Source organism: Triticum urartu, chromosome 3A (assembly GCF_056163025.1).
Source record: "Triticum urartu cultivar PI428250 chromosome 3A, HENAU_Tu73, whole genome shotgun sequence".
Taxonomy (NCBI): domain Eukaryota; kingdom Viridiplantae; phylum Streptophyta; class Magnoliopsida; order Poales; family Poaceae; genus Triticum; species Triticum urartu.
Window position 1 is genome coordinate 745,671,969 of NC_141875.1, and position 72,089 is coordinate 745,744,057.

General features: G+C 44.7%; 1 protein-coding gene and 1 long non-coding RNA gene across 2 annotated transcripts; one reads left to right on the forward strand and one right to left on the reverse strand.

Annotated features, from left to right (window-relative positions):
• Positions 1 to 17,103: 17,103 nt before the first annotated feature.
• Positions 17,104 to 18,123, forward strand: LOC125549598 (uncharacterized). Its single transcript, XR_007301403.2, has 2 exons — positions 17,104 to 17,512; positions 17,749 to 18,123. It is a non-coding gene; the product is annotated as an uncharacterized LOC125549598 (long non-coding RNA).
• Positions 18,124 to 22,712: 4,589 nt separating this feature from the next.
• On the reverse strand, positions 22,713 to 23,970 carry LOC147982623 (secreted RxLR effector protein 161-like). Its single transcript, XM_087516368.1, has 4 exons — positions 23,777 to 23,970; positions 23,329 to 23,734; positions 22,890 to 22,924; positions 22,713 to 22,791 (listed from the first exon to the last, which is right to left on the reverse strand). Exons 1-4 carry the CDS (start codon positions 23,968 to 23,970, stop codon positions 22,713 to 22,715), a joined length of 714 nt encoding a protein of 237 aa, XP_087372494.1.
• Positions 23,971 to 72,089: the final 48,119 nt, after the last annotated feature.

Genomic DNA, 72,089 nt, shown 5'->3' on the forward strand with positions numbered 1-72,089 from the left:
CCCAAGATTGTTCAGATCCACTGTTGTCATTCCGTACTGTGGGTCTACCTGTGCCCCGTCTCCTGACAGATTGACCATTTGCACTTAAACAAAGGGACCTTAAAATCATGTCCGTAGTCAAGTTCCCATATGTCCACTATGTAACCATAATATGTGTCATTTCCCCGCTTGGTTGCTGCATCAAAGCGGACACCGCTGTTTTGGTTGGTGCTCTTTTGATCTTGGGCGATCGTGTAAAATGTATTCCCATTTATCTTGTATCCTTTGCAAGTCAATACAGTCGAAGATGGTCCCCTGGAGAACGAGTACAGCACATCAGAAACAGTGTTGTCACCTCTGAGACGTGTTTCCAACCAACTGCCGAAAGCCCTGATATGTTCACATGTAATCCAGTCATCACACTGCTCCGGGTGTTTGGAGCGCAAATTGTTCTTGTGTTCATCGACATACGGGGTCACCAAGGTAGTGTTCTATAGAACTGTGTAGTGTGCTTGAGACCAAGAATGCCCGTCCCTGCATATTATTGAGTCCCCTCCTAGCGTGCCTTTTGCAGTCAATCTCCTCTCATACCGTGATTTAGGGAGACCAATCTTCTTATGGCCAGGAATGAAGTCAACACAAAACACAATGATATCCTCTGTTTGATGGCCCATGGAGATGCTTCCTTCTGGCCTAGCGCAGTTACGGACATATTTGTTTAGGACTCTCATGAACCTCTCAAAGGGGAACATATTGTGTAGAAATATGGAGCCCAGAACGACAATCTCGTCGACTAGATGAACTAGGATGTGTGTCATGATATTGAAGAAGGACGGTGGGAATACCAGCTCAAAACTGACAAGACATTGCACCACATCACTCCTTAGCATTGTATGGTTTCTGGATTGATCACCTTCTAATCGAACATTTTCCAGTAGAAGCTCCTCAATGCAACCGGAAGCAGTTGCGTCATAATCACGTGGCTTTCATGAGACTTTAGGTTCTGAAACTTTTTCTTGACCATATTTATTATTCCCTTTATATTCGACGAGAAGCTAGACGGGACCTTCATACTGAGCAGGAAATCAAAGAAGATTTCCTTTTCTTCTTTGGTAAGAGCGTAGCTGGCAGGACCTTCATACTGCTTTGGAGGCATGCCGTCTATTTCGTGCAAACATTGTAGGTCCTCCCGTGCCTCCGGTGTATCTTTTGTCTTCTCATACACGCTCTAGAAGCCTGGTAGGTTCACGCAAAGGTTCTTCGTCACGTGCATCACGTCGATTGAAGAGCGGACCTCTAGCTCTTTCCAGTAGGGTAGGTCCCAAAATATAGATTTCTTTTTCCACATGGGTGCACGTCCTTCAGCGTCATTCGGAACAGATAGTCCGCTAGGACCCTTTCCAAAGATTATGTGTAAATCGTTGACCATAGCAAGTACGTGATCACCGGTACCCATGGTGGGCTTCTTCCGGTGATCTGCCTCGCCTTTGAAATGTTTGCCTTTCTTTCGACATTGATGGTTGGTCGGAAGAAATCGACGATGGCCCAGGTACATATTCTTCCTGCATTTGTCCAGGTATATACTTTCAGTGTCAGCTAAACAGTGCGTGCATGCATGGTATCCCTTGTTTGTCTATCCTGAAAGGTTACTGAGAGCGGGCCAATCGTTGATGGTTACAAACAGCAACACATGCAGATTAAATTCCTCCTATTTGTGCTCATCCCACACACGTACACCGTTTCCATTCCACGGGTGTAAAAGTTCTTCAACTAATGGCCTTAGGTACACATTAATGTCGTTGTCGGGTTGCTTAGGGCCTTGGATGAGAACTGGCATCGTAATGAACTTCCGCTTCATGAACATCCAAGGAGGAATGTTATACATACATAGAGTCACAGACCAGGTGTTGTGGTTGCTGCTCTGCTCCCCGAAAGGATTAATGCCATCCGCGCTTAAACCAAACCGTATGTTTCTTGGGTCACCTACAAACTCAGCCCAGTACTTTCTCTTGATTTTTCTTCACAGCGACCCTTCAGTGGATGCTCTCAACTTCCCGTCTTTCTTACTGTCCTCTCTGTGCCATCGCATCAACTTGGCATGCTCTTCATTTCTGAACAGACATTTCAATCGTGGTATTATAGAAGCATACCACATCACCTTCGGAGGAACCCTCTTCCTAGGGGGCTCGCCGTCAACATCACCAGGGTCATCTCGTCTGATCTTATACCGCAATGCACCACATACCGGGCACGCGTTCAAATCCTCGTACGCACCGCGGTAGAGGATCTAGTCATTAGCGCATGCATGTATCTTCAGCACATCCAATCCTAGAGGGCATACGACATTCTTTACTGCATACGTACTGTCAGGCAATTTGTTATCCTTTGCAAGCTTCTTCTTCAATATTTTCAGTAGCATCTCAAATCCTTTGTCAGGCACAACATTCTCTGCCTTCCACTGCAGCAATTCCAGTATGGTACCGAGCTTTGTGTTGCCATCTTCGCAATTGGGGTACAACCCTTTTTTTGATCCTCTAACATGCGATCGAACTTGAGCTTCTCCTTTTGAATTTCGCACTGTGTCCATGCATCAGCAATGACCCAGCTGAGATCATCATCGTCGGGCACATCGTCTGGTTCCTCTTGATCTTCAGCAGCTTCCCCCGTTGCAGCATCACCGTATTCAGGGGGCACATAGTTGTCATCGTCCTCTTCTTCTTCGTTGTCTTCCATCATAACCCCTAATTCTCCGTGCTTGGTCCAAACATTATAGTGTGGCATGAAACCCTTATAAAGCATGTGGGTGTGAAGGGTTTTCCGGTCAGAGTAAGACTTTGTATTCCCACGTATAGGGCATGGACAACATATAAAACCATTCTGCTTGTTTTCCTCAACCACTTCGAGAAAATTATGCAGGCCCTTAATGTACTCGGAGATGTGTCTATCACCGTACATCCATTACCGGTTCATCTGCGTGCATTATATATAATTATGTGTGTCAAAAACCATTACAAATTCACATGGATAGATAAGTGATCAAATTAATAGAAGTTCATCATCACATTAAAACCAAAGTACATACATAGTTCTCATTGAACAACATATAGCTCTGCAGAGCATTTAATTAAACCATACATTGAAACTATGTAAAACTATTCAATGCAACAACAAATGTGATCATAATTCCACTAATATTGTCTCATCATGCGAGTCAAGTCATCACAAACCAAAGCAGGAAATTAGAAAACACTCATAACATATGTAAGAATAGCATGGGCCATTGATTCTCTGTGTTCCCACTAGACATATATTGCTCAGTCTAGTAGACAAGCCTCTTTCCCAACCTTACTCGGGTGGCCTCAAATTTCACCTTATGCATTCTACTATCAGGAACAGGCAAACTCAAATACTTGGGGTCAAAAGCTTGATGTGTAATCTCAAGAACATTCTTCACATTGATGACCCACAAGTATAGAGGATCTATCGTAGTCCTTTCGATAAGTAAGAGTGTCGAACCAAACGAGGAGCAGAAGGAAATGATAAGCGGTTTCCAGCAAGGTATTCTCTGCAAGTACTGAAATAAGTGGTAACAGATAGTTTTGTGATAAGATAATTTGTAATGAGCAACAAGTGACAAAAGTAAATAAGGTGCAGCAAGGTGGCCCAATCCTTTTTGTAGCAAAGGACAAGCCTGGAAAAACTCTTATATGATGTAAAGCGCTCCCGAGGACACATGGGAATATCATCAAGCTAGTTTTCATCACGCTCATATGATTCGCGTTCGGTACTTTGATAATTTGGTATGTGGGTGGACCGATGCTTGGGTGCTGCCCTTACCTGGACAAGCATCCCACTTATGATTAACCTCTATTGAAAGCGTCCGCAAATACAACAAAAGTATTAAGGTAAACCTAACCATAGCATGAAACATATGGATCCAAATCAGCCCCTTACGAAGCAATGCATAAACTAGGGTTTAAGCTTCTGTCACTCTAGCAACCCATCATCTACTTATTACTTCCCAATGCCTTCCTCTAGGCCCAATTAATGGTGAAGTGTGATGTACTCGACGTTCACATAAAACCACTAGAGGAGAGAGAACATACATCTCATCAAAATATCGAACGAATACCAAATTCACATGACTACTAATAGCAAAACTTCTCCCATGTCCTCAGGAACAAAAGTAACTACTCACAAAGCATAAACATGTTCATAATCAAAGGGGTATTAATGTGCATATAGGATCTGAACATATGATCTTCCACCAATTAAACCAACTAGCATCAACTACAAGGAGTAATTAACACTACTAGCAACCTACTAGCACCAATCCTGGACCTGGAGACAAGAGATGAACAAGGGTTTTGAGATGAGATGGTGCTAATGAAGATGTTGATGGAGATTGCCCTCTCCGGATGAGAGGAGCGTTGGTGATGACGTTGGCGATGATTCCCCCTCCGGGAGGGAAGTTTCCCCAGCAGAACAGCCCCGCTAGAACCCTAGATTGGCTCCGCCAAGGTTCCGCCTCGTGGCGGCGGAGTTTTGTCCGAGAAGATGGCTTATGATTATTTTCCCATCGAAAGAGTCCATATAGCAGAAGATGGTCACCGGAGGGCCACCGGGGGCCCACGAGGTAGGGGGCGCGCCTAGGGGGGTAGGGCACGCCCCCGCCCTCGTGGGCATGGTGTGGCCCCCTGGTGAAGTTCTTGTGCTCAATGTTTTTTATATATTTGGAAAACATCATCCGTGAAGTTTCAGGACTTTTGGAGCTGTGTAGAATAGGTCTCTAATATTTGCTCCTTTTCCAGCCAGAATCCCAGCTGCCGGCATTCTCCCTCTTTATGTAAACCTTGTAAAATAAGATAGAATAAGCATAAGTATTGTGACATAATGTGTAATAACAGCCCATAATGCAATAAATATTGATATAAAAGCATGATGCAAAATGGACATATCACACATCCACTGCCAAAGCTTGGAAGGATTTATAGGTTGTCATGTCGATGAAGCATAGATGTTCAACAAATCTCTAACCAACTCTGTCTACTGCACATACGCTTTAAAACACAAAAATGAGTCTGTTGCATATAAAAGATGTGAGATCATGCCATAACCCAAAAATTCTGGCCTGAGAAAAACCCCACGTCACTAATGCATTCTGAAAAAAGTCCAGTCCACACAATCATTTGCCTTAGATAAATCCCGCTTATAAGCATAAATAGCATCCTTACCCGGCACGACCTGACTGTGATGGATACACTCGAAGGAAATGATAAAATTATTCAAAAAGATCTGGTCTATGTTAGGGAAAACGTGATAAAATGAGACACGAGAGACAAAGATTTTTACGTGGAAACCCTTGTGGGATAAAAACCATGGATGTACGAAGGCGCAATCACTATGAGGAGGAGTATTACGAGCACGAGATGACATACCGTCTTTAGGTGTGACTACATGGGGTATATATGAGGGCAATACATGAGAGTCCCTGGAGGACAAGTAAACGAGTTGTACTCGTACACGTTGATTGTTGGGAAACGTAGCATGCAATTTCAAAAAAAATCCTATGCTCACGCAAGATCTATCTAGGAGATGCATAGCAATGAGGGAGAGAGTGTGTCCACGTACCCTCGTAGACCGAAAGTGGAAGCGTTTGACAACGTGGTTGATGTAGTCGAACTTCTTCTAGCTCCGACCGATCAAGCACCGGACATACGTCACCTTAGAGTTCTGCACAGATTCAGCTCGGTGACGTCCCTCTCCTTCTTGATCCAGCAAGGTGTTGAGGTAGTAGATGAGTTCCGTCAGCACGATGGTGTGGTGACAGTGATGGTGAAGTGATTCGCGTAGGGCTTCGCCTAAGCACCGCAAAACTATGACCAGGGGTGTAAACTATGGAGGGGGGCGCCGCACACGGCTAACAATTGGCGTTGTGTGTTCTAGGCGCCCCCCTCATATATATAAGTGGCAGGGAGAGGCGAGAGGCCAAGGGCTGCCCCAATTGGGGCTGAATCCCACTTGGGCACCTGCCCTGGTTCGCCCCCCTTCCTTGTATAGGTGCCAGGGGAAGGAAGGGGGAGGTGGCGTCCCCCCCCCCCTTTCCTTTCTCCCTTGAGGAAGGGAAGGAAGGAAGGACTTGTCCTTCCCCCTTTACTTTCCCTAGATCTGGCCGGCCTGGTGGAGGGGCGCTCCAGCCCCTTGTGGGCTGGTCTATCCCTCCCTTGGCCCATTAAGCCCATATCTTTCCTGGGGGTGCTCGGAACCCCTTCCGGTGACCCTATATGTACCTGGTACCCTCCAGAACACTTTTGGTGCCCGAATACCATCATACTATATATCAATCTTTACCTCTCGACCATTTCTGGACTCCTCGTCATGTCTGTGATCTCATCCGAGACTCCGAATAACATACTGTCGCTAGATCACATAACTCATATAATACAATATCGTCATCGAACGTGAAGCGTGCGAACCCTACGAGTTCGAGAACTATGTAGACATGACCGAGAGACCGCTCTATTTAATAACAAACAACGGAACCTGGATGCTCATATTGGCTCCTACATATTCTATGAAGACTTTTATCGGTCGAACCGTTAGGACAACATACGTTATTCCCTTTGTCCATCGGTATGTTACATGCCCGAGATTCGATCGTCGGTATCTTCATACCTATTTCAATCTCGTTACTGGCAAGTCTCTTTACTCGTTCCGTAATACATCACCTCGTGACCAACTCCTTAGTCGTTTTCTTGCAAGCTTATGATGTGTATTATCAAGAGGGCCCAGAGATACCTCTCCGATACTCGGAGTGACAAATCCTAATCTCGATCTATGCCAACCAAACAAACACCTTCGGAGATACCCGTACAACATCTATATAATCACCCAGTTACGTTGTGACGTTTGATAGCACACAAGGTATTCCTCCGGTATCCGGGAGTTGCATAATCTCATAGTCGAAGGAATATGTATTTGACATGAAGAAAGAAATAACAATAAAACTAAACGATCATAACGTTAAGCTAACGGATGGCTCTTGTCCATCACATCATTCTCCTAATGATGTGATCTCGTTATCAAATGACAACACATGTCTATGCTCAGGAAACATTAACCATCTTTGATCAACGAGCTAGTCAAGTAGAGGCTCACTAGGGACATAGTGTTTGTCTATGTATTCACACATGTAGTGAGGATTTCGATCAATACAATTCTAGCATCAATAATAAACATTTATCATGAATAAGGAAATATGAAATAACAGCTTTATTATCGCCTCTAGGGCATATTTCCTTCATTGACGTCAACGCAGCGCCCACACCGGTCGTACTACGTCTAGTCCAACATGGTACTAGAATTTGGATCACAATTCCGCAATCTCCACCTCGAGCCAAATTCCCTCCAGTAGTCGAAGAAAGTAGATAACTCCATCCAAATCAACATAAACACCTTCTGCGCCAAAGTTCATGGGACTACTATGAAATACCAACTAAGCCTAAGCAAAGCTCAAACTTATTGGTAGGAACTGGCTTTGTCTTCATATCTGCTAGATTATCATGAGTACTTATCTTGCATACCTTCAAATCACCTTCAGCTACAACATCTCGAATATAGTGATATCTGACATCAATGTGCTTTGTTCTCTCATGATACATTGGATTATTTGTAAGATATATAGCACTTTGACTGTCGCTAAATACGGTAAGGCAAGATGAATCTCCACAAAGCTCAGTGTATAAACCTCTCAACCAGGTAGCTTCTTTGCATGCCTCAGAAATAGCCATATACTCAGCATCAGTAGTGGAACTAGCCACGATAGACTGCAAAGTTGCTCTTCAACTCACAGGACAAACACCAATGGTGAAAACATAACCTGTGAGTGATCTTCTCTTATCCAAATCACCAGCAAAATCAGAATCAACAAAACCAACAAGTCCATCTCTAGTTTTCCCAAACTGTAAATAAGCATTGGAAGTACCTCACACGTATCTGAAAATCCAATAAACTGCCTTCCAATGCTCTTTTCCAGGATTAGCCATGTATCTACTGACAACACTCAATGCATAAGATAAATCTGGACGAGAACAAACCATGGCATACATAAGTGAACTAATTGCACTCGAATACGGAACTCTAGACATGTACTCAATATCGGCATCTGACTTAGGACATAAGGATGATGATAATTTGAAGTGTGCAGCTAACGGAGTAATCACTGGCTTGGCATTATGCATATTAAAACGATGAAGAACTTTATCAATATATCCCTTCTAACTTAGATATACTTTTCCAGACGGTCTATCTCTGGATATTTCCATGTCAAGTATTTTCTTTGCTGCACCCATATCCTTCATCTCAAATTCATTACTCAACTGCTTCTGTAGTTCATTCATATCTGACATACTCTTTGCAGCAATTAGCATATCATCAACTTAAAGGAGCAAATAAATATTCGAACCATTTACATTTTTCAAATAAACACAACTATCATAATTAGACCTTTCGAAACCTTGAGAGGGCATAAAAGTGTCAAATCTATTGTACCACTATCTAGGGGATTGCTTCAATCCATAAAGAGATTTCTTTAACATACAGACAAGCTTTTCTTTTTCAGGAATAACACAACCTTCAGGTTGTTCCATATAAATATACTCTTCTAATTCTCCATGTAAAAGTGCAGTTTTAACATCTAATTGTTCAAGCTCAAAATCATGAATGGCAACAATACTGAGTAATGTGCAAATAGAGTTATGCTTCACAACAGGAGAAAAGACTTCGTTATAGTCAATACCTTGAATCTGTTTATAACCTTTAGCAACTAACCTTGCTTTATATCTTGTCTCATCATTAGGAGAAACACCTTCTTTCCTTTTCAAAACCCACTAGCAATGAATAGGTTTCTTCTCTCTAGATAATCTTACTAAATCCCTAGTGACATTCTTTTCAAGTGATTCCATCTCATCATGCATATATAGCGGTCATCCACTTATTACTATCACCAGAAATAATGGCCTCGGAATATGAAGAAGGCTCAGCATTACCTTCAATTTCTTCTACAACAGATAAAGGAAAAGAAACAATATTGCACCCTTCAATTAACCTGTCAAGTTTATTAATACCCCATCTAACTCTATCACGTGCGAGATTCCAACTGGATGGAACAATAGGATGTTGAATAGTAGCATGTTTTCACTCTCATCAGGAACATAGGTAGATGGAACATCACGTAACATAGCAGATTAATTAAAGATAACATTTCTTCTAATAACAACCTTCTGGGTTTCAGGATTCCACAATTTAAAACCTTTAACAGCAGACTTATAACCAAGAAAGATGCACTTAACAGCCCTAGGCTCTAATTTTCCATTATCAACACGGGCATATGCAGTGCAACCAAAAACTCTCAACTATGAATAATCAACAGGTGAACCAGACCATGCCTCAATTGGAGTTTTCTTATTAAGAGCAATAGATGATGAACGGTTAATGAGATAATAACCAGTGGAAGCGGCCTCGTCCCAAAAACGCCTATGCAAACCTGCATTGGAAAGCATGCAATGGGCTCTAGAAATAATGGTCCTATTCATACGCTCAGCAACACCCTTTTGTTTAGGGGTATAAGGAACGGTGTACTGTCTAACAATGCCTTCAGACTTGCAATAATTCTTAAATTGCTTAGAACAGAATTCCATACCATTATCAGTGTGAAGTATCTTTATCTTTTTTTAGTTCGTCTCTCAATCATAATCTTCCACTCCATGAATGCTGAGAATGATTGATATGTACGCTTAAAGAAATAAGCCAAACATTTCTCGAATAATCATCAATAATAGTCAGCATGTAACTAGCACCACCTAGTGACTTCTTGCGCGATGGCCCCATAAATCTGAATGCACATAACCAAGAATTCCTTCGGTTGTATGATTCGAAGTGTTGAACTTCACCCTCTTGTCCTTGTCGAAGATACAATGCTCACAAAATTTTAATTTACCAGGTTCATATCCATCAAGAAGACCTCTCTTATTTAACTTTGCTAAACCAAGCTCACTCATATGTCGAAGACGCCTATGCCAAAGGTTAGCAGCATCACAATCAGAATTCCATGAAAGAACTGGAGTAGCATTACCTGAAACGGTAGAACCTCGAAGGTAATAAAGACCATTGGTCGTACTTAAGTCACCTTTCATCACAATAAGGGAACCTTTGGTGACTTTCAAAACACTATCTCCACCTGAATATTTGTATTGCATCAAGGCACTCATAGAAATAAGATTTCTCTTCATCTTCGGAATATACCGAACATCTGTCAAAGTTCTGATTGTGCCATCAAACATCTTGATTCAAACGGAACCTGTGCCTTCAATCTTGCATGGTGAATTATCAAAACCCAAAACAGAACCACCAGCAGTAGTAGAATCAAAAGTAGCAAACCAATCTCTATGTGGGCACCTATGAAAAGTACATGTAGTGTCATGTACCCACTCATCATTGGCCTAAGCACATCCAGCAATAAAGACAAGAGCATTATGGGAACTATCATAACGAGCAACGTTAGCAGAATTTTCACCCTGTTTGTTACCTTTCCTCTTTTCTTTGTTCTACAACTTGAAACACTTAGAGATGTCATGCACATCTCTCTTGCAATACCTGCAACACTTATTGTCTCTGGATTGCGACCAGCCCCTATAGTCGTTCTTACTTTTGCAATTGTTTCCATTATGTCAGTTCTTCTCCTTTGTCCTGCCACGAACAACTAATCGCTCGGCTTGGGATGAACTCGAACCATCATGAGGCACCATCAGTTTCATCTTATCCTTGGAGTTCAAAGCTTCATAAACTTCATTAAGTGTGAGAGTGTCATGACTGTATAATATGGTGTCTCTAAAATTGGTATAAGAACTTGGTAGTGAACAAAGGAACATTAAAGTTGTATCTTCCTCTTCATAATTAACATCCATTGCAGCTAGATCAGATATGATCTCTTTAATTTCTGAAATATGATTCATAATATTACCTCCCTCGGGTAACCTGTGTAGGAATAATTTTTGCTTCAGATGCATCTTGCTGGTAAGATCTTTAGTCATGCAAATCCCTTATAGCTTTAACCAGAGAGCGGTGGTAGTTTTCTCGCTCAAAACTTCCTGCAAAATATTATTATGCAAATAGAGTTGAATTTGTAACAAAGCCTTACGGTCTGTTCTTTTCTCCTCATCAGTCCATCCCTGAATCCTTTGCTTCCCAAAACTATCCAATACTTCATCATAGTCGGCATGTGCCAACAACGCCCGCATCTTGACTTGCCATATGGTAAACCTTATGTCATGGTTAAGCAGCGGAAGGTCGTACTTCATGGAAGCCATGAGTAGATTAGATCTGTGTACGCAAAGTAGTACGAGTAGAAGTAGAAAAATTCCTGACAGAATTTAATATGGGGATCAAACGAAACTAGGAACAGTAGCACATGGTAGCTTTGAATGCACGTGTAGCAATTAGAGATGGAAAAGTCCAAAAATTGAACTAGCAATCAGCCTTGGCCTCCACGTGATGTGAATAGTACTAGTTGAAGTAGTATCCATCGATATGGATTTGACGTGAAGCAGTACGTAGCAGCGACAACTTGATTAGCGGCTGCACAGACTACTCCTCGAGACTTCAGCTTGTACACGTTCGATCAAAAAATGCGCAAGTAGTAGTAGCAGCAGCTGCCACGCCTGATCCCCTCGGGACTTGGATATTTTGCACTGATCAATGTCGGACAACGGATATCTTCGGTGCGCGCAGCGGAGATCGATCTGCCTTCGGATCGGCCGACCGCGTGTAGGGGGCGGCGGATAGACCGCAACCCGCAACCCTAATCTCTCGTCTTCAATATCGTGTATGTGAATTTGGCTCTAATACCACTTATTAGATAAAATAAGACACGAGAGACATGAATTTTTACGTGAAAATTCATAAGAAAAAAATACCACGGACGTACGAAGGCGTAATTACTATGAGAAGGAGGATAGACTGTTTTTAGGTGCGATTACATGGGGTATATATGAGGGCAATACATGAGAGTCCCTAGAGGACAAGTAAACGAGTTGTACTCATACGCGTTGACGTCAACGCAATGCCCACACCGATCGTACTATGTCTAGTCCAACAAGATACTAGAATTTGGATCACAATTTAACAGCTTGGAATAGAAGCACTATGGTCTTCCGAAATAAGCCCCATTAGCCGTGACCAAAGATGGTTAACTAAGAACTTTGAGAATATCCTTCAGTTCATTGATAAAAACGTGTTGGGAATCCATCACCATTAGTACCATAGGCCTTTAATGGCCCAATCTGAAATAAGGCGTCTGAAATCTCTTTCTCAATATATGGGGAGTCAAGGGCATTTTAGTCTTTCCGGTTTGTTCAGTTCGGTATTTTTGAGCCAACTTGACGACCTTCTAATTATGTCAGTTTGTCAATGCTACAAGTAACGTAACCAAACTTTTTCTTACTCCCAAATTTAGATCATTCACAGCCTCCTTAGAGCATCTTCAACAGGCGCCGAACACGCCGTGCGCAAAAAACTGTTTTGCCGCGCGCCCATCGCCTGGTTTGGTGCAGCGCGCAGCGCTGGCTCCAGCAGCCGCGCGCCCATCGCCTGGTTTGGTGCAGCGCGCAGCGCTGGCTCCAGCAGCCGCGCTAAAAAGTAGCGCGCGCATGCCGCTCCAGCAGCGTGCGCGACTCGCCTGGGCATTGCATATATGGCATTTTGAACACAAAATCAAGTTGAAACATTCAAAATGCAATGAACATGACATATAAAATTTCACACAAACAAGTTGATGAAGAAAAGTTCATGCCCACAAGTTCAAAATCATGCCCACAAGTTCATCCAACCAAGTTCAATACACAAATGAAAGACACATCATTCCTCGTCCTCGTCCTCATCTTCGGAAGACGATTCTTCCTCCCCCGAAGATGAATCTTCCTCCCTCTCCTCATCGCGCACCGCATGACGTGAAGCTCCGACGGTGTTGGCAAGATCTTCAACGGCATCTTCATGGGAATGTGTGCGAGGAGGCACATCAAAAGACATTCCGACCATGGCGGCCGTAGGTGCACCCATGCCTTCCATGAGAGAAGCAAAACTCATGCCTCCCATGGTGGCCATAGCGTCCGGGGGTGCTCCAAAGCCAGCCATGCCTCCCATTGCACCGCCCATGGTACCTCCGAAGCCACCCATGCCACCCATGGCGCCGAGGCCACCGCCACCCATTTGCACGAACCATGGCTCTTTTTTGGATCAAGACTTCTTCACGGGCAAGATTGACATACTCCTTTTGCGTCGCATTGAGGTTAGATGTGTCCAAGAAGAACAAGTGTTTCTCCCATTTCAACAATCTAGTTCGCTCCTCATTGCTCACCTTCCTCTCCTCCAAAGCCACCTTCCTCTCCTCAGCCGCCACCCTCATCTCCTCGGCCACCAACCTCCTCTCCTCGGCCACGGCATCTTGGTTCCTTGCCATTTTCCTCACCTCGTTGGCTTCTTTTCTTGCCTTCACAATAGCTTCCATAGCATTTTTTGAGCTCATCATCTCCTTTCCTCTTCTTCTTTTCGGTTTTGTCTTTCTTGCACCCATCCGGTCGCTTTGGCTTCGAGTATGAAACCGAGTTGGGTGTGGGGCTTCTCTTGCCGTCATCACTTGATGCATAATCCTCCTCCTCCTCATCATCATCCAACTTAATTGTTCGCTTCTGTTTGTTGCTCAAATGCAAATCATCACGCTTCTTCTATTTCTCATCATCCTTCAACACGTTGTAGCAATGGGGCAAGGTAAAGACCCTTCCTTTCTTGATCTCCCCTTCTTGTTTGTCCTCTCCTCTTCTTTGAACAAGTTTTGTGCAATGTTGTACTACATGAAAACAAAGCAAGTTAGCACCAACAACAAGTATGATGAACATGTATGAAATGCCACTTACTCTATCGTCCTCATTTGTGCCACTTGGGTTCAACTTGTCAACCGCCTTTTGACAGGCCGCCCACCTTTGACAATCTGATTTGATTGTCGACCATCGGGACCGAAGTGATCTCTCGGAGCGGTCAATTCCACTCAAGTTGTGAACATCAAAGTGTTCTTTCATCCGCACCCAATGAGCATCTCTACTTTGATCACCTCCAATGGATGGATCCCTCGACAGTTGCAACCAAGTATTGCATAGTAAGATGTCATCGACGTTGGTGTAATTACCCGTTCTTCCTTTCGGTGCGTCGACAATGCCCTCACCCTCCTCGTCCACCTCGAACTCATGGTCTTCAAAATGCATGTCATTGGTTTGAGACCAATGCGAGTTGTTGGAGCCAACACCCATCATTGACACGTATGCATCATCATTGAGACTACAAAGTTTTTTGAACAATGCAAATAAGCTATCTATATGTGAATGCATTGAAAAAATAACAAAAAAATGAAAAGTTGGAATTTTTTTTACCTTGGGGGCATTTCGTCGAACATGTTGTGCGCGTCGGCCGCCGGCTCAACGAGTGAGCTCGCCGGTGCTTCGGTAGCCGCCGCAACCGTCGCACGCCCTGAAAGTTTCTTCCTCCTCGCCTTCGAGGTGCCGGAGCCGTCCGCCGCCTTGTTTTTCTTCGCCGATGTCTTGCCCTTCTTTGGCCGCGCCGCATTGGGGAGCTTTGAGGAGGGGGCGGCGGCTCGGGCCGGCGCCGGCGCGACGCCACCTGCCGCCGAGGTCATCCGCGGCGGCATGAGGAGCTCCGGCGGAGTCGAGGCCAACGCCACCCGGGCTAGGGTTTGCGGCGGCGGCGGTGGAGGGGTCGCGGCTATAGGATGGGGTGAGCGGGGTGCCGACGCGTGCGTCCACGGGGTGCAGTTCGCCGGAGCCGGCGCGCGGGGCGTAGGAGGCGGAGAAGAGAGAGTGTAGCGCGAGCGCTCGAGTGTGCCGCGCGTGGAAGCGGGCGCCCCAAATACACCGCGCGACATAGCGAATCCGACCGCGCGCCCAACTCCTTATACCGAGCGCGCGGTTATAGCGCACCCGCTGGAGCCACCCGCCGGGTTGCGCGCGCGCTAAACTGGCTAAATTTACGGTGCGGCGCTTGTTTAGCGCGCCAGTTGGAGATGCTCTTATGCGCACTTGTGATCTAGCCCAGATGGCCAGCCGGCCTCTTTCTAGACTGTACAGAAGCAATAATTTTTGGTAGTCCAGGTTCATGTTCCCAGATAATCTCATATCTATGAGAACTCTGCCATCTGCTTTTGTCTTCAACTGTGAAGTGAATCAGCAGAGGACAATGTTCCGGACAAGAAGTAGTCAGATGCACTACCAGAGCTGCTGGAAATAAAACATACCATTTATCTTCTACACAAGCCCTATCAAGGGGAACTCCAACATTGCTATGACCCTCCTGGCCATTATCGTATGTGTAAAGAAGTCCAGAAAACCCTAAGTCACTCAATTCACACATTGTCAACGCGTCCTTGAATGCCGCCATTATATTCTCAGCACACAATGAGCTATAAAAATGCGCATACCATAGGATCTCGTTCAAGTCTCCACACACAAACCATGGGTCATCCGCCACCGCACGTAGACGCTGAAGATGCTCCCACATGATGTGTCGGTTCTCAACCTTTGGTTCCCAGTAAACAAACATGCCTCGCCACTGAAAAATTTCGCTGCATTAAGCACCAATGTATTAATGTATCTAGAGCATGAATGGAGGACTTCAACTTGCAAAGATTCATCCCAAAACAAAGCAAGTCCTCCACTTCTCCCATCACTACTCAGACCATGACAACCTTCAAAGCTAGTCTCCACCTTAACTTCTCAAGTTTCTGTGAAGCTTCCCTTGTCTCAATAAGAAAAACAAGCTTGGGGACATTGCGGGGCCACAACCTCACGAACTGTACGGCGATTCCCTCCTCCACAGCAGTTCCAGGCGAGCATATTCATTATTCCACAGATTCATTCAACAATCCAAAACAGAATCAATTCTGCGTTTAGGTCATAAATACATCCACATAACAGATCAGTTAATGAAAACAAGCCACGAGAACTACTCAACATCGCAAAGACACTGTAAAACTACAGCGAAGAAAGCAAATCCACCTGAAGGAGCTGACTAGGGCAACAGCAATACGCCCATGCATGAAGCTACATTCATAGAAGGGTCGGATAAAACAGCACAACTGGCGAAGCAAGTTGGCTGGAGGCGAGTAGGTTCACCTACCGCTATGCGAAGGGGTCAGAGAGAGCAGAGGCGGCGGCGCCGCCGCCGAAGTGGCGGCCGGAGGCGGCCGCGCGCGAGACCTAATCGCCTCCTGTTTCGTGAAACTCACGTACGGACCGGTTTGCAATACGTACACGCGGCGAAGCGTGCTTGCGGCTCCCTGTTCCTCGTGCAATTGACAGCTTGATCTGGCCCTTGCAGCTAGTTTGTCGTTGCCTGAGAGTAGGGTCCCCTGTGCTGCCCCGATCTGCCGTCTTCCCTGTTCCCCTTAATTTCCACAAATCTTACATCTGGAGGTTGGAGTAAGATATTATTTCGATGTTTTAATCGTCTTCCATCGTGCACTCGTGCTTGGTTGGCCGCTGCATGCCAATTCCTCCATTGTGCATTGTTGGCTCAGTTAGCTAACACATTTCTTTGCACTCGTTGTTTTTTGTTTTTGTGCTCTTTTCTTCAATGTGTGTCCTTGCATGGGTTTTTTTTCCGACCTGTCTGATTCTTCTCCACCAAAATAAAATAAATGATTCTTTCAGGCAGAAGCATCCACTTCATTGTATACAATTCATTCTTGTTTCTTTAGTGTTAGAGTGGCACCTTCTTTCCCAACAAGTAGAAGCGTAAAAGGGAGAATCCTTAGCAGGTCAACAGCTCGAAATAAGATTGCATGGTGACTGCATAATTCTAATATGAAACTGTTAGAGCATACCGTATGTGCACCTGTATAGGCTTGTACATACGTACGACAGTTGCAGTGCTGCCCCTTGTATAGGTTAGTGGCGCACGTCCTCGAGTAGTGGCTCAGTGGCTCACCCCATGATCTCCACTAGGCCGGTGTGGCTCTGCAAGTGTACATATACCCACTACCTGTGTTCTAATGAGATGTGCGTGAGTTCTCTCCCTAATATTCAGTTAACATGTTATCAGACACCCCCTCCCTGCTCAATCCATCTGCCCAGGCTCCCGAACTTCCGCTGCCGCTATGGAGCACACCGGCAACACCGTCGTTGATGCCCTTCCCCTGGCCAATCCGCCCCCTGTTCCTGCTGCTGGCGCTCCCACCACCGTGCCGCCCATCACCGCCCCCGCCCCAGCCCGCTACATCAACTGGCTACGGGCCGTTGGCTAGCTACAGCACCCCGGGCGCTTCTTCCTCCGCTCCGTCCCCGGCGACCCGGCGTGGGACATGGCCTCATTCCAGGCCGCCCTGCACAGCGCCGCTGCCAGCCCTTGACCTCGGGGTCCACTCCAGAGTGGTACCTAGACTATGGCGCTGTGGTGCACATGTCTTCATCGTCGGGTAACCTCCTGTCCGTCCGTCCCTCCTTTTCTGATTCCCGCATCATTGTGGGCAGTGATGAGTGCCTGCCGATCACACACGTCGGCACCGGCTCTCTCGTCGCCAGCAGTTCATCTATTCAACTCCGCAACGTGCTCGTTTCTCCTTCCCTTAATAAAAATCTTCTCTCTGTCCGACAACTTTGCCACGATAATCCTATTTCAGTTGAATTTGACGCTTGTGGTTTCTCTCTTAAGGACATCCAAACCAAGGTGGTGATCCTCCGCTCTGATTCCGATGGCGACCTCTATCCTGTGGGCAGTCCAGCGCTTCGCTCTTGGACATTCTTTGCTGGCATTGCTGACACGGACCTCTAGCACCAGTGTCTGCGGCATCCCGGGTCTGCCTCACTCTGCCTCATCGCCGATCAGCTTCCGCTGGCCTTCAGCAAGGACGCGCACCATGTCTGTAGCGCCGGTCATTTAGGAAAACACAAGCGTCTCCCATTTCAGTCATCTAGCAGTAGCAGCATGTTACCGTTTCAGCTCTTGCATCTTGATGTATGGACCTCACCGGTTGTAAGAAACTCAGGATATCAATTGTTTTTGGTGGTGCTTGATGATTTTACTCAATATGCTTGGACTTTCCCACTCAAACACAAGTCGGAAATTTTTGCTGTTCTTCTTGACTTCTTCGCCTACGTCCAGACACAATTCCAGCTCCCTGTCCTCGCGCTTCAGACCGACAATGGCCGCGAGTTTGACAATGTTGTTGTCCGCTCCTTCCTCGCTCGCCATGGCACCCACTTCCACCTTTCCTGCCCATATACAAGCCCACAAAACGGCAAGGCCAAACGGGCGCTCCGCACACTGAATGATGGGGTTCGCGTCCTTCTGTTCCACGCCGGCATGCCGGCCCGCTTCTGAGCTTAGGCGCTCAACACCGCCACCTACCTCCTCAATCGCCGGCTATGCCACGCAATCGCACCATGAACACCGCACGCCTTCCTGCTCAGCGTTGATCCCGATTACTCCTTTCTCCGTGTCTTTGGGTGCTTGTGTTTTCCCAACCTTGCATCCACGACGCACCACAAGCACGACCACCGCTCCGTTGCGTGCGTGTTCCTCGGTTACCCATCTGATCACCGTGGCAACCGGTGTTTTGATCCTGTTACTCGGCGTGTGTTCACCTCACGGCATGTCATCTTCCATGAGCACGTGTTCTCCTTCACTGCCTCATCCGCACCCGCCGTGCCCTCGCCATGGACCCCTGCTGCTTCTCCATCTATGGTGCAGGTGCCGATCGTCATCCAGCCTGCGGAGTGTGCGCGCGGCTCCCTGGCCCCTGCTGCGAGCTCCACCACAAGATCTTCCTCGAGCGGCTCCATGCCCCGTGCCCCACACGCGCCATCTGGTATTACACCTCCATCGTCCACTTGGGAGCGCATGGCTCTCCCACGCCTCACTCCGACACGCCATCAGCAGGTTCGAACGATGCCTTCGGATCGACCTCTGACAGCCCTTCCGCGACTACGTCTACGTCGATTGCATCGACCCTGAGCTCCTTATCGTCACCTGCCACTGCCACACCCGCCCCGCCGGTTGCTATGCCCATGGTCACACGTGCCCAGCGTGGTATCTTCAGGCTGAATCCATGCTACTGCGACGCCACCACCGCCACGACTTCCACACCGGTCACGCCTGTTCCCAGCTCTGTGTGCGGCCGTGCGCGACCCCCACTGGTTCGCCGCCATGCACAATGACTACGATGTGCTCGTTCGCAACCGCGCTTGGAGCTCTTGCCGCGTCCTCCTGGTGCTAGCTTAATCACCAGCAAGTGGGTCTTAAAACACAAGACTAATGCCGACAACTCGCTCTCCCGCCACAAGGCGCGCACCAGCAAGTGCTCTGTCACCAACCTGCTGGGTTCGTGGATGTTGATAGGCCGCATCATGTCTGCCGCCTCGCCATGTCCCTCTACGGCTTGAAACAGCAGGCCTGGTTCCTTTGCTTCGCCGGCTTCGTCCACACCATCGGATTCACGGCCACGCGCTCTGACTCGTCGCTCTTCGTCCTCCACCACGGCGCCGACATGAACTACCTGCTGCTCTATGTTGATGACATAATGCTCACCACGTTGTCAGCGCCTCTCCTCCGACGCGTGATCACTCAGCTCACCACCCAATTCGCTGTGAAGGATCTCGGTACCCTCCACTTCTTCCTCGGCATCCGCGTCACCCGAACACCTGCATAATTTTAATATGAAACTGTTAGAGTATACCGTATGTGCACTTGTATAGCCTTGCACATACGTACGACAGTTGACAGTGCTGCCACTTGTATAGGTTAGTGGCGCATGTCCTCGAGTAGTGGCTCACCCCCATGATCTCCATTATGCGGGTGTGGCTCTCCAAGTGTACATATACCCACTGCCTGTGTGCTAATGAGCTGTGCGTGAATTCTCTCCCTAATCTTCAGTTAACAGAAACAAATACGTTACATCTTTGCAAATAATAAAAGTAACTAAGATAAATAAATAAATAGAAAAGGTACATCTGCTATAAATAAATAATAAAAGTACTTAAATCTGCTCCTACTGTTGTAGGGAGGATCATCAGGAGCCCCTACTGTTGTAACTAGGAATAAAACCCAACCGTAAGCAAGCCTGTTTGACGGTTGAGGTGAATCCAGCAAGGTGACCTCTTTGTCTCCTGATGCGCCGGATTTAATTTTTAATTATTTGACTTCACCCTTTCTTGACTGTGACATCGAACTCAGGGAATTTCACCACAGGTGGTCACCATCGACAATCCATCCGTCCCCTGTTTAAGCAGAAGAACAAATTCATCGTTGCCCCCCGTTATTTCAGGGCCTTCCCCTGTTCTGCTTGTCCATGCGTTCACGTCCAGATTTGGACCTGTTCGTATCCTGATGCATGTGATTAATGGACTACTACCCAAGAGGTCAAGAGAACATGTACTAAGAACTGTCTGTCAACACTATTGTTAGCTAGATAGGTTCAGACAGTGTTTACTTAACTGTTTCGTACATCTTTCTGTGGTCTTTTCTTTGTCGAGAATGGTCACGGCGTGCCTTTTTTTTCATTGGAATGGGTGGGTAATATATGTTCTTGAAGCTGATAGTTTGCTAGATTGCTTTCAGATCAGTAAGGTTGTACATGATGTGGATGGTGATGTTGCCGTTCATTAATCCGGCTGTCAAGTATGCAGCCAGCGCTGGAATGGGATAGCAGAAATAAGGAAGGGTCGTGGATCAGCATGTCCGCTGTCCACTGGCGCACGTGGACATAAGAACATAGAAGTTCAGAACCGGTATTCAGATGTTGCCGTTCCTTCCCGTGTTAATGCAGTAATTAAAACCTGCCTGCCTCTCATATTTTACTTTGCTACATAGCAACATCCTCCCCGTTGTCCTGATGGTCCCGTGTACATAGCATAGGTAGGGACGTGGTCGGCCTTGGCCTGTTCTTCTTTTTTGGCCAGGGATTGTGAAAATGCAGAGAAGTTCAGAATTGGGTTTCAGGCTGGAAGCTGACAACTGCTCTTTAGGGGATTGCAAAATGCGCTTTTCTGTTACAGAGTACTTAGTGGACTAGCTACGCAACAAAACATTCTCATGCATTTGTGTGTTACTTCTTAGGGAGTATGGATGTTATTTTCTGTGACGCTACGCTATGCACCATGGTGGGATCGATAGCCGTCGTCTAATATATCACACAACACCTGTGTCGTCACGATCAGTCAATCACCTGCCCGAATCGAGAGCCACGGCGGCGGGTCAAGATATAGTCGAAGAGTAGATAAATGGAAGCACATCCCAACCCATCATTCATCATACCTCCTGAATCGCTGGATCAGTTCACGCTCAATAATTAATGGTTCTACTGGCAGACTTGATATGCAATTGGAAGCAAATGCAACTTCCACTTGTTTCTACTCAAAATTGAAGGTCTTGTTCTATCCAACTTCAGCAAAAGTCTTACAAACCGAACTCATCGTCTTAATTTATGAGCCTGGAATAAACAATCGTCGAGTCTGAAACTAAGCTGGTAGGAACAAATTAAGCATCTCAATGAAGATCTCAAGTAGGCAGCAATGGTTTGGTTCATCATGGGAAAAATGCTTGTTCCCTAGACTGACAGAAGCAAGAAGAGAATTCAGGCATGAGTGGACAAACTTTGGTGATCGGAACAATCCGGTCATGGAGACATGGATGTCAATGAAATTAATCTGCTGTTAGCTCCTCCTGCCTTCAATGCCATTTGAAAGTAGGCACATACAAACAGTTGGTTCAGTTACATAATGTAACAGAAAGATGAAATGAAACAGAGTTGATATAAGAAAATGCTGGTGGTGGACTCTCTGCTAATTTAATCATGTGCACTCTATGTAATAATCTTGTATCCGGCAGCAGACAGGCAAAGAATTACTGTGTATTTAGGCATGCATGACAACTAACCAATGCCAAATTCCTTACATTTTAAACAAAATTGAACTAGAGAAAACGCCGAAAGAACAGATGATTTGTAGTATAGTACCTTTTTTCCGGCCTCTGCATCAGAACGATGCATACGGCCACATTTATTAATAAGCAAATAAGTTCAACACATGTCTTGAAGTCTCAACCAAACGATCCAAAAGAATGCTCACAAAGAGTAGAAGAGAAAAAAAGTAAAGCCACAACCGGCTAGCAAAATAAAGATATGAAAATTAATTGCATATCCTATTACATAACCGCCATCCAAACCGGTTAAAAATAGCCCGTGCTACCATCTCCCATCGGATAGATCCAGTAACCAAACGCTCCGTGGCCTTCGTCGGAGTGAGTAGCGACCACATACTGATCAAGCCACATCCCAAATAACATGTTGATAGTATTCGGAGGAGTAATATTAAAAACTATGTGAACAGTCTGCCATAATTTTTTGCCAACGGGTAGTCAAGAAAGAGGTGTTTGATGGATTCATCCCGGTCACAAAAATTACATCTTTTAGATCCGGTCCAGTTGCGTTTTGCCAAGTTATCCTTAGTTAAAATGACTTGTCTGTGCACAAACCACATAAACACTTTAACTCTCAAAGGTACTTTGACATTCCAGATATGTTTCGAACTAGGAATAGAGCTAGCGTTTATAACATCCAGATACATGGATTTAACCGTAAACTCTTCATTCCTAGTTAGCTTCCAGCACAACTGCTCTAATCATTGAGAAAGCTGCACATCCATCAATCGTCTGGCGGAGCCAAGCTTCCCAACGGTTTCCAGCCAGCTAGTATAGTACCTGATTGCTCATACACTAACAGGGATAGCGCAAGGCAATCTGTAGATGCACACATAGCTAGCTGCGTACACACGTATATGTAGGAGGAGCTCACGTACAAGCACTGGTATTGGCTTGCTGCCTTGTACTGAAGCTGATGGAGTGGAATGAGTTACAATCCGAGGTTTAGCCTTAAATAGCAAACTGAACCGACCTTGCCGGCTACCTGATATAAGCACTTTACGTCAAGCACTAGTGCTACATCACTGCTGACTACTATTACTTAGCTACTAAGCCTATGGTAGCTACAGTCATTTTTCTTTTTTTCACTGCTGCGGACATGCAGCTACATGCATGCATGCATCGGAGACAAGGGTGAAGCCTACGATCTCCCCCACAACCTTGTGGATGAAGCTTGATGTTGACGATCTCAACCTTGTCGTTTAGTTCCTGAAGCTGTACGTGGCTCTAGAGTCTTTGTCAGCATGTCAGCTTTCTACTCACCAGTACGAATGAACTCCACGCACACAGTGTCCTTCTCGGTGCTATCACAAGTACTGGGTTCTTGCAGAGGGAAATCGTAAATTTGTTATCGACGAAGATGAGTGCAGGGGCGGTGTCTTTGTTGAGCATCTCGCCGAGGAGGCGAGCAAGCCAGATTCCTTGACTGGCCGCTGTAGCTGCCACCTTGTACTCTGCCTTGCACGAAGAAGTGGCGACAACGTTCTGCCTCACCGATTGCCTACTAATGGGACTGCTCCTGAGGAAGAACAGTATGCAAGAAGTGCTCTTCCGGGAGTCCAGATCACCAGCTTGGTCGGAGTCGTTATAGCTGACCAAGCTCTTTCTGACGCCACGATGATACACGCGTCCGTGCGTGTGTTTACCCGCGATGTAAAGGATTAGGTGCTTGACGGCAGCAAGATTATTGCTTGCCAGGGCTTCCATGAACCTACTCAGGTACCTAATAGTGAACGTGATCTCAGGTCAGGTGTGCACAAGATACTTGAGGCTCCCGATGATGCTGCAGTAGAGGGTAGCATCCACCGCCTTCTCGGAGCTATCCTTGTTGAGCTTTATCCATGGCTTCATTGGAGCGTGCATGACATGTCGATCCTTCATGCCTGCTTGGTTGAGCATCTTGGTAGTGTAGGCCACCTGCTTGATCGTGATGCGACCATCCGCCTGGTTCACCTCCATCCTAGGGTATTACCGGAGATGTCTGAGGTAGTACCGGAGCAGTATGATGCATTTCTCCCTGGAAGCGTTAGTTCTCTTCAGGCTCTGCCCCGGCGATGACCGGGTCATCGACATAGATGCCGACGATGAGCAGCGTGTTAACGGTGCCATGCGACTACATGCCGTGCTCAGAAGCAGTACATGAGAGGGCGGAAACACATCGTCATTGCTGCAAATGTGGCAATGCAAGGTTCAGTTGAGAGCCTTTTACTTGCTTCATCTGATTTCAAAAGCGACTATTTACATACTTTATCTATGCCAATGAACAGGTCTTAACCAGATCTCTAAGACATAGGGAGCGTTTCCTTTCTTATGATTTCTCTTAATTATATTGTATGCATGCCACTGATGTGAGGTTTTATCCTTGTGTATTTATTTTAACAACCTTTTGGGTCAATCTTTCCCTAATATTAAAGGGAGGATTGTTTCTCCACTTTTTATTGTCCACGACAGGACCATCAGCTTTTTCGTCCATCTACGACAGGACCATCAGCTTTTTCGTCCGTCTTTGGTTCCTATATATTGGTCCGTTTTTAAGGAAAAGAAAAATACTGAACCAGAAAAAACAAAACGCCAACAACAGGATTAGATCATTGGAATATCAGCACGCTATCCGCACTGCCAACCATCTAGCTGGGCTGCTGCGTGCGTCAAACTAAAGCGCCTTTTTCTTTTGATACAGAATTGGGCATGCGGAAATAAGGTATTAAGTCGCGCAAGGAGTTCTTTTTGTACTTTTTTTTAGTACAAGGCTGGCCCAACTAATCGACAGCCTGGACTCAGCCCGTTTAACAATGCAGCCGCAATTAATTGATTATCTGGCCTCCAACTATTAAATAGTCCCACCTTGTTTTTCTTATATTCGACCCTTTCAATTTATATATCTCTTTGAAGTTCCTGGGTGTCAAGGAAAATGTCTCGGGAATTAATAAGCAAGGATAGCAAGGGATGAGGAATAGAAAACACTTCGGCCCAGGCTCCAGCTACGTGATGGCAAAAAAAAAAGGTCTTCCAAATTCATAGCTGCCATATCTTTTATGCTCTTTATTATTTACCGGGTATAAACTGTTACTTTCTTAGGTAGATCTATATATATTCATTATTCTGATCGTTACTTACTCTTTCAAATAAAGTGCACTAAGTGGCTGTACTAGCTATGTGGTTTGTTTTCCTCTAATGTGTATTTGAATCATTGAATATGTTTAATTATAACAATTGCGGTATGAGGAAGACATGCATGAAAAAAGTGATTGATTAAATACATGGTATATGTTGGTTTTCTCACTAATCTGCTTTTATCTTTATTTACATCCTTCATTTTTAGAGGAGAATTAATCAGATGTTTCACATGATTTTATGTGTTATTATTGGGCTAGAGCCATATGACATTTTATATGTTTTTCTTATAAACAATACTTTTGTATTTTTGCTTCTTTCCACTGCCACTCTGAATTATTGGATGTACTGAATAATACATATTTCAATTCTAGAAAATATCATAAAAAATATGTGTTTCAATTTCAAACTTTCTGCCTCAGTGGTAACAGCTAATCAAACGTTTGCTAGCTTTAGGAATAATTGTATTATTAATTTTCAATTCAACCATAGCTGACATAATTTGCCTTGTTCGCTGTAACAAAAAAATTAGGTAGATATTTATTAGTTTAGATGTATGCTGTTCTTTAGGACGGAGGCTACGTATGCAGATAACTTTTTCCATTGTGACGCACTGTAAGGTCTTTCGAAAACAGAGAGCTAGAGTGTGATGACCAAGCTCATTGCCCTTGAGATTGTCATGTTTGTCGTGAGGTGGACAATGTGACCATGGTGGCGAAGAGAGTGGTAACACGGATGGGTCACTTGGAGTGTGCGAGGATTTTTTCTTGTTCTCCCGTTGCAACGCACGGGCATATGTGCTAGTTAACTACAAATACAGTAAACCTTATTCACTTGCCAAAAACATATTCTGAAAGTAATTTATTTTATCAACCTTTTGGTCCAAGATTTGGATGCAATTTATATGCTGCTACAACTATATGACGTTGAGAGAAGGGAGTTGTTATGCATACTATGTACTAAAGAATATGTTAGCGGCTTCTTGTAAGTACAATTGTTGAAGCTCTTCAGCAATATTTTTTTATCAATTCTTCAGCAACTCTGCACTGTTTCTCTATTATTCCCTCATGTAGACTTCCTTTTTCCCCCAAAATATATTCCACAAGGCTCCCAATGTTCTTGTAACCGATGGTGTACAGCCTATGCTGGTTTGCTAACTATAATTTAGAATTTCCTCTCAGAGAAGGGAGTTGTTATGCATACAATAACAATCATTCTGAGCAATGAGCTACCAAATTGCAAGGTGCATGAGTTGCATAAATATTAAGTACAAATGAAAAATGTCAAGATATCTTGGGTGACAGAAATATTACAAGTAAAATTATATGTCACTTAGAAGAACCCTTGCAATGTAAATGAGTTAAATTTTTTTGGAGAGCCTAGGTATTGTTTTAATGAGCTTCCTGGGTGATGCAGGGCCACAGACGATTTTTGGATGGTATGTAAGATTTCCGAAGTTCAGGAATGTCTTAGATGGTGGCAAATCGAGATGACAGATTTTTGAAGAAACAAGATTATGAGAATTTTAGGGCCAGGAAAAATTAAGAAACTGGAGGTCTAGCAAAAAAGGGCTAGGAGAAAGATGTTTATTTGTCTTCTTTCAGGGAGGTGTGGTTAAGGAGCCACATGAGTGACGAAAAGAAATAACTGGAATAGAGCATCAGTATTTGTCTGCGTATGCGTGAAAACAACATGTCATCGTGTCCTTGTAGAAGCATATAAAATTAGTGCAATTATTTGGTCGGTGTGTTCTTTTATTCCATGGCAACGCAATAGCATTGGACTAGTTATATAATAAAGTGAGAGTGTCTTTTGGTCATATTAATTCTTCTAATATGTTATATGAGCTGTTCGAAATTTGGGGCCCTATTTTGATTTCCGCTAAGGGCCCCAAATTTCTGGTGACAACCCTGATCAAATCGAACACCTAAAAATGTCCATTATTGGAACTTGCATGCCTGTCACAAGAAATTTTTATTAGTGAGCCACATCATTATCCATTATTGAACATCATGACCAAGTGCAACTCTAGGGGTCACAAACGACACAGTAACAATGTTGAAAGTTTGGGATGACTTCCATACAATACGATTTCGTGACTTCGGGTCCCCATTTTTTCATGCAGGATAAACGACATTCTAATTTCATGCATAAAGTGTCTCCAAATGCAATTGCAGTAAAACATGGATTTGTAGAGAAGAACACACATTAAAAGAAGTCCATATTGTGAAATATCCAAGAAAATTCGTGTAGTTTGGGTGAAAAAATTATTCTAATCTAATAGACATGAGACATGAAACATATAGCGAAAGGGAGATCAATTTTGTACCAACATAAATGGAATTTCCGAGCTGCAAAATAACCACGAGGCAAAGAAGAATAGCTTTCCCTTCCATAGGACCAGACACAAAGTTCTTCTTGTCCTCTCTATTTGGCCGTGCAAAAGTTTACACGACTATATCCTTATATATAAACTTGCAGCTACAGATCATTTACCCAATATATTACTCAATTAATATCAGAAAGATCTGAGCATATCACTATCCATATTATTTTTAAATGATTCTATCTTTAAGATGGTATCCTTATAACATCCTTTTAAAAAATGGTTCTATTTTTAAGATCGTATCCTTTAAACATCCTTTTAATAAATGGGTTCTATCAATAAGATAGCATCCATTTAAGAATTATTCTTTCTTCCTATGGATGGGACCCATGGTGGCATCTTGCTTTGCAGTGCCCCATATAACAACTTCTAGTACCCCCTATTGGCCAGCATGTTAGTGGGCCCGGGATCATTACTTGAAGATTGCGCTTCTCGCAGATTTAGATGACGAGCATTGTTTCTGCTCCATCCCATGGCTTTTGGCCGCCGACTTCAACATGATCATAACGTTACCGCCAAGAATCAACCAACGAATTGTGAGCCAGTTCCGTCATTTCCTTGCTACTGTGAAACTCTGTTTGATATTCATTTTCTGTGAAATTTAAAAGTAAAGAAAAAATAGAAACTGTCACTGGGCTCTAGGTTAATAGGTTAGTCCTAAAAATCATATAAATTAGCATATAAAACATCAAAGATAGATAATATAATAGCATGGAACAATAAAAAATTATAGATACATTGGAGACGTATGAGAGGCCGTGGCACGTGCCATGCGGTTGCCCCCTCTTAGACACGAGAAGTTTCAAGGCCAATGGAGCAACAGGACCAGCACTTCCAGCACAAAACTAGACACGTTCCCCCTGGATACCCACATACTAGCTTGGAGATGGTGCAGTTTACAAGAAGCCTCAGGGGAGGCTTAGTCGAAACGCGTCCAAACTTTTGCCACACCCTACAGAGACGCTGTGATGACACCGTGCCAGATCCCGAGCAATCCTACAATCATATGATTTTCCGAGGATTTCAACGGTTGCATAAAAAATGACTATCCCATTATTTCAACAGGTCTTGTTGCTTGTTTGTAGACGAGGTGGGCCTAAATTTTGATGGTGGTTTAATCATTACCTAGAGTCACTCTCGGCAACTTCTCGTTTACCGAGAGCCACTCTCGGGTAACAACCACTCTGTAGGCGAGGTGGGACTAAACTTTGATTGTGGCCTTAATGACCGTGTTGGACTATTGAACTATTTAAATAGGTTATTTTGCTAGTCGGCAGGTGACCGTGCCGTTAGTCGCCGCCGAATGTGCCACGTGGCAAAACTTTGCCCTGTGTGGCCGGATGTCCCTCGGCAAATAGTGCATTTGCCGAGTATAGCCTGTTTGCCGAGCAATACTGTCAGCATTATCGTGTGTTTGCCGACTTATTCCCTTTGTCGAGTGCGGCTCTTGACATTCTTTACTTTGCCGAGTGCCTGTGTTTTGGCTCTCGGTGAAGATGCAGACACCCGGCGTATACGAAAATTCCAGTAGTGCACCGTCTGAACTTCACATCTGGAATGTGGAAATCAGCCCTGAAGTTTCATTGTCCCTGTCCAAAGCAAAACTGAGCACATGCCGACGTCGGCTACCAGGGCGCCGCTGGACAACTGGCAGGGATGACGTCGCCATAAACTGCGGACAAGCAAGGGCAAAGGTAATTTGACTCTATGGCTGTCGCGACAGGACAAGCATGTTTTTTGTTTCCATTAGGTGCCCAAGCACGAAGATCAGATATCTGTCCGTCGGCTGAATGGCTCCTGTGCGATGTTTTTGACGTGAATTGAAAATGATGCAACGTAGTTGATGAAAATAGCTAAGGTGCGACGTTTTACATGGCAATAATAGCCGGCACGTGACACGAGCAATAAGCACAAGACAAATTAATCATTATCCATTTGGATTATAGGAGTCAGCAGGACCCACAACTTATCCACGTCAGCGCTGGACTGATCAACTAGTCCACTGACCACCGGACACACAACTTATCCATGTCAGCGCTGGAACCACAACTTATCCATTGACCGCGGGACCCACCACATACCACATGAGCCCGAGCCAGCCCGCCGCCCCCATTGCCTCCAGTTCACTTCCCGGCGCCCTCCTCCCCATTATTCTTCTTCTCCGGGGATGAAGCGTGCCAACAGCGGCGGCCGGCGAGAGATGAGAGATGTCGATGTCCAGTTCAGCCTCTCGTCCCTCAGTTGTGGCATGTGTCTTCTTTTATGACGACCTGCGCCATGTGGTAAGCCACTTTTTCTCATTAATAACAAAACTATTTATTCTGTTGTATAAAATAATAATCTCAACGGAGAGGAAATCTGACTGAAAACAAATTGCTTTTGTCGGATGAAAATGAAAATTAGCATAACTATGGAACAAAGCTAGCCTAGTCTAGTCTAGCCAATAAATTTTTAGAGCAGCTCACGTACGTACACAACGGAAATAGCTACCAGAACATCCAAGTATGAACCATACAAAAGGAGACTTGAATACAACAAAAAAATGAGACAAACTGAACGCTGGAAGCAGCCGCCACCGAACAGCAGCACACTGCAAGGAAGAACAAATCGTCACCAACATCTTAGTCCGTTTGTCTCTTCAGGAACCAATTGACAGCAAACTGTATCACTATTCCTGCGACAACTTGTAATCGTCACTTGGTACTCGTCCTAGCAACCTTGCTCCCAACATGAGGTCCTTTTTTTCACCCTTATCTGCAATATGGACCCGTCCACGATCCACAAGAAAATTACCTTAAGGAGTATCATTGGGTCACTATAGCATTTCTTCTAAAAAATTACACCGTTTCTGCATTTCCGAAGTTTGCAGAACACAACTGAGACACCAACTACAACCAGTTTCTTCGCATTATTTGGGAAGCTTTTAATACAGCTTCCAAAACAATTGTCAACAGAAAAAGGAAAAAAAATCCAAACCGAGGGCTCCAAATTAAGCAGCAGCAGAACAAATAAAGAACAGATGATCAATTGTTACATCTTGACAACAAAAAACATATAATTTGTACCTTTCCACCGTCCCCTAAGCAAAGAATACATTGTGAGGATACTCTTTTTATCCATTTGCTATAAGAAAATCTTAATCTTAGACGGCACTTGAATTTACACAAATAATTCTTTGGAAATCACAATCTACTTCAATCAGTTTCCCATACAAAGATTTGATAGTGAATATTTTGTTAGCAGTCAAAGTCCGTTCTGGTGTGTCTGCTCTAGTCCCAGTTTTAACCACTTTACACATCTTAAGAATTCTCCACAAATATAACATTTCACCATATAAAGTTTTAAACCTAGATCCATGCCACCCTTTCTATAAAGCTTCAGCCACAATGATGTTGTAGTCAAAGTTATGGAAATACAACCTAGGGTAAGCATCTTATACATGCTTGTAATATACCAATGTATCTTCCCAGAATCTAGCATTACGGCCATCTCCCAATATCCTGCTACATAATTCATAAAACAGATCCTTAACTTTTCAAATGCTTGTCCAAAACTGCTAGTCCCCAACTATATGCTTTTCCTTGGAAATACATTCATCTTTCACATATTTACTTAAAAGGACATATTCCAATAGCCCGGTTTCATTTTCAATCCAAAACAACTCAGCCAGCAAGGCTTTATTCATACTATCTAAACATAAAATGCATAAACCACAAAAATCCATAGGTTTACAGCAAGTTTTCCTTTTTCCAAAATCCTTATGCGACATATTGGTGAAATCCCTCATTCGGTGTAAATCTGTAAACTATTGTTCTAGGATGTGAGATCAGCTATGTATGGTGACAGATCACAGGTGGGATTGCTTTTTGTACCCACATAATAGTGTTTTGTAGATAACCCACATCTCCTTATCTGTAGGAAAATTACTTGGGTCCTGCATACTTATCTTGTACTCGTTTGTTTTGATTTTGAAAGGAGCTATCGTCCATGCCGATCAAAGGTCCCGTCGCCATTTCTGCATGGGGTTGTACCTCCGCCGCCGCTACTCGATGACTGATAGAGTCAAATCTAGCAGATTTTAGATAGGGGGTCCCAAGCTCCGATGGTAATAGAGACAATTGTTTTACCTAGGTTTGGGCTCTCTTGAAGAGATAACACCCTACGTCCACACTACTAGGAAAAGGGCTATAGATGGATTGGACACTAATGGCACACCTGTCATGTGGTGCGCCACTACTATATAGCAGTGGCGCACCATGTGCTGGTGCGCCATTAGTGTGGAAGACACTAATGACGCACCTGGCACATGGTGCGCCACTAGTAACCTAATTTTTTTTCCAAACATACTAATGGCGCATCACTGCACGGTGCGCCATTACTAGTGCTAACTAGTAATGGCGCACCGGCCACACAGTGCGCCACTACTGTTGTTTTTTTTTATTCCTCTTTTTGCAAAACTACTAATGGCGCACCATAGCATAGTGCGCCATTACTAGTTTAAACTAGTAATGGCGCACTATGCCACGGTGCGCCATTAGAATATTTTTATTTTTTATTTTTTGCAAAACTTCTAATGGCGCATCAGCAGCAGGTGCGCCATTAGTATGTTGGATTACTAATGGCGCATCAGCAGCAGGTGCGCCATTAGTATGTTGGGTTGCTAATGGCGCATGGCTGTGTGGTGCGCCATTAGTAACCTGGGACCAGCTAGATATTTTGGACAGCCACACCTACACACTCATTTTCCCCACTTCATTCCCTCCACCTCCTTCTCCAAGGTTGTCGGCTGCCTCCTCCTCCTCACCTCATTTGCACCATAGATTCATCAAAATTAAGTGGTGAAATTACCTTTTTTTGATAGGTAAGTAAGGGGAAAGCTATCTTCATGTTGTAGATCTACTTTTTTTCTCCCTAGCTCGCTCCAACAACGTGCACATGTACTTTTTGTGGCCTAGCTAGATCTATGTATGTTCGTGGTGTTGCATATGTTTGTGGTGTTGCATATATGTTTGTGTTTGCAGGTACCGGTATTTGAAATGCGATAGTTGCCAATATTTTGCCGGAATGTTGATTCATTTCCGTTTCAGCGAGAATTTTGGCACTATGCATTCTTTATGGTCCTATTTTTAGGGAAAGTCATGCCAAATTTTTTCTTGGTTCTAAAATATCATTTTGCTCTACCCCGCAGGTGACCATGGTCCGTACGATGACCGAAGGCATCGTGAATAGGTTTTTGAGCTCCGCGAAGGCCGAGATGCTTCAAAAGAACGAGACGGAGATAAGATGTCCGTGTCGAAGATGCAAGCTGAAGAGCCTTATTGCGGACCCGGATTCCGGGCAGGTGCGGGACCACCTGCTCTTGCGTAGTTTCATGGATGGCTATCGGTGGCAAGGTGATGAAGATAACTATGAAGTCGTCCATGGGGGCCGGACAAGAAATGGGAAGGGCAGCAAGACAGCCACCGCGGCTCGGGCGGGCGAGAAGACGAGGAATCTCCAGGACATGATCACGACGGTGATGCTGTACACAGTCATCATGTAGAAGATGCCGGACATGATGACGAGGAAGATGCTGGAGCAGACAAAGGGCATGATCATGAAGATGAAGATGCCGACGGAGCAGACGACGGTGGACCATCGATGGGCTGGGTGTAGGACCCTCATATTCAAGAGCTGCTTCTCAAGCAGACGAATAACGCAAGAGCTGCCGGCCAAGAGAAAGCCAAGCTGGATCAACTGGAGATAGATGCGGTTACTCCATTGTATGAAGGATGCAGGTCCGAGGATACCCGCCTGAAAGTAACGCTCATGGCTCTGGAGATGAAGGTAAAACACAAAATGACCGACGCATGCTTCGACGAGAACATGTCATTCTGGCACAAACGTCTTCCCAAGGGGAACAAGTGCCCGACCAATTTTGAGGAGGCGAAGAAAATCGTGTGTCCTCTGGATTTACCGCACGTGAAATACCATGTGTGCATGAACAATTGCATCATTTATCGGGACGAGCACACGGAGTCTACCATATGTCCGGTGTGCGGCGTCACTCGATACAAGAAGAGGAAGAAAGCTCCTCGAAAAGTGGTGTGGTACTTTCCGATCACTCCTTGTCTGTAGCGGTATTTCGCGGACCCTAAGGTAGCAAAGCTCCTACGTTGGCACACGGATAGGGAGGAGAAGAAGCGAGAAGATGACGCAAATGATTCGGAGATAAATAAAAAAGACAAGATGCTGAGTCACCCAAAGGATGCGAGCCAGTGGCAAGCATTGAACTTCGAACACCCGGAATTTGGGAAGAATCCAAGGAACATCGTGTTGGGCAGCCAGAGAAGCACACATAGCACCTGACCTGTGTTTGTGTGGATGTACAACCTTCCCCCCTGGTTGTGCATGAAGAGGAAGTACATTCACATGAGTATGCTAATTGAAGGGCCGAAACAACCAGGGAACGGCATCAATCTGTATCTGGGGCTGCTGAAAGAGGAGCTAGACACGCTGTGGAAAACACCAGCCAATACGTGGGACGCCGCAGAGAAAGAATATTTCCCTATGAGAGCCGCATTGCTCACGACGGTGCACGGCTATCTCGGTTATGGATATCTCGCGGGGCAGGTGGTCCACGGATTTTCTGGATGCGTTAGGTGCATGGATGACACAACGTATCGCCAGCTAGATAGAGATCCCGGGTCTTCGAAAACCGTGTTCATGGGACATCGAAGGTGGCTTCGCGACGATGACCCGTGGAGGAAACGCAAGGATCTGTTCGATGGTGAACCGAACCCCAAAGACGCCCGCGTACAACGAGCGGCGAGGAAATAGACCAGCTGTTGAAAAATTGGAAAGATTGCCCACTGCCGCCAGAGCCGGGAAAAAAGCAAAAGGCGCCAGAGCCGCTGCTGAAGGTATGGAAAACTAGGTCTGTTTTCTGGGACTTGCCGTACTGGAAGATCCACCGTGTGCCTCACAGCCTTGATGTCATGCATATCACGAAGAACGTGTGCGAGAGTCTGCTAGGTACCCTGCTCAACATGCCAGAGAGGACCAAAGATGGGCCGAAAGCAAGGGCAGACTTGAAATCAATGGGCATCAGGGAGGAGCTTCACGCTAATGATGATGATGATGATGAGGTGAAGCAGGACACGGAAAGTCATCGCAAAGGCAAGGGCCTATGCAACTTTTTCGACGTCATCTCTCGAAAGTCGGTTGGCGTGAGGCAACTCAGAAGGCTACAGGAAGAGATCGTGGTGATACTATGCGAGCTTGAGATGTACTTCCCGCCCGCATTCTTTGACGTTATGGTGCATCTGCTGGTCCATATCGTGGAGGATATCATTCAACTCGGGCCGACGTTCCTGCACAGCATAATGCCGTTCGAAAGGATGAATGGTGTCATCAAAGGATACATTCGCAACATGTCACGTCCAGAGGGAAGCATAGCCAGGGGCTTTCTGACCAAAGAGTGCATCTCCTACTGCACGAATTATCTAGGCATCGAGGACCCCGTTGGTATGCCCGTCAACAGGCACCTCGGCGGGCTCGCTGTATGGGGTCACCATGAGGGTCGCCGCGAAATGCATGTCGACTTCGAGGGTCGACTCGCCGACTTTGAAAGAGCAAACCTAGTCGCGCTACAACACATAGACGTGGTCGATCCTTGGGTGGTAGAGCACAAAACCTTTATTGAGAAGACGTACAATGACCGAGCCTAACAGAGGATGGACGGAGATATAATCAAAGAGCACAACTCATGTTTCACGCGTTGGTTCAAGCAGAAGCTTCTGTCATACCCTTTACATGAGGATTCTTCCGCGGAAGAACAACTCATATTCGCCTTGTCACAGGGCGCCGAGCACAACCTGATGACCTATGAGGCGTACGATATCAACGGCTACACATTCTACACTGAGGACAAGGACATGAAGACCGATGGTTATCAGAACTCCGGGGTAACAATGGAATCCTACACCGGTAACGACAAGGACAGATACTACGGAAGGATCAAGGAGATCTGGGAGCTGAGCTACGCTGGAGAGAAGGTCCCGATGTTCCGTGTCAGGTGGGCCAAGAGCGTCCTAAAAGAAGACCGGTATTTCACCACCATGGTTATACCCGAAGCCATATCCAAGACTGCGGGCGCAAACGTCACCGCGAAAAATGAGCCATGGGTACTGGCTTCCCAAGTGGACCAATGCTTCTTCATTACCGACCCGTCAAAGCCTAGTCGTGTTGTCGTGAAGAGAGGCAAAAGAAAGATCATCGGAATGGATGGAGTAGCCAATGAGCAAGACTTCGACAAGTACGGCGACCCGAAGATCGAACATGACGACGACGATGAAGTAGCAGCATACACCACAAGAAGAAGCAGGACCACCCTACCTAAAGGATGTCCGTTCCACAGAAGAACTCCATTTACGAAAAAGAAGGGCAAGAAGATTGTGAACAGATAGCTAGCTAAAATCGATTGTATTTAAATCGTAGCCTTCATTTCTCGATTGTATTTCATGGGCACTTTTTGAACTCATGAATGTTTTTATATTTCATGGACACTCGATCTCGACCCCCCTCCATCTCGATCGCTATCCCACCTCGCTAGATCCGGTCCCCCTCGCCGCCGAGCACCCCCCGCACCATCTCCCCCGCTCCACCGGCCGCCGTCGCCGACCCCCCGCACCCTCCCCCACTCCACCGCCGCCCAGGACCCACCGCACCCTCCCCCGCTCCACCGGCCGCCGCCGCCGACCCCCGGCCCGCACCCTCCCCCACTCCATCGTCGCCGACGACCCACGGGCACCCTCTCCCCCGCACCCTCCCCGGCCCGCTCCACCGTCACAAACGAATGCATCTAAAATTGCAAAAAAAACAAATTTGATTATATTTTCAAATAACAAATTTGATGATATTTTTTCATATTCATAAATATTTTCAAATAACAAATTTGATGATATTTTCTAAAGAATTATTACTGTTTTTATAAGAAAATATTACTGTTATGATTTAAACAAGTTTGAACATATTTAAACACAAATAAATATCAAACAGCATTTTAAATGCATAAAAACAAAAATTGGGGAGCCCGGGAATCAAACCCAGGACCTCCTAGTGTGTGTGCTGCATGCTGACCAGTCGGGCTAGTGGGCATGTTCTGATGGAGATAGGGTTAGGTGGAATATAACCTGACCAGTCGGGCTAGTAATTAAAACAAAATTCTAATGGCGCACCAGGGGGAGGTGCGCCATTAGAATCGTCGTACTTATGGCGCACTAGGGGGAGGTGCGCCATTGCTAACCCCCCCACTCCACCTATTCCCCTCGCACTATGGCCTCCCTTCCTCCCTCACTAGATCCCCCACTCGACCCCAACCATACGCCGCTGCCCCCTTGCTCCGCCCCCTCCGTTCGCCGCGCCTGCACGCCGTCGGCGACGCCGCCGCCGCTGTGGTCTTGCGCTGCCTCGACGCCGCCGCCCCGACCCCCGCGGGACTCCACCCCCGCCGCCCCCGTGCCCCCGAACGGGATCGGCCGAGCGCGCGCCGCCCGCTCCTCTCCTCTCCTCCTCCCTCCGATGAGCGAGGGCCTCCTCCGGCCCCTGCAGTAGCCGGCGAGCGCGGCCCCGACGCACCCACCCCGCCTGCCCCTGCTGTCCTCTGCCATCGGCCCCTGCTCTCCTTCGACCGCGGCGAGCGAGGACCCAGACAAGCTCGGACCCCGACCCGACCCCTTCGCCGACCCCGACCCCTCCGGCGACCAGGTACCTCTCCTCCTTCCTCCTTCCTCCCTCTCTCCACCATTCCCCATGCCCTCCCTCCCTCCCCTCGACTGTGGCAGTGTTTGTTTTAGTGACAAATATGATCAATAGGAAATACTAGTGGATATTAGGCCTTTTTACAGGCAATAATAGTGGGTGATGTACCTGGATGTCTATGGGCGATGCTCAGGTGGTATGTATGATGTCTCCGCTTTTTTTGAGATTGTTGCTGCTATCTCACCAGGTTATATGTAGTGTGTCATTCTTGCTATGGTCATGTAAGAGAAATGCTCTGCCTTGCTAATTTTACCATGAGATTTGGGGTAATCAGCTAGTTCTGGTCAAAGCAAGTGGTTTTCCTGAACTATGCCTTGGTTAGAAAATGATGCATGATGGTTTGTTCAGAAGAAGAATAATCCCAGGATAGCACGTATCATGGGGTCAAACCTGGGACCCCAATTGTAATTTGATTTTGATTATTAATTTTTTTGTGAGCAGATGAATTACAGTGTTTGTGTTGTAATGAAACTTGAGCTGAAATAGAACTTGACAGCCTGTACAGTGAATATATACAGTCATTGTAAGTTTTGGGAGTAATTTTTGGTGTCAAATCACTCAAGCAGTAACTAAATTTTCAAACTGAACTTGACACAATACTATTCAGTTAATTTGCTTGGACAGTAGTATGTATGCTTATCACTTTATGTATGGTGTTATGCCCTGTTATCTCTGTTCAGTTGACTAATGAAGCACTAGGCTGATCCATGGTACAAGTTCACCTGTGAACACTTGAAATTAGTCAGGACATCCCGTACTAATATATTCTATTTTTTCTTCTTCTCCTCTATTCCTTTCTTCTCCTCTTTTTTCTTCTTCTTTTTTTCATCGATCTTCTCCTCTAGCTATTCCTTTTTTCTTCCCCTCTTTTTATTTTCTTCATTTTCTTATGTCTTATTGTGTATATTGCTTCTTTGTGTATATTATGTATATATGTCAGTATATATATTGTGTATATTGCTTCTTTTCAGATATTTTTTTCATATATATGTTTGTATTTTGTATTTTATCAGGTCTGTCGTCGTTGATATACCCCTCCCGATAACTTCAGCACGAGGGGGGGGGTCGATATATATACCACCTCCCGATAACTTCAACACGAGGGGGGGTCGATATACCCTAAATACCAAGTATCGTCGGTGTGAGATACATGTGGCCGTCGGTGTCAGACACTACATCCACGTCCCACAAGTGACGCGGACTTCGACGCCCGACACGGACGGCCACATGTATCTCACACCCACGATACTTGCTATTTAGGGTTTCCTCTACAGCTCGGCGACCCTCGACGACCCTCGTTCCCGATAAACAAAAGAGGAAGAATAAGAAAAAAAAGAGGAGAAGAAAGAATAGAGGAGTTCTTACTCCTCTATTCTTTCTTCTCCTCTTTTTTTAGAACTGCTCTATTCTTTCTTCTCCTTTTTTTTCTTCTTCATCTTCTTTTTTTATCCTTGAAGCGTTGTCGAGGCCACCCCAAACCCTAGAGAACCAGCGTCGAGGCCACCCCAAACCCTAGAGAAGCAGCGTCGAGGCCATTATTTAATATTAGTTCTACGTTTGCCACTAATATATCCATCTGACATGTTTGAATAATAATTGCCATGTTGTAAATATTTGTAGAAACTATGGACACCGCCCAAGACGAAGTACAGAAGAGTTGTTGGGGGACATAATCGCACGAGGAAGTGATGCCGTCTGCTTGTTGTTTCTCAACGACATCGATGGTCTGGAAGCAGCTGGCTATGATTATGATGGCTCTGGTGACCTAATGTCGGTGCAAGAAGGAGACCGTGAGGACGGCTCCGGTGACCCAATGCCGGTGCAAGAAGGAGACCGTGATGACGTCTCCAGTGACTGAACCGAGTCCGGCCAGGTATATATATTAGTTAAGCTTGTGCTGACTAGCTAACTGATGCATTCATTGTTTTGGTATGTACACATATTAATTAAGTCTTTGTTCATTTTTCTAGCCCTCCGGATCGAGCACAACTTCGTTAAAGAGACGAGGCCCGAAGAAAAAGTTGAGCTCGGATGAGAAGTTTGAGATCATAGCAATCGCGCCCGACGGCCAACGATTGAACCCCTCCGGACAAAGGGCACATTTGTTGCTCAGTGCGGGGTTCTGGTTAGGGACAAGATCCCGATCAGCATCCAGCAATGGTTAAAGCCGGCTACAGAAGACCCTGAGGTGTCTTATGTCAATGATATGCAGAAAAATGATCTTTGAACTGAGCTAAAGTCAAATTTCACCCTACCGCCAGAGGATGATCCGGAGAAGCCAGTTAAAGAGCAATTAATCAGGTCTTTTGCTCTTAAGAGGATGGCAGAACTATTCAGGAGGTGGAAGAAAGAGCTGAATAAGTTTGTCGATAAAAAAGAGACACCAGAATTCAAGGGCAGATATGAGAATATCAGAGATCACTGGCCCGCATTTGTGGCCCACAAGACATCAGAAAAGAGTAAGAAGATTTCGGCGAAAAACAAGCAAAATGTTGCGAAGAAGAAGCATCACCATCGCACGGGGTCAGGTGGCTACCTCGTAGCCCGGCCTAAGTGGGCCAAGACTGAGAATGATCTGGTTAATAAAGGGATCGAACTAGAGACAATTAACTGGCCAGGCCGTTGCCGGACTTGGTTCTTCGGGGATGGCGGAACCTTGGACCCTGTATCAGGGAAGTGCATTTGGACGAACGATCAAATGGACATACCAGTCAAGAAGCTTCAGCAGTATATCCAAGTAGCGCAGCAAGGGACGTTCGTTCCAGACAGAGAGAACGACGAGCTCACAATGGCCCTCGGGAATCCTGAGCACCCTGGACGGACACGAGGCACGCCACGCTCCATTTCGTGGAAGGTTGGGTTTCCGGACGCAGGCGGTTACAAATGCCACGTGAGGAGGAAGAAAGTGGAGCAGACCCAACTGCACGTGCCGCACGCTAGGGTACAAGCGATAGAGGAACGAGAAGCAAATCGCAGCAAATGAACTACCGAAGCTACCCCGCCATCTCAGCGGAGAAGCAGTGTGGCTTCCACCGAGCTGCTTCATCTGGAGCATGTCTTGACGGCTCCTGCCAGCTATCCCGTGGATGCTATCACGGAGTCTCAAAATTGCCACCTTATGACGCAATGGATTAATATGAAGGTCAAGGCGGCTCTTAGCTCTGTTTTTCCTACTGAACCCAGCGCAACTTCTCACTGTCGGCCGATTCCAGAAGGATATGCTAGGGTGATGGTGGATGAAATAACGGAGGGATTTGAGGACCTCCAGCTTGACCACCCTACCGGTGAAGGGGAGACTCGGCTGGGTTCTGCTCTGAAGACTCCATGCCTATGGCGGAAGGAGCTCATCAACCTTCCGAACTGGATGCCTCCGCCTCCTCCTCCTCCTCCTCCTCCGGCGAGTAAGGGCACTCTGCCTCCTCCACCCCCTCCTCCTCCAGCGAGTGACGATCAGGGCACTCGGCCGGCTCATTCTCTGGCGCGTGGCGGCACTCCGCCTCCTTCTCCGCCTGCGCCGGCGCGCCCGAGTAGCCAGCCTCCTCCTTCTCCGCCTCGTCAGCAAGGGCGGAAGAGACCTGCCGCCGCTCCGGCTGCTCTGGCGCATCGTAGTCCTTCTCCTCCGCCTCGTAAGCAAGTAAAGAAGACAACCGCTCCGTCTGCTCTGCCGGCGTCTAGTAGTACAACTAGAGGCGGGAGGACATACAGATTCGGTCCTTCTCTGAAGATTCCAGAGAAGTTACCATACGAGAGGACAGCGGAGGAGAACGCCGAGATTGCGCGAGAAGTGAGGAACTTCTTTGAAGGGGTGAAAGCAAAGAAACATCCACCTCCGGAGGAGAAGGTAGATCCGGTGAAAGCGAAGCGCACTCTGGCTGCCCTGACAAAACCACCCAAGTCTCTGCCGAAAGGCAACTATGAGCGCATTATTGGAAAGGAATTTGTCGAAGCGGAGCAGTCGGGAAGTACTGTCCACGATCAAAGGCTGAAAGAACGACGAGCTGGGAAACAAATTGCCCAGCTCGGCGAACCAGCGAAGCAATCGTGCCCGCCGCTCAAAGTGCCTAGCGGCATCGATGCTAATGATCCGAGGATGGTGCCCGGTTATAGCAATCTTGGAGATTACCTTCCCGACGATGTACATTATGATTTCATGAGGTGCAGATACAAAGATACGAGTACGGGAAGCCTCTCGTCAAAGATGAAAGATCTCTATCAACGATGATGCGAAGATTGCATGATTGGTACTTGAAAATCTGCAGAGAGTCTGGGGGGAGGAGTACTTTGTATGTGAGAGTTAAAAGGGAGCATGACCTCGTTGGAATTGAACTGTTGCCTGTTCCATTTGAGGAATTCTTTTAGTTTTTCAATCAATTGGCCCTAGATAAAGCAACGGTCACCTGCTACTTTCTGTAAGTAGTACTACTTCTGTCATTAAGTCTCTCTATATAGCTCAGCTCTTTCATTGCATGTATTTATAATTATCCTCACTATATTATGCAGATTGAAGATCGCCGAATTGAAGAAAAGACAAATCGGTGATATTAGGTTCATTAACAAAAATCTCATAGATGCAACTCAGGTTAAATTTCATGCCGCAGATACCGAGGCCAACTTGCTATGATCGGTGGTAATAAATGAAAACAAAGATATAATACTCTTTCCTTACAACTTCAAGTGAGTGTTACTGTCTTGTGCATATTCGGTTTCCCTTATATATTAGTCAAGGTTATAGTAATGTAATTGATGAGTTATGCATGTGTGTGCAGTTTCCACTATATTCTCCTAGAGATTAAGCTTGAGCAGGGACTAGTAACCGTCTTAGACTCAAGACGAAAAGATCCCCAGGACTATGCGAACATGACTCAAATGCTCGAGAAGTAAGTTAAATCGATCATTATCCACCATATCAGCAACTTTGTTCATTTCCTGATATATCAAGCAATTGTTTTCTTTGTCTGGCAGGGTTCCCGAAGAAGCTCTGGGACTCCCGAAGAAGCTGCAATTTAGACACCCGAAAGTAAGTACTATAGTAGCATGTTCCGCGCATGTCCTAGTGATTCAAGCGCTAGTTTCATCAATACCATTTGTCATTCTTCCTTATCAGTTTGATTGACCTCTATTTCTTGTAAAGTGGTTGTGGCAGGAACAAGGGAATGATTTCTGTGGATACTACGTTTGCGAGTCCATCCGCCACACGACCTGTAAGCGGGGCTACTCTGACAAACAATATGAAGTGCGTAAATAACAACATTCACAATTTTATTTTACTACCATCATTTGTGTTGAGTTTCATGCATTCATATATATCTATTGACCCCCTTCTTCAAATTAGATGTTTCGGAAGCGGGATGAACTCCTAGCACCAGCTCGCATGCGAGCAATTCAAGAGGACTTGGCGGCATTCTTTCTTGACCACATGATCGCTGAAGACGGAGAATACTATGTGGATCATGCGTCTATATGTTAGGAGATTATATTTGTAAGAGATAATTATTGTATATATGTAGCCGGTAGTGTCGGAGAGATATACGAGAACTTGTTGTTTGACTAATCTCTCGGAGAAGGAGAGGTGGTCGATACCACTTCTCTCTGTATGCATATATGTTCATGACGATCTTCTGTTTCCTTTCTTTGCTTACTAGCTAGCTAGCGTGTCTAGTCCTCTCTATACGTATGTATAGTACGTAACGTCGACCAAGCACGGACATAAGAGAGGACACTTCTCCCTATTGGTCCCGGTTGGTGCCACCAACCGGGACCAAAGGCCCTCCTGCCTGGGCTCCGCGCACAGGCCACGTGGAGGCCCATCTGTCTCGGTTCTGGATTGAACCGGGACTAAAGGGACAAGGCATTAGTACCGACCCTTTAGTCCCGGTTCAGGAACCGGGACAAAAGGCCCTTACGAACCGGGACAATAGGCCCTTTTTCTATTAGTGCTTAGGATTGAAATTATGCTACCTAATTTTGTATTCCTATTCTTTGTTATCCTTCTGGAACAGTTGTAGTCCACTGTAGCTTACTGAATGTAGCTCTTCTTCTAAAGAAATAACATGCTTAGATTATACAGTATATCTCAGTGGAATTTTGGGATACTATGCTCGTTTCTGTAAATCACGCAAGTCATTTTTTGAACCATGCAACTAATAAATTTATATCATACTACCTCATTGAAAGCTATTTCGGGAGCCATTTTCTTTCCAGATGAGATTGACATAGTTTGAGATGAGCTTTTCTACACTTGGATATTTTGATTATGTTTCAGAGTAATCAACGAGCACTGATTTATTCCCTTAAGTTTAATCCAATTAGCTAAGATTAAGTTATATAATGTCATGCGAAATCCTGTTTCTTAAACATGTGCATCCTTAGAAAATGTCCGTATACATTATCAGTGCATGAATAGCCAATAACGTGAAGAACAGAGAAACCTGTTAGTTGGTCTGTAGCTCTCTGCTTTAGGATGAAATGCGGATGCATTTAGTCCACTTGAATTATCTAGCTGGTCTTTTTTTTGCAAATACTAGCATATAACATGTAAGTGGTTTACAAGTTCAAACTGCATTTGTTTAGAATGGAGCAATTCCCACAATGGGCATGATTGTAACATCAGTTCAATAGAGTGATGTCAGACGTTGTTGTGCTAGTGATAGTAGATGCTTGTGGATTTAACGGTGCGGTAAAACATGTCTGATGTTGTTGTGCTAGTGAGAGTAGATGTTGTGTCTGAGTACTATTTCTACTATTTCAATGACAGGAAACTTGCTTGTTTTGTTCAAATACATTGCATGTGTCCATTATTTCCACTAACATCTCTTACCTTTGGTTTGAATGTTCGCCGTGGTTGAGTATTGGAGATGGAGTGTGATTGAAATAGCGTCGACCACCATTGGCATTTATCTTGGCGAGTTGCTGGCCTCAAAACATGTTTTGTACTGAGATTTCTATAATGTTTCATGTGATCTTTCTGTAATGTAGATATAGGCTCTGTTATGGTTGCGCATGTTTCTCATGGTGTTGTAATGGTTGTCTTAATGTGACCTTAATGATGCTTAATGTGTGATTGGCATACTGTTAATAAAAGACTGGTTTTATTTTTTAAATCTAAATTGGATCAAATGCTAATGGGCCGCCCAAAAATAATTGGGCTAATGTTGACACGTGACACAAGTAAAATTCGTGCACCAACATCCTAATTGGTCCGATTACTAGAAGGCCTGGAACTTAAAGTGGGCTAATAACTCAGGCTGCCATGTTAGATCCCTATTGATTGAAATGTCAGATGATGACATGGCATGCAAAGTTAACGCCGTTACCTGCTAGTGATCGGTGACAGTCAAAGACTGTCATAGATTTGTGATGGCTCACTAGTCTGTCATGGAATGCGTGGTGGTGTAATTATGACGCGATATACATGACGGATTCCAAATCCGTCAAGGATGCCCTTCGATGACAATTTTTTGCTCATGCGTGACGGTACGGATCTGTCATGGATTAACAGATTTCTTGTAGTGACCCTCTCCTTCTCTCCACGCCGAAACCCTACAGCAACACCATGGCAACCCCCCGCCATCCCCAGCGCTGACCCACCCTCTCCCTCTCCCTCTCCCCTCGATCCCCAGATCCATCCTCGCGCTCGGTCGCGCCGCCCTCCTCCTCTCTGCGCTCCATGGCCGGCACCGCACCCTCTCACGCTTGCTCCGCTCCGCTCCTTCCTCCCATCAGTTCGGATCCGGTGCGCGCGTCCCCAACCCCTGATGGCTCTCACGCCGCACCCGCCACTCCAGCTCCGCGCACGCCCTCCCATGGTCGCCGCGGCCCACCAGCACCGTGCGCTCCTCTCGCCGCGCCACACTCGCTCCTGTCGTTGCTGCGCCGGTGCCGTCATGGGTAAGGTGTGGGCGAGGCGGGCGTACCCGTACGCTGAGATCGAGCTGAGGTGGCAGGCGCGCTGGGAGGAGCACCGCACGTTTCGCACCCCAGACGCCTCCAGGCCCAAGGGCTACATCCTCGGCATGTTCCCTTACCCAAGGTACCCATCCAAGCGCCTCTCCTCTCCGGCTGCCCATATGGAATTCTTCATCGAATTGCTCAAGTCGCCTATGAATATGTGGCTACCTCGCCACGAATTTGTGTTTGAGTTGTGTATATAAGAATAATGGATGGTTCTGCAGTTTTAGTTTCTCCACGAGTGCTCAAATTGTTGGAATTTATCATGAGTTTCTCCAATGTTGTACCAGCCTTGCAATTGCACGCGATGGTGTAATTGGGCTGTAGTCGTGTAGTAGAATATGAGGCTCTAGTTTAGTTTTATCTAGAATATGTAATATTGAAGTATCCTCTGTTATGCGACTGCATAGAGCCTAATATTTACTCTACCCGGATGCATAAAGTAGTCCTGAAATTGAATCCCAGAGAATGAATGAGTTTGCAACCATTCCTAATTTTTTTGTTCTTGTCCAATTTTGATTTGGATGCAGCAGGTGCGGGCGTGCGTCTCATTTGCAGCCACTGCCAAGCGTCCCAGCTGCCAAGTCCAACGCGTCCACTTATGTGCTTGGAAGTTGGAACCATAGGATACATCGATCCGATGTGTACAGCTCCGGTATCGTCCTTCTGGAGTTGCTCAAAGGGATGAAGACCGTCGACAATGATTCCAATTTGCACCAGTTTGTAAGTCATTCACACTAAACTCCCGAGTCTCAGATCATATTACATCTATCTTTTCATTGCATTGTGCAAGTCACTAATAAGAGTGAAATTGAAGTTATCTTTTGTCAACCATGTTACGATCTTTCAACATGCATGATGTGCTGCAATGGTTTCTATATACTGTCATGGTATGATCATTTGACCACCCTGTCTCTATGTGTGTGTAGATAAGGTCGAGAGCTGATGACAACACGGTGATGGAGGCGGTGGACTCGGAGGTGTCGGTGACGTGCACGGACATGGGGCTGGTCCAGAAGGCCTTCCAGCTGGCCCTGTCGTGCACCAAGCGGCACCCATTGACCGGACGAGGATGCACGAGGAGGCCCAGGTGCTGATCTGGCTCATGCAGGTCCCTGCCCACCAGGTCCCATCCGCATACCTGCTCCCTCTTCATCTCAGATATTGGATTGAAGTAGGAAAAAACCCTCCCCCATATTGTGTGCTGATTATCAGTATTATGTGTAGAACAATCATGGTGTCTATTTCTGCTTTATGCCCCACGTTTCACTAACTACATGCCCAACTTCCTGCTCTGTAGGAAATAAGTACATGATTGTTTATCCTCCTATATAACAGTTTAAGTTTGTGACCTGATCTTGTGCTTCTGGTAGCTAGTCCAATTTGCGTACTTTTAAGTGTCTTTTGATGTGGTGGTGCCAAACAAAACTCATATGCTTATGCTGAGCTTACTTTTAATCTTGTGAACATGATAATTTAGAGGATGTACTATAGTTCAACTCATTTTATTCTTTGTGATGAGCTTATTTTTGTATTGTAGCGACCTTCTTGTTTACTTTGTTGAATCAGGTCTTGTGTACTAATCCTGACTTACTAGCATTTGGCTTCTCTATGGTAATTAAACCTGATAAATCTGTATAGTTCTTTGAGATACAAATTCCATATTGCATGTTTATGAGGTTCAATTTCTATAGATGTTGCCAAATATTGGTGTCAACGTGTCTTTTCTTAGGGGGTGATTTAAACCGCATATGATCTAGTGTATATTCTTTTGCTGTTCAAACATTGAAATTCTAGTTCATTTAACAAACATCGAAAGGTTGTTGACCCTGTATTCTATGCTTAAATGATGAAAATGTCGCATTTTGCTTGTTCTAACATGTTGTTAGATTTGCCTTTATTTTGTTCATAACCATTTTGTTTGATAACTTGCAGATGCTAGCCTTCCTTCGTGTTTTGTCGTGAGGTCCAGGATGAACAAGTCGGGCTCATTGGAGATAGTTACACTGTGATAGCTGTTATATATTTTTTGATAGTTGTGTTACATGATGTGAACTTTTTATTATTGTAAACCTGATGTTAACCATGGTTGATTGTAATAATGTGCCAAGTTTGGCTGTGTTTGATTGTATTCATCATGTGAACCATGTTTTTCCGGATTAGTTATGCTCTGTTTGAAGCATTTAATTTTCTGTTTGTTTTGATTTAATGTTATTATTTATTTACTGGAAAATTGAGATCTGAAGAATATAACTATGACAATTAGGTCCCACTTATTAGAACTGGTCCCATCTCACTAGTGGGCCCATCATTTGAAAAAAAATCATAAACTTTGGAGCCAAAAAGGCCATGACCCAAAAAATAAGAAGGCCGAATTGCTGGGCCTGGTCCATGGGAACTAACAATAAAAAAGGCTGCAATACTGGGCTTGGCCCATGAACCTGACCAAAAATTGGTAAAAATAAAATTAAAAGGCTGAATTAATGGGCTCGACCCATATAAACACCGAATTGGACCGGGCTGATTCTTATCCACGTCAGCTTGCCACACTGGATCCTACGTGCCCTGGGGAGGTTGCTAGTGACCAAAAATTTGGTCAAAGAACCAACGACCTTTTACATATCACAAAGAAGGTCGTTAATTTTAGTTTACGACCGCCAGCTTTTGACCCTCTCTTTTTGGTCACAAAAAGGTCGCAAATGAAAAACTATGACCTTTCAGCGGCCAATAGTGAGGGTCACAAGTTGACATATTTCTTGTAGTGGTGGCATGGTGCATGTCATGCTTGTCCCCTGGGGTATTTTATAAGTCAGTACCCAGGGGACACGGTACACTGTAGATGACGTCGTGGTACGGTCGTCTAGTCGGTGTCGGGTCGGGGTGCAGTCAGCAGCCGGCTGGTTGGTGCAGTCGGCAGCCGGCAGCCGGCCGAGTAGAGCAGTCCGACGAGGAGCCGACAGGAGCGGCCGGGCAGTCGGACAGAGGGGCTTTGCTAGCCTTGATGTCTTGATTTATTGTCTCGCCGTCTTCGGGGTATCCGTGTCCTATTACTCCGACAGGTATGAACATCAACACCTTACCTACCCAATTAGCGTCAGGTGTCGTGCTGGGTGATAGCGGAGGGGGTGAGAAAAATGCTCCATTAGTCGCTGGTGATGTCGCCATAGATAAGGATGTCAATACTGGCGCCTACTTAGGGTTTGAGCATCATAAGTCATACTCTGGAGGCTGAACGTATTATGGACGACCTTCCGGTACTAAAGAAGTCTAGGAAGAAACCGAGGAAAGGCAAAAAAGCTGCTTCTATGATCCAGCCGCCTCAACAGCCTCAGGTTCAAGACCGTATAGATATCCCCGATGCGGAAAAATGGCATATCCCTGGTCAACCAATCCTACCTGAAGCAGCGCTAGGGGCCAGATTTGGCGATCTAAGGAGACTTCATGATGATGTTCTTCCTTTGATTCGATTACATATTCGACATGTTTCACGTGAAGAAGCTGGATTTTACATTTGTCCGCCTTTATGCCTTGCACATGAACTACCTCCTCGGGGTTGAGCAGATACCTCAGATCTGTGTCGCTGACCCGTACTTCATGCATGAGGGCTTCTTGGGAGTATACACAAAGCACCATGAATACGCAAGGGAATACATAGTCAATTTCATGCTCACCAATAAGGACAAGGAGGAGATTCTCGTGCCTTATCATCCCCTGTAAGTCATCCGCACTGATATCATTCCTTCGATTTCAATCATTTATTTGCATGGTGGAGGCTAATTAATTTGAGGTGTACTTATATTGTGCAGTGGCGGGCGCACCGTCTTCATCATCCTCTACCCCCGATACCCCCACACTCTTTACCGGGACTCGTCGAAGAACATTAAGAAAAAGGATTACACCCTGCTACCACTTGAGCACTGCGTTGGTTTTTTCCTTGAAGAGGAAAGGGTGATGCAGTAAAGTAGCGTAAGTATTTCCCTCAGTTTTTGAGAACCAAGGTATCAATCCATTAGGAGACCACACTCAAGTCCCACGCACCTACACAAACAAATAAGAACCTCGCAACCAACGCGATAAAGGGGTTGTCAATCCCTTCACCGTCACTTACGAGAGTGAGATCTGATAGATATGATAAGATAATATTTTTCGTATTTTTATGATAAAGATTAACAAGTAAAGAAAGAAAAAATAAACGGCGCCAGAAATAGCTTGTTGACGGGAGATTAATATAATGGAAAATAGACCCGAGGCCCATAGGTTTCACTAGTGGCTTCTCTCAAGAGCATACGTATTACCGTGGATGAACAAATTACTGTCGAGCAATTGATAGAATTGAGCATAGTTATGAGAATATCTAGGTATGATCATGTATATAGGCATCATGTCCGTGACAAGTAGACCGACTCCTGCCTGCATCTACTACTATTACTCCACACATCGACCACTATCCAGCATGCATCTAGAGTATTAAGTTCATAAGAACGGAGTAACCCCTTAAGCAAGATGACATGATGTAGAGGGATAAACTCATGCAATATGATATAAACCCCATCTTGTTATCCTCGATGGCAACAATACAATACGTGTCGTTTCCCCTACTGTCACTGGGATCGAGCACCGCAAGATTGAACCCAAAGCTAAGCACTTCTCTCATTGCAAGAAAGATCAATCTAGTAGGCCAAACCAAACTGATAATTCGAAGAGACTTGCAAAGATAACCAATCATACATAAAAGAATTCAGAGAAGATTCAAATATTGTTCATAGATAAACTCGATCATAAACCCACAATTCATCGGTCCCAACAAACACACCGCAAAAGAAGATTACATCGAATAGATCTCCACGAGAATCGTGGAGAACTTCGTATTGAGATGCAAAGAGAGATAAGAAGCCATCTGGCTAATAACTATGGGCCCAAAGGTCTGAGGTAAAATACAATCACAAGACGCCGGAAAAGGCCCCAAGATGGGATCTCATGGGTACAGAAGGTTGTGGCGGTGGAATTAGGTTTTCGTGGATGCTTCTGTTGGCTTGGGGGTACGTAGGTATATATAGGTGGAAGAAGTACGTCGGTGGAGCAACATGGGCCCCACGAGGATGGAGGGCGCGCCCAGGGGGTAGGCGCGCCCCCTACCTCGTGCTCTCCTCGTTGATTTCTTGATGTAGACTCCAAGTCCTCTGGATCACGTTTGTTCCGAAAAACACGTTCCCGAAGGTTTCATTCCTTTTGGACTCCGTTTGATATTCTTTTTCTGCGAAACACTGAAATAGGCAAAAAAACAACAATTTGGGTTGGGCCTCCGGTTAATAGGCTAGTCCCAAAATAATATAAAAGTGTATAATAAAGCCCATTAAACATCCAAAACAGAATATAATATAGCATGGAACAATCAAAAATTATAGATACGTTGGAGACGTATCACACGCACATCAAGTATGTTCTCAACAATGCTATGTTTTACTATGACGCACAGGGTGGAGAGGTCAAGGACAAGAAGAGAAGGGACGGCACGCCCGCCTTTGGCCATAAGACCGACTTCTGCTGCATCCGGCAACCGAGTGAATCTCTTAATGATGGATTCTATGTCCTACACCACATGCTGGAGTACAGACGGAATCACCAGAACCTTCGCATGTCACCTACATCCAGCGATGCCCATATTCTGCAATGGGCAAAGAACGTAGGAGGTATCGAGGATCATCGACTTCGCGCTGAGTTCTATCACATCCAGCGCGAACTTGCCCAAATCATCATGAAGGAGGTCGTCGGAAAAACAGGGATGTTATATGAAGAAGGACAATTGTCGCGGGAAGACGTCCGAACACGGGTAGCCTCTCAGTGTCTCGACCTGAAGCCTTTCACTAGGCTTGGGGACTACCCCCCTGACTTGGATGGATGACACCACATGTTGGAGTGATTGTCGATATATGATAATGTGTCCGTTTAGTCCATACTTTATGTATAATGAAACTTTGAGTTATGCATGATGGAACTTCATTTGTGACGTAATTAAACTGTCCTCGTCGACTAGCGACGATCACTCTAGTTATGGCATTTTGGGCACGATCAACTTTGTTATTTATGCTTATGATATGTTGCTTCTATTTTTGCCAAGTCTGTCTCTTTCTGTTGCTCAACTATATATGTTGCATATCATCAACTCATGTGACGATGCAGGTGCATAGATCATCGATGGCGAAGAAGTGCTACGCCAGGAGTATATATACGACGAGTGGCGGGAGTGTCAGGCCCAGGTGTACTGGTTTCCGGTTTCCGAGCGACAGGCAGTAGTTAGTTTAGGTTCACGCTAATGCTAGAGAGGGATACGAACTCATGTACTGCATTGTTCTGCTCTCACTCAAAGTGATAGCTCCTCTCGCGTATATCATTGTTTAGATGGATGACGATGCAGTTGCAAGTAATCGAGACTTGTATCGCTATTTTCAAGATGATGACGAGAGACCACTTTGTGTTGGATGATGATTATGATGATGACATGATTTGATGAGACTATTTGTATGTATATGCTATGATTACATTTGTATGTATATGCTATGATTACATTTGTATGATATGCTAAAGATTATTGTATAAAGCCTATTCAATACAAAACAAATATGCAGAAAAAAATAGAAACTAATAAATCTAGCAGTAGCGAGGGGAACAAAGTTAGCAGTAGCGCTCCCCTACCATTACCGCTTCCTACTAAAAAGCACTGTAGATATTAGCAGCAGCGCTCTGCACTAAAGCGCACTACTGCTAGCCATGTATAGCAGTAGCGTGGGACAACAGGCGCTACTGCCACACGTTAGCTGTAGCGCCTTATCAGTAGCGCGTCGCCCCGCGCTACTGATAGGCAAAATACCCGCGCTACTGCTAGAGCTTTCCCTAGTAGTGTTAGGCGAGTAGGGGGTCACAGCTAAGCTCCCGAGTGGGAGGATCGCTGTCGGTGTACAAAAGAAGGGGCGCACCTTTGTACCCCTTTACCTGTGCACAGACAGTCGGAGCCTCGCCCACGGCCGCACCAAGAAGAACAGGGGAGGTGAACTGAGGTAAAAACGGAGCCCAAGACAGCCAAGCGGAGTACGGGGTCGCAGCTAAGTCTCCGAGTGGGAGGATTGCTCTCCACTCGGAGCAGTTTTTAACTTAGGCGAAACTGGTTCGCGGCTAAGCCCCCGAGTAGGAGGATTGCTCTCCACTTGGAGTAGTTTTTAACCTGGTTCACAGCTAAGCCTCCGAGTGGGAGGATTGCTCTCCACTCGAAGTATTTTTTAACTTAGGCGGAAATGGGTTATGCCACTAAGTCACCCACTAGTTGATTTGGACACATGTTTATGCGAGAACAATCATTATGAGACTGTAGGAGTCATGTCTTGATAAACAGTCTAAAAAGTACTTTTATTACATCTCGACAGACCAACTATCAGGTATAAAAGTGCCGGAGAAGATCTACGTTCTTGCAGCACGGTCATCTTTCTTCTACTTCAGGTTGTAAAGGTGATAAGCTCCCTTGTGGAGCACCTTGGTCACGACGAAAGGGCCTTCCCTTGCTGGGGCGAGCTTATGTGGTCGTTGCTGATCCACTCGGAGCACTAGGCCTCCTTCCTGAAACACCTGACCTCTGACATTTCTCGCATGGAATCGACAAAGATCTTGCTCATAAACAGTCGACCGTATCAAGGCTATCTCCCACTCTTCCTCCAGAAGGTCTACGGCGTCTTGACATGCTTGCTCTACCTCGGCCTCCGAATAAAGTTCCACTCGTGGTGCATTATGAAACAGATTAGTAGGAAGCACGGCTTCAGCCCCATACACCATGAAGAAGGGGGTCCTGTTAGTGGATCGATTAGGAATTGTCCTCAATCCCCACAATACATATGGTAGTTCATTCACCTAGGCTCCAGCCGCGTGTTGAAGGTCGCGCATGAGCCGAGGTTTCACTAAGGTAACAATTGATCCAAAAACATAATACCAAGCCTCTTTATCAATGGCATATTTTCTAATCTTTCTCATCTTCAAGCACATTGCAACCATCTGGATCTTGTGTAAATCGACGACATCAACAACATGCAACTCAATTTCATCTTCTCTTCTTCAAGTCTTTTTAATTTTTCTTTCAAATAATTGTTTTTTTCAACTAAATTTAACCTCTCGACAAGTGGATCGGTTGGAATTTCTGGTTCACACACATCCTAGATAAAAATATCTATGTCAAGTTGGTCGGCATAATTGTCATAAACACTAAATGAAACAAATAGTTATAAAAGATAATATACCGCATCCAAATCATAGACCGAACGAGAGCCGACGGGTCCGGATATCAAAACCATGGCAGTATATAATAACAAACAAGTAATATTTTTTTAATTAAGATAAGAAAAAGAGACTCACCACGGTGGTGCCGGTGACGAGATCGGTGCGAGCGATCGACTGCAGTGAGGACAGGGACGAGGACGAGACGGCACCATACACATGTCCAAACTAAGAAGTTAATTTGGGCTCAAATTGCATCTTAATCAAATAAACTTCACATACACTCCTCCACTGAAACCCACAAATCACTATACTGCATGAAATGAGCTAAACTAGCAATAGAGATGAAAGGATGAAGTTGCTAACCTTTTAGAACACTTGGATAGTTGGTGCACCGCCAAATCTAGACAAATCTTGAGGAAAATGGAGTTTGGGGATCAAGCTTGGATAAAGAACATAGGAGAAGAAAGAGGAGAGAAATTAAGTGTGGCTCGGGCATTTCATCGAGCACACACCTCCCACCTTCTACGAGGAAAAAACAGAGTAGAGGGCGGGCATGGCCGAGGGTATACATAGGAAAAAAATTAGTCCCGATTGGTGTCTAAACCGTGACAAAAGACAGACGTTTAGTCTTGGATGGAGACACCAACCGGGAAAAAAAGGGTATCATGCCTGCCGCAACCTCATTAGTCCCGGTTTGTGTCTGCAACCGGGACTAAAGGTCCCATTCGAACCGGGACTGATGCCTACCGAGCCCCGTCCGGCGTCCTAGCCGCTCGAACCGGGACTATTGCTCAGATCCAGCTAGAACGAAACCCCTATTTTCTACTAGTGAAATGGAAATACAAGAATAAATAGTACCTCGCTACTCCTATATACTCCTAGTAGTGCAAATACTTGACCGAACATTCATAGGGGGCCCGTAACATTTGGGAAATTCAGTTAGCTGAAACATCTGGCATGAGACGTGTGATTTTCGAGACAAATTGTCTGGTCTTACAGCAGGCCATACCATCTACTGGTCAAGATCGCGGAGCACATGGGGATCTTTTTCCAGGAAGCAAATTCCTACTTCAGTTAGGCTAAATAGAGTATAAGATTGTGTACTGCCCTAGAGTTGGTAATCGCCCTGCGCATGTGCTGGGGGCTTTTTATTTGTCATTAGATCCTGGTGGGCAACGTGTATGGGCTGCATATCTCCCGCTTGATGTAAATCCTGCTCTCACCGCTGATTTGCATTAGTAGAAAACAGGGCTTTGGTTTAGGCCTGACCAGCCCATTAGTCCCGGTCCAATCACGAACTGGGACCCATGGGAGCATACGTCCCGTTTCGTACGCCCAGGGGGGCGGACGGGCCTCGTGGGGCATTGGTCCTGGTTCGTCTGGACCCTTTTGTCCTGGTTCCAGACACGAACCGAGACCAATGGGCCTCGCTCCTGGCCCACATCCGTTGGTCCCGGTTCGTGGTTGGAACCGGGACCAAAGGGTGGCCTTTAGTCCCTGTTCCAGCCATGAATCGGGACCAATGTGGTTGCTATATATACCCCTCGCCCGCGAGCTGAGCACTCCACTGCTCTATTTTTTTTCTGGCCGGGGAGGGGAGGCACTACTAGGGAAAACCTTATACACAGAACTTTAGCAGTAGTGCGTGTGAAAAAAGCACGCTAGTGCTAAGTAGCAGTAGCGAGTTGGCGTAAACCGCGCTACAGATACAATTGTAGCAGTAGCGCACCTGAAGATAAAAGCGGTACTACTAAAATTCTCACTGCTAAGCCGATAGGCTACACATAGTAGTAGCGATCTACAGCGAACAACACTACCGCTACTTGGTTTGTAGTAGTGCGTTTACGCACAAAGGCGCTACTGTTAAAGGAAATAAAATTAAATGAAAAGCAAATAGAATAGTAAATGAAAATGAAAGAAATAGAAAAAGGAGAAAGGAAAAAAATAAAATGTAAATACAAATAAATGAAAAGGGGCAAAAAAGATAAAGGAATAACAGTAGCGCACTTCCTGCAACGTGCTACAACTACTTTCGACTTAACCGCGTGGTTCGTTCTTCCCCACGGCCACTTTCCCCAAGTCCCAACTCCTCCGCTTTCGCCGCCGCCGTCACCCGTCGGCCGCCGCGCGCTCTCCCGTCGCTCTCCGCACACCCTCAACGCCGCCCCCGAACCCGGATTCGACACCGCCCCTGACCCCGACCTCGACGCCGCCCTTTGCCGCGCGCCCGAGCCCCGACCCTGACCTCGACACCGCCTACCCCTCCCTCGCCGCAGGCACCCGAGGTGAGCACGCCTGCTCCTCCCTCTCCCATACCTCTGCCTAGGGTTCTTCAAAATGTAATTTCATCAAATTAGTTAGGGTTCATCCAGGGGTGGAAACGAATCGGATGCGGATCGGATAGTTCTCTTACCACTTCCGTTTTCATATTTCGCCACTTCCGTTATCGGATACGGATGCGGCTCCGATGTTTTCTTGATTCGGAACGGATACGAATAGTAGTGACATATTGCTTAAGTGTATTAGTCAATTGCTATGTGACATGAAGTATTCAACTTGTGACATACAATAAGTCAATGATAAATAGGTTTATGAATAAACACTATTGTAATTCATAATAATTTCTAAGATTAATCATAAAACGAGTAAAATTTGACCACTTATTTGACTTTTAAGTTGGATAATAGAAATATCCGATAGAATACGAATATCGGATATTCCGGATTATCCGCTACCACTTTCCACCCCTAGGTTCATCAAATTAGATGGTAATTAGGGCAGTAGTTCCTAGGTACTAATTAGTTAGGAAGAACTAGGTACTAATTTATTTTTATTTATAGTAAGTTTATTTTTGGTAAGAACTAGTTAAATTAATAGAACTAGTCGAACATGTCACATTTGTTATTATTTTTTTAGTTAAATAATTATTCCCGCATTGACGTCGACGATGCCTATCCCACATCCTCATAGTCGACTCGGCGGAGGACACTTGCTTGACCAGATGGGCCATATACGGCACTGGGCTCCGCCAGGCTGGTACTGGGAGGCGCTACCTACCTTGGGGCGCAGCTTGGTGAGGAGCCAGCCCGTCGTTGACCCGAACCTTCTTTGGTGGCAGGTGCATCGGCCAGTGACGGTGCAGAGGCTTGAGGACCCCGCGGAGGTGGTACGTCACCGTGTCCGCGAGGAGGACGCGCAAGTCCGTCACTACTTGTTAGCGTTGGAGCACAGGTTTTCCAATACCTGACAGGTTCTCCAGGGATCTCACAGGAGCTATGATCCTGTGATGGTTCCTTCTCTTTGGGTCTCTACCGCCCGCGCCAGTACCCGTCGTGCGCTAGTGTTTTAGTTGTATTAGTGATGTTATATGTATGATACTATTCGGGGTGTATTAGTGATAATATCCGACGATGTACAGACGCATGAGAGGATTTACTTTTTCTTATTGAATACTTATTTATTTTACGATTTGGTTTTGCTTATTGAATGCTCATGTCAATATGAGTCCTATAAGATATTTTGAAATGTATATCTTGTGTTTCTCAAATAGGATATGTGCTTGCCCAAGTGGTTGTTCATGTTTGCAGGTTACACCACCGAGTGGCCTATGTTTTGCCGAAGTGTTGATTCATTTCCGTTCCGGCAAATTTCAGGCACTCGATATGTCATATTTTAGCAAAGGTCATGCCGGTTTTTTCCGTGAATTTTGGCATGACTTGTGCCAGAATATGTAGGAAATATCGAGTGCCCTGGATTTGTGTGTTGAGTATCCTGGTAGTTGCCTTCGATTGATTTTCAATTAATGTTTCAACTATGAACATAGGAAATGTCTGACGACGAAAAGGATTTCGGTATTTGTGGATACTACGAAGACGAGCGCGGCCTGTGCGACAGAATCTTCCTAGATGATGATAGGCGCTTCCGCATCATGCTAGACGAGAGCTTCGAAGTGGATACAGTAAGTCACAACGACAAGTCTTTTTTCATAATTAAGCATGACATCTGCTCCGTTTGCATCAACTTATAATTTAATTTTTTACTATTCTACTAGCGTATCCCCTGCCATGCAAGAGTTTTTGTCTTGGATAAGATAGGTTTCAGTCCTATGAAAACTCCTATGGAGGTAAAGAGAGTTTACTTGAAGACCGTGCATGGTTATACTTTCCACGCAAAATTATACAACACAGACACATACACCTATTTTGAATGCAAAACTTGGCAAGCACTATGCAAGACTTATGCATTTGAGCCTGATATGGTTATCACCTTTGATATTTGTCCGGAAGATGATATTAAAGGTAATATCGACATCTGGGTCGATGTGCAGAAGTCTCCAGTTATACCATTATGTGAGTTTCTCAACCATATTTATGTCTTCGATATTGTTTATTCAAGACAACTAATTTCTATTGACAGCTTAGTTTCATTCAAGCAAACATGTCCGACGCTTGGTAGACATGACTGTCCACTGTCCCGGGGATGAACTAAACTACGAGGAGATAGGTCATTATGTTTCATGGCTTGAGGATCTTCATACTGTCAGGACAAATTATTTTTCTAGACTTAAACATCTTAGTACACAAAACGTGCAATCAATAGTGTTCGTATTGAACTATGGTCACATCTATTTAGGAAAGATGGTAAAAAATTACTATTTGTCCTCAGTGCATCTTTTGCGTACATTATTTTTTAAGCTAAACTTCATTGCTAACTATGTTAATATACGATGTTCTTCAACAGGGACTCCCGATGAATGTAGTGCCTCATTAGATCGAGACTAAAGGTCGCATGAGAATGGTTAGCTTACAGCCAAGATATCCTACAATGCACTTTAGTGCATTCAGGATTTCTAAAAGCAAGGAATGCTTAATAGTGAAAGGCTGGAGCAAAATTGTGAACGATCGCAAAGAAGTACTAGGGGGCAGCAATCAGAAGCGCAGCCCATGATTTGGAGACAGGTTCATCTGCATGCTCCAACATGATGAAGCAGGAGTGCTACACATGTTTTATGCTATTTTACCTGAGAGAGGGAGAGAGAGAGAGAGAGAGAGCAACAGGAGTGATTAGCTAGCTAGAAATGAGTTATGATGATTAAATAGCTAGTGTTGGAGACTAGTGAATAGCTAGCTAGAATGAGTTTGAAGATGATGATGTGTGCTACACTATGACTATGATGATTAAACAACTATTGTTGTTGGTAATCAGTATGATGATGATTAAATAGCTTGTGTTGGTGGATTAGACTCAAGTGTAGGCAACATGTGGTGCACATCTAAAGTACTACTAGTCCAAACTAGATCAAGTTTGGATTAGTAGTATACTTTTGACTTGCACCACATGTTGCCTCCACTTGAACCTAATCCACTTGTTATTTGACACACAGTTATGGACATATTGATATAACAACCTCATAATTGGTATTGTACCAAAATTTGTATAACGGCGTATAAATACACTAAAAATTAAAAAAATGAAAAAAGAATACTAGTAGCGATGGAGAGTAAACAAGCTACTCCTAGCTATATTAGCAGTAGCGCGGGAGTGAACAAACGTTGTGGCTATATGTCTTAGCAGTAGCGTGTGTCGCACGCGCTACTGCTAAGGAATAGCTGTGGCGCCTTACTAGTAGCGCGGTGTCCCGCGCTACTACTAGGGTTTTCCCTATTAGTGAGGGCTTTGTGGTTCTCTAGCTCACCTCCTATGCACATGAGGTGTTTGATGAAATGCCCGAGCCAAACTACTTAAGCTTTCTCCTCTCCAAACTCGACCTCTAAGCTCCATTTTCCTCAAGATTTGTCTAGGTTTAGCGGTCCATCACGTCCCGTCCCCGTCTTCACCGCTGTCGATCGCCTGCGCCGATCTCGTCGCTGGCACCACCATGGTGAGCCTCTTGTTCTTATCTTATTTCTAAAAGAATAAAATTCTTACTTGTATGATTAGATAGATACTTGTCTAATTTTCTTACTTTTATTATTGCTTGTTATTATATGTTGCGATGGTTTTGGTATCCACCCCCTTCGGCCCTCGTCCTGTCTATGATTCGGATGTGGTATATATTATCTTTTATAACTACTTGGTTCATTCATTGTTTATGACAATTATGCCGACCAACGTGACATAGATTTTATTTATCTAGGAGGTATGTGAACCGGAAATTCTAACCGGCCCAATTGTCGAGAGGTTAAATTTAGTTGAAGAAGAAAATAATTACTTAAAGGAAAAAATAAAAAAATTGAGGAGGAGAAGATGATATTGGGGTTGCATGTTGTGGATGTCGTCGATGATCACAAGATCAAGATGGATGCAATGTGCTTGAAGATTAGAAAGATTAGAAAATATGCCATTCATACCGAGGCTTGGTATCATTTTGCCGTTGGATCAATTGTTACCTTGGTTGCGATTATGATCGCATTTGTTGTTGCATTGAAATGTTTTACATAGTTTTAATGTACGGTTTAATTTAGATGCTCTGGAGAGCTATATGTTGTTCAATGAGAACTATATATGTACTTTGTTTTAATGTGATGATGAACTTCTATTAATTTGGTCACATATCTATTCATGATGTTCTGTAATGGTTTTTGACACACTTAATAATATATAATGCACGGAGATGAACCAGCAATGGATGTACGGTGACAAACACACCTCCGAGTACATTAAGGGCATGCATAATTTTCTTGAATTGGCTGAGGCAAACAAGAAGAATGATTTTGTGTGTTGTCCATGCCCTATATGTGGGAATACGAAGTCTTACTCTGACCGGAAAATCCTTCACACCCACCTGCTTTATAAGGGTTTCATATGCCACACAGTAATGTTTGGACCAAGCACGGAGAAATAGGGGTTATGATGGAAGACAGCGAAGAAGAAAAGGACGATGACAACTATGTGCCCCCTGAATACGGTGATGCTGCAATGGGGGAAGCTGAAGATGATGATCTCCGCCGGGTCATTGTTGATGCCAGGAGGCAGTGAGAAAGTGAAAAGGAGAAGCTGAAGTTCGATCGCATGTTAAAGGATCACAAAAAAGGGTTGTACCCCAATTGAGAAGATGGCAACACAAAGCTCGGTACCGTACTGGAATTGTTGCAGTGGAAGGCAGGAAATGTTGTGCCCGACAAAAGGATTTGAGAAGCTACTGAAAATATTGAAGAAGAAGCTTCCAAAGTATAATGAATTGCCCGATAGTACGTACGCAGCAAAGAAGGTCATATGCCCTCTAGGATTGGAGGTGCAGAAGATACATGCATGCCCTAATGACTGCATCCTCTACCGCGGTCCGTACAAGGATTTGAACACATGCCCGGTATGCGGTGCATTGCGGTATAAGATCGGGCGAGATGACCCTGGTGATGTTGACGATGAGCCCCCCAGGAGAGAAGGTCACTACTAGGAAAAGGCCTACTAATGGCGCACCGGTTTTGCCTACTAATGGCGCATCACCGGTGCGCCATTAGTAGCACGCCACTAGTAATTTTTACTAATGGCGCACCACTGGTGCGCCTTTAGTATCTGGTATACTAATGGCGCACCATCCAGTGCGCCATTAGTATATAACACCATGCGCCATTAGTGTGCCTCCCAGGGGCCATATTTAACCATGTGCTTTGGCACACTAATAGCGCACTGCGGATGGATGCGCCATTAGTATACTTGGCATACTAATGGCGCACTCTGTAGTGATGCGCCATTAGTATGAATATTAGGTTTTTTTTTACTTTTCTGATTTTTGCACATGTTACAAAATATATTATTTGACAGAATATAGACAGTAGCACACAGCAACAGCTGATTCATCAAATACAATAGAAGATTAGTCTCCGAATACAATTCATCATATTAGTCTCCGAATTCAAAAGACCGAACAAAGATAAAACATTACAAGTCTCGAGACCGCGAGTATCGAGTTTGTCGGAAGTAATACTAATCCTAACAAGTCCTACTAATCATCATCATACAACTTCTACTCGTTATTCATAACAAGCCATACAATCATCATCTTGATAGTCTTCGAACCAACCCTACTTCATTGTTCTTAGCACATGATCATCAGTATTAGGCAGGACCTAAATACCCTATTTAAGCTAAAATAGCATAAAACAATATAGACCCTGACTCTCCATTATGGAGAATGGAGATCATCCTGTCTCCAATTCTTGCGCTTCGCTTCCTTTTGCTTCCAAGAAGCTCCTTACGAGTGTCCATACATTTTTTCCATCCTTTGATTTTCATGTCTCCACTTCTTTTAGAAATCTCGTATGGACAGTTGAGATTCGTAGGACGACCTGGCTGTATGTTCAAAACATTAACACTACCTTTCAGATACATCATATGAGGCACACAATTCTCTGGGATTATCTGTTGAAAAACATAGTAATAACTTCATAGTTAGCAATGATGTACTAGTTTTAGAAGTATGCAAAAGATGCACGGATGTCGTAATAGTAAAAATCTTACCAGGGTATCTCCATGGTAGTTACCGTGGTTGAACACATGCACTAGTGGCACGTATTTACCATAATGTTGAGGAGTTTGATTGTAGATATTGTAATTCTCAATGTCAGTACAAAATCCGACCAAATGATTTTTCTCCTTGTAAGTTAATTCGGAGCCATCGGTGTAGTGGGTTTTGTCTACCATCTCCTGCACATTCTTTGAACAATAAAAATAAGCTATCAATGGAAATAAGAGGTCAACTATTTTGAAATAAACAATATAAATTAGCTAATAACTATGTTTGAGAAACTCACATAGCGGTAGAACTGGAGGCGTATCAACAAGGACCCAAATGTCCATATTGTCTTGGTTGATGTCAGGATTACCAATATCCATGGTGATAAGCATGCCCTCATCAAAACCATACATCTTGCAAAATGCTTCCCAATTTTTGCAACCAAAATGGGTTACGCTCTCAGAATTATATAGATTTACTTCAAAGTCCACATCGTGATGAGTCCTTAGGTGAATTTTCTTTGTTTCAGAAATTTCATGGTCTTCAAAATCCATCCTCTCCAAGACATAGCGTCTTGCATGGCATGGGATAAGCTATACTCGAATTGTAAAAGATGAAAATTACACGTTGAAATAGTTGAAGTCATGCTTAATTATGAAAATAACACTTGTCATCGTTGTGTACCGTTTCAACTTCGAAGGTCTCCTCGAGCTTAATGCTGAAGCGCCGATCATCGTCCAGGTGAGGCATGTCGCACAGACCTCAATCGTCGTGGCACCAGTTGCACTCCGCCGGGAGACTTTCGTCGTCCCTTTCGTCGTCCAATGATAATGATGACATATCCTACGTTCATAATTCAAAACTACATCATTTAGGGTTTGTCGACACCGAGGCATCCTAAAAGCTAAGCTTATATCATTTAGGGTTTGTCGACGCTGAGGCATCCTAAAAGCCTAAGCTTTCATCATTTAGGTTCTTATCGACACCGAGGCACCCTAAAAGCCAAGGTTTTATCATTTAGGGTTTGTCGACGTCGAGGCACCCTAAAAGCCTAAGCTTTCATCATTTAGGTTTTGTCGACGTCGAGGCACCCTAAAAGCCTAAGCGTACATCATTTAGGTTCTCATCGACACCGAGGCACCCTATAGAAGCGAAGTTAAGTTTTCATCATTTAGGGTTTATCGATGCCGAGGCACCCTAGGTTGGGCCTAATCACTTGGCACTAATCACTTGGCTCTATTGCCACCTATGTTGGGTTTATCATCTAGGGTTTATCGATGCTAACGAGAATTCTAAGTTGGGCCTAATCACTTGGCTCTATTGCCACCTATGGTTTAATGCAGCAAGAATGGCGGGGCAGTTGATCCTACTTAATTAAGTACTAAGATACCCCGGCCCATGCATTAGTAGCAAGTACCCCATATGTCCGATTTTTAGCAAAGTCAAGCTAAAATTCACGGAAAATTTTAGCATGACCTTTGCTGAAAATAAGACATATGGAGTACCCGAATTTTCCGGAACGGAAGTTAATCGACATTCCGGCAAACTCAAGGGCCTCTCGGGGTACCTGCAAAATCATCACGACACGATGGTCGGAGACAAAACCCAGCAAACTAGCACCACAATGTGCCTCTACTTTCATATGGATGAAAAGGCCACAGATCATATGGTCCTCTGCTTTCATATGGACAAAAATCAGCTCAACTTATGTGAGCTTCCATGACAGATCTAATAGGTCACCCAACAAAAAATCATGAATAGTTTTAGCTGAAAAAAAATCATGGATTGCTGTTAACTGAAAATTAGTGAAAGAAACTGTTGCTGATCATGGATTACTATTAATTAAAAATAGAGCATCTGGCTTGCCTTATCATGTTCACTAAGTCCACAAAAATGAATAGGTTCAGTAAACTTGAAGGACTCAACACTAAACATGGTTCAGAGCTCACTACACTAGAACAAGCTCACTACACTACACTACACTACACATGCTTAAACTCTGAACATAAACAAACACCAGCAATGCAATATGTAAACTACCTCTATTTCTAGGCAACAAGAGTTATCATCAATGCTTTTGAGTTTATTAAGTACCTTCAGTTCTGAGTTTTAAATGTCAAAAGAGCTTCAGAGAATCTTGAATCCTCCAAATCACTCTTAACAGTTCTGCATTGCACAAAGGCAGCAATGAGCCAATGATATCAGTAGCAATAATAGGTGCTTACATTCTCATAACGTCAGTATTAGTTAACCAAAATTGAACCTACAGAGTTCTAGTACAGTGAGTAACTCCCAATTCTTTTAATAGAAGCACAATTAACAACACAACTAGGGAGTCTAGGACAATGCCATCAGATAGAATTTGAAGGAAAAACGTTCTTCCAGAACCTTCAAGCCACAATCATACATAGAGTGGCTGATCATATAAGCTATATTTAAATAAACATCAACTAAACTTGATGACAAGAAAAACTACAATCACATTGATACAAACCAGAGCATATAGCAATAGTAAATTGCTGCTCCATATAGCAATAGTAATGCACCTAATCAACATTGTAGAGCATCCTGTTACAAACTTGTTCTGATCCTGCAAACTAATGGGGAGGAAGAACTAGGGAGGGAGGGAATGGTAATGGTTCATAGAAGAACAATAGTAATGCTAAATATAGCAATAGTAATGCTCCATATGTTATGATCCATATAGCAAGAAGAACTAGGGAGGGAGGGAATGGGGAGGAAGGGTGGAGAGGGAGGAAGGAGGAGAGGTACCTGGGTGGGCGTGGCCAGTCGCCGGAGGGGTCGGGGTCGGGGTCGGCGGCGGCGTCGAAGGGGTGGCTCGAGGGCGTCCGAGCTCGTCCGGGTCCTCGTAGTCGAAGAGCAAGACGACGGCGGTCCTCCTGGGCGCCTCGGTTGGTCGTGGAGAGGCCAGCGGCCACGTGCGTCGCGGGTCGTGGGGCGCGGGGGCGGCGGCGCGGTGGAGCCGGAGAGGGTGTGGCGAGGGATGGAAGGGGATCTGGCGAGGGAGAGGGAAGGAGGTATCGGGCGAAGGGCCAGGTATGCAGCTATAGAGGGGGGAATGTTATTAATGGCGCACCGTCGAGGGGTGCGCCATAAAAACACTCATAGGAATGGCGCACCATTCTCTGGTGCGCCATTAGTAACTTTTTTTTCTGATAGCAATGGCGCACCCTCCTCTGGTGCGCCATTAGTAACTTCTTTTTTTCATTATTTCTTGTTGCATCTAATAATTTGTTTTTTATCAAATTTGTTATTTTCATGAGGACTAGAACAAAATACATCATCAAATATCATCAAATTTGTTTTTTTTAATATCATCAAATTTGTTTTTTATTTTTAATTGAAAATATCATCAAATTTGTTATTTGAAAATATCATCAAATTTGTTATTTGAAAATATTATCAAAAAGCGGGGGAGGGTGCGGGGTGTCGGCGGCCGCGGTGGAGCGGCCCGTGGGAGGGTGCAGGGGGTCGGCGGTGGCGGTGGAGCGGGGGGTCGGCGGCGGCGGTGGAGCGGGGGAGGGTGCGGTGGGTCGGCGGCGGCGGTGGAGCGGGGGAGGGTGCAGGGGGTCGTCGGCGGCGGCGTGGGTCGGGGCAGCGGGGGGAATTAGCTAGGGGGGCGAGGGAGAGGGATGAAGGGGATCTGGCGAGAGGGAGGGAATTAGCTAGGGGGAATCTTACTAATGGCGCACCAGCGGTCGGTGCGCCATTAGTAATTTTTTTTACATAGCAATGGCGCATCGGGCAGGGGTGCGCCATTAGTAATCTTTTTTATATATATAGCAATGGCACACCAGCCAGAGGTGCGCCATAAGTAATTTTTTTTGTTGCATGTAATAATTTTTTAGAAAATGAATATGAATATGAAACAGTAATATTTTTTTTATAAAAACAGTAATAATTGTTGTTTAACAACAATTGTAGTCTACACTTTTTTATTGTTATTTTTTTTAAAATGAAGAGGGGAGAGGAGGCGCGGGTGGGATCGAGATCGAGATGGAGGGGGAATCGAGATCGAGATGGAGGGGGATCGAGATCGAGTGTCCTCTTGAATATTCAATATTTTATCATATTGAATATGAAAAAATATCATCAAATTTGAAAAAATATTCATGAATTCAAAAAGTGCCCATGAAATTTAAAAATATTCATGATATCAAAAAGTGCCCATGATATTTAAAAATATCCATGATATCAAAATATATACTAATGGCGCACTTCTACAGGGTGCGCCATTAGTAGTTTAAACTAGTAATGGCGCAATGTGAGGCGGTGCGCCATTAGTAGTTTTGCAAAAAAAAAGAGAATAAAAAAAATTCAGTACTGGCGCACTCCATGTCTGGTGCGCCATTACTAGTTAGAACTAGTAATGGCGCACCAGAGATAGGATGCACCATTAGTATGTATGTAAAAATGAAAAAAAATTATCACTAGTGGCGCACCAGTTTTCTGGTGCTCCATTAGTGTCTTCCACACTAATGGTGCATCACCAACTGGTGCGCCATTAGTACATAGTAGTGGCGCACTACTTCCCTGGTGCGCCATTAGTGTCAATCCTATCTATAGCCCTTTTCCTAGTAGTAGGTGATGTGGTATGCTCATATAATACCACAGTTGAATTGTCTGTTCAGAAACAAAAAGCATGCCAAGTTGATGCGGTGCACAAAGAGGACCGTAAAAAAGACGGGAAGTTGAGAGCACCCGCTGACGGGTCGTAGTCGAGAAAAATCGAGAGAAAGTACCGGGCTAAGTTTGAGGTGACCCAAGGAACGTATGGTTTGGTGCGCGGATGGCATTAATCCTTTCAGGGAGCAGAGTAGCAATTATGATGCCAATTATGATGTATAACCTTCCTCTTTGGGTGTGCATGAAGCGGAAGTTCATTATGATGCCAATTCTCATCCAAGGCCCTAAGCAACCCGGCAACAACATTGATGTGTACCTAAGGCCATTAGTTGAAGAACTTTTACAGTTGTGGAATGGAAACGGTGTATGTGTGTGGGATGAGCACAAACATGAGTAATTTGACCTGCATGCGTTGCTGTTTGTAACCATCAACGATTGGCCTGCTCTTAGTAACCTTTCAGGACAGACAAACAAGGGATACCACGCATGCATGCACTGTTTAGCTGATACCCAATGTATATACCTTGACAAATGCAGGAAGAATGTGTACCTAGGGCATCATCGATTTCTTCTGACTAACCATCAGTGTCTAAAGAAAGGCAAGCATTTCAAAAACGAGGAAGATCACCGTAAGAAGTCCGCCATCCGTAACGGTGATCACGTACTTGCTATGGTCAATGATTTACACGTAATATTTGGAAAGCGTCTCGGCGGACTATCTGTTCCGAATGACGCGGAGGGACGCGCACCCATGTGGAAGAAGAAATCTGTGTTTTGGGACCGACCATACTGGAAAGACCTAGAGGTCTGCTCTTCAATCGACATGATGCACGTGATGAAGAACCTTTGCGTGAACGTGCTAGGCTTCTTGAGCGTGTATGGGAAGACAAAAGATACACCAGAGGCATGGGAGGACCTGCAACGTTTGCACGAAAATGACGGCATGCCTCCAAAGCAGTATGAAGGTCCTGCCAGCTACGCTCTTACCAAAGAAGAGAAGGAAATCTTCTTTGAATGTCTGCTCAGTATGAAGGTCCCGTCTGACTTCTCGTCGAACATAAAGGGAATAATAAATATGCCAGAGAAAAAGTTCCAGAACCTAAAGTCTCGTGACTGCCATGTGATTATGACGCAACTGCTTCCGGTTGCATTGAGGGGGCTTCTACCGGAAAACGTTCGATTAGCAATTATAAAGCTATTTGCATTCCTCAATGCAATCTCTCAGAAGGTGATCGATCCAGAAATCCTACCAAGGCTAAGGAGTGATGTGGCACAATGTCTTGTCAGTTTCGACCTGGTGTTCCCACCGTCCTTCTACATATCATGACGCACGTTCTAGTTCATCTAGTCGACGAGATACTCATTCTGGGCCCCGTATTTCTACACAATATGTTCCCCTTTGAGAGATTCATGGGAGTCCTAAAGAAATATGTTCGTAACCGCGCTAGGCCAGAATGAAGCATCTCCTTGGGCCATCAAACAGAGGATGTCATTGGGTTTTTGTGTCGACTTCATTCCTGTCTTTAAGAAGACTAGCAAAAAGGCCTGTGCGTTGCAACGGGAGAAAAAAATCATAACACTTTATTTGATTTATGACCCAAAATCAATTATTTCATCCCTTATCATTCAACTTCTAACCATGACTCCAGGTATACAATTCTTATCTTAGCTTTCAATATTAAACAAAATCCAACCATGACAAATGCGCACAACGTTAGTTGCGGAAAAATCAACGAAAAACTTGATGTGTACATCAGCAAATATAGAAATTCTAAAAGTCCTCAAAGACTTTATTTAAATTCACTATATTTCTCTGATCCTAGAGAACTATGTTTGTCTAATCCCTTCTCTATCTTTATTTTATTAAAGTTTCTTTGAGAGAGTAGTGATAGCTTTATTAGTTTTCTTTGATCTTTTTATATTGATTCCCGTTTCGTGGCGTTGCAATCTGCTCTTGTTTGTCCGATTGGGTCGACCATTTTCCTTCCCCTTGTGATTATCCTCATCTCTGTTTCGTGATTTCTGTGTTGACTTGTTGAATCAATGTGTACCTATATAAACCGGTGATAATAGACGTAAAGAGGCGATGTAGTATTATTATTTGGCCGAATCATATAATTTTTTCAGCATGATCGTAGGAAGGCAATGAGAAAGCCCATCAGCACATGAGGCACAGGCTCCGTGGAGGACGAGCCACCAAGCAGAAGTACAGAAAGTTTTTACAGAACGGTTTTTTCCACTTATTTACTGGACCGTGGATTAATTACTAAATATTACAGGGGGATTTTTGCAAAAACATCGTGACGGTGAGCAATAACCGCTTTATTATTAGGAAAATATTTGCCCGTGTGCTGCAAAGGTGGTTAAAATGCTGCCATGGAGATGAAACTGGGCTATTCTGGAAGATACCGCAATGACAACAGCGTCATGGGTCGTTGTGGCACAAAATTATCTTGGCCATATTAATTTAGTTTCATATGTTAACCGCCCCTTCTTTAAAATATCATCTATATCTAAATCTACAAAAAATATAGTGAATTATCGTATCAAAATGTCCCTGCATATGGCTATGACAAAATCTAAGAAACAATATACAATATGTAAATATTATCACAACAACCATTTTGATGCATACGTAATTCAGTTTTCTAACAGTTACATTATGTGACGTAAATCTAAATCTAAATTTCTAACATTTATGTTCGAGGTATACAACCAATACACACAATTACATTATATAGTTCTGAAACTGATTCAAGAAATGAGAAAAACTAAATCTCAATCATATTCAGTACACAATTAAATGGAGGAATGCTTTGGTACACCGCACCCTTTAAATAGTTGTACGGATGTCGATGAAGATTAGTGGCATGAATTAAGAACTAAACTATTGGGTCAAAAAGGTCTACATGGTCATCTCTCATGGTCACGGAACACTCCCATCTGTACTCCCGTTCCCATCTACTCTCATGATTCCTCTTTTTCCATGCATCTTCTTCCCCTAGTATTGCCTTCCGGCCACCACACTTCCGCGATGACTCGTACAAGCTCCCATGCCCAGCCTTTACGGTTCCAATCACGGGCATACATTAATTCAGCTTAACAATACCTCTGTTCATGTGCTTGCCACCAACGCTGCGTGCTGCCCGCCGGTTAAGAGAAGCACACCGAGGCGACGAACCGGAAGTTATCTCTGCCCGACGTGAGGTTCTGCTGGCAGTCGCTCATGCTCAATGGACAGCAGGTTGACCATGACGCGCTTGATTCCTTTGTCGGCCAGCACACACCACACTTACGTGGTGATCTTCTTGAGCGCATCGGCCGTCATCCGCATTGCTGCCGTCGCCATCCCGGACGGCAAGGTTCCCATGAGGCTTGACACTGACGTTGGGGGGGAGGGTACTGAGCGTCCCATCCATGGCTTGGCACCTCCTTCTCTCCAATTTACAGCCTTTCACTCTTCGGTGGCCGCCGTTAACGCGCTTCACTCCAGATTCAGCGAACTAATTTGCAGGATTGGTTGCCAGCTCAGCATTGGCTGCAGAGCAGGCAAGATGCGTTCTCCAGGATTGAATCCTAATTTGTCTCTCCCGTATATCTCTCTGTCAGTTAATTCACTTCCGTGAGAACATCCGAAAGAAACTTCCTACAGGGAGACTTTCTGGTTCTCAATTTCTCCCGTTAAAATATCTATCTCTCTCTATCTCTTTCTAAATTACTCCCGTGAAAATCTTTCTCTTCCATGAAAATCTCTCTACTGTGGGGCAGGCGAGATAAAAAAAAGGCAAGCAAATCTGTTGGGAGACAGAGGCCATTGACTCACTATTTATTTTGGATGTTTTTTATCGAAGAGTGTGCGAGGTGTGGGAAAAAGGGGAAGATGGAACGATGCGGGCAGAGATGGATGAAAACTGTACGTAATATTAGATGAAACCTTAGAGATAGTATTATATAGAAAAAAGTCCTTTTAAATCTCAGTCGTCTATCTTATGTTAACATAAAATTAATGGATATAAAGCAATGACTTATGGATAACTATGAAAGCCTCCGTCCTTTAATATTAGGTAAGGATTGGTCTCCCTCAATCGCGGTATGATGGGAGACTGGCTGGAAAAGACGCTTGGAGGGGACTCAATAATATGTAGGGGTGAGCATTATTGGTCTCAAACACACTACACAGTTCTACAGAACTCTACCTTGGTGACCCTGTATGTCAATGAACACAAGAACAGCATGCGCTCCAAACAGCCGGAGCCGTCGGACCACTGGATTACATGTGAACACATCAGAACTTTTGGAAGTTGGTTGGAAACACATCTCAGAGGTGACAACACTATCTCTGATGAGCTGTACGGGTTGTCCAGGGAACCATCTTCGACTGTATTGACTTACAAAGGATACGAGATAAATGAAAATACATTTTACACGATCGCCAAGATCAAAAGAGCACCAACCAAAACAGCAGTGTCCGCTTTCATGCAGCAACCAAAAGGGAAAAGGACACATACTATGGTTACATAGTGGACATATGGGAACTTGACTACGGACATGATTTTAACGTCCCTTTGTTTAAGTGCAAATGGGTCAATTTGTCAGGAGGCGGGCTACAGGTAGACCCACAGTATGGAATGACAACAGTGGATCTGAACAATCTTGGGTACACAGACGAACCATTCGTCCTAGCCAATGATGTGGCGCAAGTTTTCTATGTGAAGGACATGTCTACCAAACCAAGAAAAAGCACAGATAAGGGAGCAAATACATCATACGATGAGCCAAAGCGCCACATAGTTCTTTCAGGAAAAAGAGACATCGTGGGATTGGATGGCAAGACAGACATGTCTGAAGATTATGAAAAGTTTCATGAAATTCCTCCCTTCAAAGTCAAGGCTGACCCAAGCACCCTGTTAAGCATTGAAGAATATCCATGGTTACGGCGCAATAAGCAAAGGACACAAGCAAAGAAAAAGTGAAGAATTTCTCTCCACAACTATTATGATGATGCCTCTGATCTAGAATATCACTGCAGTTACATGTTAATAAATGAAATGCCTTTTATAATAGACAAGTTTCTGTATGAAACCCTGATACTTCGAAAGAGATTGTCTGTTTTGTACACGAAGTGCATCTAGTTTTTTCCGTAACCCTCTCAACTTTTTAGCACATGCTATGTGGATGAAATGATGATACCGTGCCAATTTTAAACCTCTACAGAGTTCATTTGCGGTGCTTTTCAATTTCAGGGTCATATAGCTCAAAAAAGTCAGTAAATGCATGAAAAATAGCAGATGAAGTCAGAAGGGGTTAAAAATTGATGATGTGGCTTTGAATCGTGCATTTTGAACACACAAAAAATCTGGAGTTCAAATAAGTTCCAAAAAATTGAAATCCTTTTGTAACAGACGAGTTTCCGTATGAAACCCTGATACTTCGAAAGAGATTGCCCATTTTGTACACAAAGTGCATCCA

Coding starts and splice junctions, on each gene's coding strand:
- LOC147982623 (XM_087516368.1), bottom strand. CDS start 23,970: ATGGAGGTGAACCAGGCGGATGGTCGCATCACGATCAAGCAGGTGGCC. Junction 22,925..23,328: donor TTTCCCTCTGCAAGAACCCA/GTACTTGTGATA, acceptor CCACTCCATCAG/CTTCAGTACAAGGCAGCAAG. Junction 22,792..22,889: donor GCAAGCCAATACCAGTGCTT/GTACGTGAGCTC, acceptor ATGAGCAATCAG/GTACTATACTAGCTGGCTGG.